We start from the raw sequence: 60948 nt of genomic DNA, 5'->3' as shown, positions 1-60948 counted from the left end.
TAATCCTGTTCTCCAGAGCAGGTGCAGATTCTCCCAGCTTTTGAGAAAGGGGAAAACAAAGCTTGAATTCTTCACAACTATGTCAGTATAAAAACACATTGGAAGAAAACATATGAACTACAAACTGCAAAAAAAGGTGACACCCATAGTTTGCACTCAAGCAAAAAGAGATCTTTACTGATCAGTGCTGTCTCTAAGAGAGATACATAAAACTTGTCAATGTTAAATAAATGAACTGCATTTCTATGACTGTAATGAAAACTGCTTGGAACACCTATGGTTTTTTTCAATCCTTTTTTAGAAGAAAATGTGTAGTTATAAGAATGCCCGTCGCTCATTTTGAGTGACATAAATGCAAGGTAAAAATGACTGTATCTGTAAAATCGTCACTGAAATATAACTGCTTATACACTTTAAAAATACGATGTAATGAATAACGCAAAAATACCACCTGGTAAGTGTAATCTTGATTCTCTGGCAATGCATGACGGAAGTAGATTTTGTAACCATTTATTAATGCTACATCTTGACCTAGTTATTTGGGCTACTTACTGTAGGTATATGTTACGTTTTCTTTACTTGGGACAGCAATTAAACCTAACCTGGAAACAAATAGATCACTCGAGATTGCTCCTTCTTTTGGAAACACGCCAAGAGTGGTTCAGGGGAACTGCATGGCAGTGCACCGGGGACAAAGGCGTAGGAGGAACTACTCCAATAGTTATTTGGGAGTCAGGCTCGGATCTAGCCATGCTTTGGCGTCTGAAGGTCTGTTTGGGCCATGGGATAGTCCTGCTCTGAGATACACTGTACATAAGCAGCACAAGCCACGGGAAGGGAAGGCAGCAGGTGCCGAGATGAGCGGGGTTAGCACAGCCAGTCCTGAGAGAACCGGAGCCAAGGGGCAGGGCAGGGAGGCCTATGGGAGCGCCTCACACACAAGTAGTAGCTGATGCACGGAGGCTTCGCCATCTCGCCTTGGACCGGGCGTTACCGGGCCGGGCCGGGTCCGCCCGGCAGGAGTCCCGGCCCTGCCCTGTGGGCGGGCGAGCCGAGCCCGGCTCTCACGTGAAGGGTCTGTGAGTCCCCCCGAGCAGCCATCTCTGCCCTTTCAGTCCTCTCGCCAGTTGGGATCCGGGACGCAACAGCAACCGCACGGGCACACCGACCACAGAGGGACGGGACGGGCCCCGCAGCGGCCCACAGGGACACCAACCCCTACCCGGAGCTGACAAGAGCCTAGGACCAGCGCCCCGCGGAGAAGCACTGCGCATGCGCCCGCCCGTCGGCGGGGAGGGGATGCTGGCGGAGGGAAGGGCAGGCAGCCTCACCGCCACTACTGCGCAAACTCCCTCTTCGGCGCATGCGCACACGGCCCCGCGCCGGGCAGCTGCCTGCCCTTTCCCTCCTCCTCTCAGGTATCGATGGCGGCGAGTGACGCGGAAAGGGCCCAGCAGCAAGTGAGCGGCGGTGGGGGCGAGGAGGGCTGCGGGGAGCAGCGCGGGTGCGCTCGGGGTGTCACGGTCCTGCCGCGCCGGGCCGCGGCGTCCTCGGGCAGGCAGTATGAGCGCCGCGTCGAAAGGGGTGACTTTAGGTGGCTTCTGGTGAACCCCGGGCCTTGTGAGGAGCTCCGTGTCCGTGGGCCGCCGTGCTGTCCCAGTGGCAGCGCGATTGTCTTTGTTCGGGCACCAAGGGGTGACTGCGCATTTGCGCTGCAGACCCATTTCAGGTGTTTCATTTCTAGGTGGAAGGTGGCTCTCCGGTTTTTGTGGGAATTTGCTGGATAACTTTATTCACTCTTCCTCAGTAAGAGCTCGTACCAAGGCCTTGGGGTCTTTCCTCTGCAGGGGGATGACCCAACCGGGAGCAGCACCGTTTGGGAGCTGCAGGGATGTGTTGTAGCTGCTCCACGTCACTTTGCTCACCTTGACACTGCTGAGAATTACAGGATTATCCACAGAAATGCAAAAGCTGGTGTGTGTATGGAAGAACTGAGCAAAGGTTACTTATGCTGTGAATTGGAACTGGATCCCCAATATTTATGGCCTTCCATTGCAGTGCATCCTTTCACATCTGTAAATAAGCTGTAGAACAGCAAGACTTAAAACTGTGATTGGCACACAAGGTTGTGGGCTTTGGGGGGGTTTATTTATTTTTGCATAATGCTTTTTCTAGATTGATGAAATTGAAGCCCTTTCATCCATATATGGTGAAGATTGGTGTGTTGTTGATGAAGATGAAAAAATCTATTGCATTAAGATTAATGATTGTCTGGATCAACCAAAATGGACCCTCTGTCTACAGGTATAGTGGTGTTAAGGAGTTTGGCACAGAATTTGCAGTTGGACTGATGCAGGCAAAATCTTGTGCCTGCATAAAACCCTTTTAAATAGGATTCATTATCTACTCGGATTAAGGAGCTTTTGGATCGGACTTTTTGACAGACTTTTCAGTGATTGTTCCTGTAATGTGCTTGTGATATTTTCAGTAGTTACATATCCTAATTCCACACCTGACAAAAACTAATTTAAGTGTTTTTTTCCAAAGACTAATTTTTAAAATATTTTTTTACATTGACTTCGTGTAGGACACCTCAGTGAATCTGCTGCAATTGCTTCTAGATTTACTTTCTGGAAAGTGTGGAGACAAAATGAAATTTGGATCAACTTAATTGAGTAACTTGCTACTTTATGTTTACAGAACTGAAAACAGTAAGTTTACGTAGTGGAACAAACACTGAAGTGTCTACTTAGGGAAGTGCAGTGCCACTTAAATAAGTCCAGTAACTATGTATGCAGCTCCTTCAAAATTTCTTCTGCACTTTATTTTGCATGACACTTCATCCACAAAAATTGCACCATGAAATATAATATTTGTATGCATTACCATTGTTGGAATGTTAAATACAGATATTCAGGTTTTCTTGTCATTCTGTAACAACATAGCCAACTATTTTCTTCATCTGTAACACTGGTTGTAGTCCTAGTACTCGACCATCAGAGCCCATCAGTAAAGCTCAGCTAGCTGAGAGGAGTTGTCCAATGAATACTTACCCTGAATTTCTTTCAGGTGATTTTGCCACCAGGATATCCAACTGCAGAGCCACCTATTTATCAACTAAAGTAAGTGAAGTTTTCTTTCAAACATTTGTATTTCTTTTCTGGATTACCAATGTTAATTGTTTACAGTGTAAGTTGAAGTTTAGTTAAGATGACTCCTTGAATTAAAGTATACCGGGGATGGAGGATGTTTCCAGCAAGAATATTCTATTCTTTCTCCCAAGTTAGCCTCATGGAGCTCCCTATGACAGTTTGCTCTCTTCCCTCAACTCTAATTCTTGCTGCATTATTTTGTGGCAAGGCAGCGATTAGACTGCAGAGGTATGGTGGCTGCTGCCTGTTGTGTTGGACAGTGATGTCTCATCGCTTCCTTGGGTGTACCCCTCTTGTCTGGATCCTTGTTTCAGATTGTAAGGCATGTTTTTCATCTGAGCACTGACTTTTGTTGGGATGGAGCCATGGCATGTGCCTCTTCCTATTTTCCTTCCCTGCTCTCCCCTTGTCTCCTGACATGTAAACAGATGCGAATGGAGACGTGTAAGCTTGGTCCCTGATTTGGATGATAGAGGGACCTGCAGGGTATGACACACAGCATATGTACTGAGCTTTGGTCAGCAATATTGACAAGGCAAGACAAAATAGTGCTGGTAAACTTGAGGCAAAGTTTATAGTTTAACAGGAGACCAGGAGGATGCAGATACAGAACTGAAGGGTCATTCTAAATATAATAGGTACTATGGTGCTGAAGGAGTTGGAAAGGTAAACTAATAATACGTAAGGTGACTCTGGAGTGACAATGGCCTACCATGAAAAATGAGTCCAGCTTTCTTACCTAAGGTAACAAACGGCAGTCGAAGTTAGGAGTCTTGAAGGAGAACTGGGTGGTCATGCTTTTACCAAGATGTTTACCACTGGAATCTTGTTAAGTGGGAATGACTGACAATGTTTTATTTTCAAAGTGTTTATCACATTTATTTTAAAATTAATGTTTGTTGAGATGTTGGAATTAGCATATGGGCACAATGTTCATTGTATTTCTTTTAATTCTAGTGCCCCTTGGCTTCAAGGACAAGATTATATGGAACTAGCAAATAGCTTGGAAGAAATATATGTGTAAGTTAGAGACTGTGGAATATAGTAAAAGGAGACAATGTATTTTCAGTTTCATGCCCTGCTTAATGTATGCTTTTGAAGTACCTGCATGAACTAGTGGTTGTGAAGTGATTGCTGCAATAGCCATAAAACAGCAAGTTTCTTTTATAAATCTAACAGTTAAAGATGCCATGTATTTACTAAGCATTTTGCAAGAACAAGTTGTGTTAAACTGACAAATTTCTTTCATATTGTTTAGACCTGGTGTTCTATAAGGATAGAAGTCTTCGTTTTGACTCCTAATACAATAGACTCCCTTTAGAATCTATGAGATTGCGTATGAATTGGTGCTATGAAGTATGAGATTTCTGCATCTATTCTGCATTTGAATGTTGAACCGCAGGATGTGAAGACATTTGTTCATGTCTTAGAGCATAAGTGGCAAAACAGTTGTGGTGGGTTGACCCTGGCTGGATGCCAGGTGCCCACCAAAGCTGCTCTATCACTCCCCCTCCTCAACTGGACAGGGGAGAAAACATAAAACGAAAGGCTCGTGGGTCAAGATAAGGACAGGGAGATCACTCACCAATTACCGTCACGGGCAAAACAGACTCGACTTGGGGAAAAATTAGTTTAATTTATTGCTAGTCAAATTAGAGCAGGATAATGAGAAATAAAACCAAATCTTAAAACACCTTCCCCCCACCCCTCCCTTCTTCCCAGGCTTAACGTTACTCCTTATTTTCTCTGCGTCCTCCCCCGCGCGGCGCAGGGGGATGGGGAATGGGGGTTGGGTCAGTTCATCACACGTTGTTTCTGCTGCTCCTTCCTCCTCAGGGGAAGGACTCCTCACACTCTTCCCCTGCTCCAGTGTGGCGTCCCTCTCACGGGAGACAGTCCTTCATGAACTTCTCCAATGTGAGTCCTTCCCACGGGCTACAGTTCTTCACGAACTGCTCCAGCTGTGGGTCCCATCCACAGGGTGCAGTCCTTCAGGAACAGACTGCTCCAGCAGTGGGTCAGTCCTCAGGATCAGACTGCTCCAGCGTCCCCCGCGGGTCACAAGTCCTGCCAGCAAACCTGCTTCAGTGTGGGCTCCTCTCTCCACGGGGCCACGGGTCCGCAGGTCCTGCCAGGAGCCTGCTCCAGCGCGGGCTTCCCACGGGGTCACAGCGTCCTTCGGGCATCTGCCTGCTCCAGCGTGGGGTCCTCCACGGGCTGCAGGTGGATATCTGCTCCACCGTGGACCTCCATGGGCTGCAGGGGGACAGCCTGCCTTACCATGGTCTTCAGCACGGGCTGCAGGGGAATCTCTCTGCTCCAGTGCCTGGAGCACCTCCTCCCCCTCCTTCTTCACTGACCTTGGTGTCTGCAGAGTTGTTTCTCTCACATATTCTCACTCCGCTCTCTCTGGCTGCAACTGCAACTCCCATGTAACTTCTTTTGCTTTTCTTAAATATGTTATCACAGAGGCGCTACCACTCTTGCTGATGGGCTCGGCCTTGGCCAGCAGTGGGTCCGTCTTGGAACTCGCTAGCATTAACTTTATTGGATATAGGGGAAGCTTCTAGCAGCTTCTCACAGAAGCCACCCCTATAGCCCCCCCCTGCTACCAAAACCTTGCCATGCAAACCCAATACAACAGTTTTTCTTAAAAGATAGCTAAGGGATAAGTAGGTTTTAAAACAAATTAAACACATGTAGAATCTATTAACTAGAATCTGTAACATAGCAGACTGTTTATTATCACAGTGTGCAGCTAACAACAACGCATAATGAATGCATGAGAATAAATGAAACATTTAGAAATACTCAAATTATGTGTTTTTGAATTGCTGTGAAATTGGGGTAGTAAATGTAGTAATTTTATATGGTTTATTTAATTCTTTCGGATCCCAAAGATAATATAAACTAAATGGAACGAAAATATGTCATAAGGAAGCACAGTCATGCCCAAAATACTGAAATCTGAACATCTTGCATAAGAAATGTTTTTTAATGCTGTAAAATAAGGAAGAGAGCACTTAGCTTGCATGAGGGTTTTTTATCTAATTACTCAGTTACTTTGATTAACTGGGTTTCTTATCTAATGAAGCAACAGATAATTTAAGCAAGTAAAATTGAATTTGAAGTGTTAAAAATGCACAAGGATTTTAAGTGAAAAGTTCTATGGGATCATATTAACCACAGTTGTTCAGTGGAGCAAAAAGGACAGAGATTGTCCTTAACTCTGTCCAGATTCATAGGATTTGCTGGAGTCTCTGCCAGAGGTAGAGCTGCTGTAGGTGGTTCTTCAAATGCCCTGAGCATTTGGCACAAGTTGCCATGTGAGGACTGTGAGGAGAAATAGCATGGTTGTGAAGCACTTTTTTCTTTCTTTTCTCTCTTTTTTTTGTTTTCTTTCTCCCTGCAGTCTTGTAGGCTATTAAATTGTGCTAGTTAGATCAGTCCCTTGCAGCTCCGTTCTGTCTGTATCAGTTGCTGTTCAGAGCCCTCGCTGGTCCCTCTCATTTTTGTTTGTTCAGCAGGAAACGAGTATGTTTGTACTTTAGGCCATATATGTCATTTTAGACTGTTTAAAAACTTTCTGGAGTAGTCACTGATGTGCACAGTGTTTGTGAAAGCCTCCAATGTCTAAATAGTTGTCAGATAAACAGAGGTACTCTGCATCATTTACACTGTGTGTTTTACCAGGTTTCTAGTCCCTAGTGATCTAAATTGTGTAGTTCTGTGTCGTGGTTTAACCCCAGCTGGCAACTAAGCACCACGCAGCCGCTCGCTCACTCCCCCCCACCCAGTGGGATGGGGGAGAGAATCAGAAAAAAAGAAAAAACTCGTGGGTTGAGATAAAGACAGTTTAATAGGACAGAAAGGTATGAAAAATAATGATAATGATAATAATAATATGACAATATTATTAATGTACATTATTACTAATATGTACTTATGTGGTGCCCCAGATGGTGGCAGTAAGAATAAAATTAATGAGAAAACATGAGTTACCTATGGCCCTAAATCTTTAGCTTTGTTTTTGAGACAAACATGCACAGTTCGTAAACATATTAAAATATAATTGCGAAGACAACTTTCCAGAACATCATTTTAACTATATTTTGAGTTGTTTGGGTCCTGCTGCACATGAAGGCAGTATTTCTTAACTCTGAGTATGCACATAAAAAACATGTTCATCCCATCCTCCCCCAGTACCTTAATACACACCTGTGCCCCCTGACTAAGGACTGCTAGACCTAAATCCTTACCTCCCTGTCCTATAGGACTGCTTGCTACCCAAACTCTAGCATATGAGTCCAATGCTCCACTGTGTCTACTGCCACTGACCTACTATCACAGTCCGCTGAGATCAACCTCTGCTGTGTGTGCACTGACTACTTGAGGGGGAAGAGAAGTGGGGCTGTTCCAAGGAAGAGCCCCCCTCCCAAACATGAAGGGAAAGAGTCCCCTACAGCCACAGAGCAGCTGAAGGAGCTCACCACTGGCAGTACAGTACTTTTTGTAGAGAAAACTGATCCAGAGCAAGCTCTGAGGCTAGACATCCTAGCTTAGTATTCTGTTGAAAATACTGAGGACTGTCCAACTTACACTTCTCACAGTTGCCTTCCCTTTCCTTAGTGGCCAGAAAGTTTCTGTCAGTTGCCTGTTTTCCCCCAGCATTGGTGCTTTTAATGTTTAAAAAAAAAAAAAAAAAAAAAAAGCAAGCCACAAAGAGAGTATATAATGATGCAGATATCATATGTTTCACCCAGTGAGCTACTAAGAGAACTTTCCACAAGCCTAAGATCTTTATCTCACTAGATTATAATGTTCTATTTCTGCATGTCTGAAATCTTTATGTTATTTGGTGTACTTTCCAAGTGAAATCCGCAAAAATGATTCTTCATTCACTGTGAGTTTTAACTTCCAGACAGAACCTTGGTGAAAGTATACTTTATTTATGGGTGGAGAAGATACGAGAAGTTCTGATAGAAAAGGCACAGTCATCAGACCCAGGTACTTCAGAAAATACATGGGTTTTTCAGTTTATTTCTTGTTCAACTGCAAAGTAAGATTTCATTACAAGTTAAAGCTTTATGCCCAGTTTTGTATTGGATCTAAATAACAGAAAACAAGAGTCTCCAGTGTTGTGGCTTATTGTTTTACAGTGATAGCTTCCCTTTTTAAAAAGCAGTAGGGAAAAAAAGGAGGGGGGGTGGCCTCAGTGAACTAGAACAAGGTCCTCAGTTCTCTCAGAAATTAAATTACTTGCATGAAAGCAGAGTGCTGCACACAGGTATATTATGCGTTGTCCTCTGTTCTGCAAAGCAATCATTCATATCAGTAATTAATTTCTGGTGTTGAGTGCACTCTTGGAGGATTGGGATTAGCCTCAAGAGAAGGTAAACTTCAGTGGAATATGCAGACAAATGACCAAGTATTCCATCTTAATTGCATTTTACTATATTGGGATGAGAAGTACATCATCACTAGAGTTGCAGTGATTATTCTGCTGTTACTCTTATAGTGATAGAGTTTGTGTAAATTCACAGTTGTTCTTTCAAAAGGTGGTGGGTGTTTTTTGTGGGTTTTTTGTGCGTTAAAATGCTAAACTGCTATGAAATGCATGAGTGACATGCATGCATGCATTTGTGGCAAAAGAAAATAGAACTATTTTTGTATGTCATGGGTGTTAGCTTAGTCCTGTGAGGAATAAAAGACTGAAGAGAAAAAAAAATTATATTTTCAGTGCTGCTTCGTGATAAGGTCTAGTTTTAGTCTTTCAATAAACTGTGCATTTTGTTGCTACATCACAGACATTTAAAAAGTCATTTTTCATTGACATGACTAAAGCAGTGGATACTGAGAAGTGAAAATTTTACTGACAATATTGGAAGTTTGTTGGGTATTTTGGCAGCAGCCTTGTGGCTTCTGCTTAATACATCTAATGATTTTCCTAGGCCTTTTGAACATGTCATATCACCCCTCCACTTTTTTATGGAAAATACCTATGTTATAAAAACTGCATCATCACCACATCATAGGACCTCTAAATAGGAAATTAGATTGTGATATATTAACTTGCCTGTATGGTAGATTCCCTCTAAATCCAGTTGCCACAGCACTAACTGTGTGTGATACTTACTCTTTTGCTATTGACTACTATTTTTTGTATGTCCTATGCATGAAGGAAAATAGGATTTTGGGAATCACAGAGTGCTTGAAAAATGTCCAGAGAGATGTTTCAAATATAATGATTTTATAACCTCATGAAGTAGCATTGAACAACAGCTCTACATTTTTCCCCAAATGACCAATAAATGACTGGAGTTCTTGTAAAACGTCACATGATTTTGGTCTCTAAATTCAGATTAAATTAATGGTAGCATTGTAAATGTTTAATGGAAATGGGTAAACGTTATTGTTCTTTTCTTCTTAGAAATACTGTTAATTAGTTAGTATTGAAACAGAAGATATTATGTAAGGATCCCATAGCATGAGTATTGTATTCCTAATTCTGAGGAAGATTTTAGTTAATATTGGACTAAGAATTTCTGGGTTTTGTTCTACTTAATGCTCCTATTCTGCATTTCATAATTTTTAATGGCAAACTGATTTGAACTGAAAAGCCAGAGATTTTTGAGAAAAAGAATTTGAAATTTTGTTTTACTTGTCTCGCAAAAAAAAGTGTAATAAATTCTACTACTTGTATCTTAATAGAACCAGATATTAAGAAAACCAGTGAAGAAGTTGATGAAGATGATGGAGGTGATTTTCTCCTAGACTATCAGCCCATTCAGGAAGATTCAATTAAAATGTTAAATTACTCTACATCTGAAAGTCAAGAAGGTAAAAAATATGCCCTTAATCCTGATGAAATAATTTAGAAGAGAGAGGCCTTAAGATTCTAGTTTTCTACTCAGCTTTTGAGTAAAATTAATAACATTAAAATTATAATGAAGATTAATAACAATTGTAAAAAACCCCGTATTTTTGGTGGTTCTGTATGTCATCTAGTGTACTTCACTTTAGCAAATCCCTTTTTTAAACTTGAGACATTCTTTACTTATGTAGCCGTATGCATTGTTTCAGTACCCTTAAAAGAAAACAAGCACTTCCTTGTTTGTGATCAGTAGATGAAGAACTGCCATCCATACATCATGGAACCCCAATCACAGATCGAAGGAGTACTTTCCAGGCACATCTGGCTCCTGTGGTGACACCCAGACAAGTTAGTAGAGATCAATTCTACTCCTTTTGTCTGTACTTTGAGCTTGACAAAATATGACTGAAATACTTGGGATTAGCTAAATATGTCTGTCTGTCTTTGCATCTTTGTGTGCTAATATTGTCTGAGTAGTTATCAGTTTCTTGCTTTCACTATCAGCTAAATAGCTCTAAATATCAGCTCTGCAGTGCTTCCTACTATTTACCATTACGTGCATTAGATGTAAGAAAACGAGAACATTGAAATTTGACTTTTGGATGTTGGCAAGTTTATCGTAAGATATTTGGAAGCTGCTGAGTCTACTATGTGTTACTTGGAAAATGAATTAAAATGAGTTTATAAATGTTTTCCCTCCTTCAGAAAGGAATTCTATTGAAAAGTACACTTGGATAATGTGTAAGTAAATCTTTATCGAGATGTAAGTGAGAGGGGTAAACATGCTTCTAGAGTTGTATTTGCCTACAACTAGAAAAAATGTCTGCACTAGTTCCTGTCTCTTATGGGAATCATTGGTGAATGTAGACCTAGACAGAGTGCTGGAAAAGAGCAGCTACATTTTGTTTCCCATCAGCAGTTTAACACAAGGTAAAGAAAGTGTCCTTGTGTTTAATGTTACTGATTTTTTTTTTTTTTTTTTTAAATCCTTTGTGGATGTCCTGGTTTTGGCTGGGATAGAGTTAATTTTCTTCCTGGTAGCTGGTATAGTGCTGTGTTTTGGATTTAGTAGGAAAATAATGTTGATAACACACTGATATTTTTAGTTGTTGCTAAGTAGTGTTTATACTAAGTCAAGGATTTTTCAGCTTCTCACGCCCAGCCAGCAAGAAGGCTGGAGGGGCACAAGAAGTTGGGAGGGGACACAGCCAGGACAGCTGACCCAGACTGGCCAAAGGGATATTCCATCCTGTATGACATCATGCCCAGTATATAAACTGAGGGGAGTTGGCTGGGAGGGGCACATCGCGGCTCGGGAGCTAACTGGGCATCGGTTAGCGAGCGGTGAGCAATTGCATTGTGCACCACTTGCTTTGTATAGTCTAATTCTTTTAGTATTACTATTGTCATATTATTACCATTATCATTATTTTCATTCCTTTCTGTCCTATTAAACTGTCTTTATCTCAACTCGCGAGGTTTTTTTCCTGATTCTCTCCCCCATCCCAGGGGTGGGGGGAGTGAGCGAGTGGCTGCGTGGTGCTTAGTTGCCAGCTGGGGTTAAACCACGACAGTAGAATTTGTCCCATTGCTTCTTGCACCAGAATTAACTTTCAGAATCCACAGCATTGTATGAAAATACACCTTCCTGTGTTTGCTGTGAATCAGTCACTCGTAACTTTGTTTGTTGCGCCTCTCCACTTTCTCTGTGCAGTTGGATTTTATAGACATCTATCATATTTTATAGACCTTAGTTTTCTGTTTTGTGAGCTGAAGACCCCCAGTCTATTTTGGTATGTGTAATGTATGCTGTAATCTTTTTGAGATGCAGACTAGAACTATACACAACACTGAAGATGCAATCACTCCAAGGACTTAGAGTGGTGTGAAGAGTTTTTCTGTTTTCCATGTTCTTTTCCTAGTAATACCTTTCAGTATACTTCTTTGACCTCTACTGAGCGCTGAGCTTGTGTTTTCATAGAAGTGTCTGTTATTTTTGCAAATGCTAATAACTAGTTTGGAGTCACTTTGTACATCACTTTGCATCTATTAACATCAGTCTCCTTTGATGATCCCTGCTTAGTGGGGAAACTACTGATCTACTCATCTTTTCTTGTCATTAACTGAGAGTTAAACCTTGAGAGGATTTTCCTCTTCCCTTTTATCCAATTCTAGCTTTTATTTTAAGAATTTTTGGTAAGGGATCTTGTCAAATGCTTTTTGAAATTCCAGGTAAGCTAGATCTACTATAAGCTCAGTGACTCTGAAAGAATGTTGAGAGATTGACAGGGTTTTGAGGCATATTTCTGTATACAAAAGCTGTCACATTTTAAGCTGTCTGTGGTTTTTTGGGTTTTGCTTCCCCCTCATTAGTTTGCCTAGTATGGACATAAGACTTGTTGGTCTTTAGTTCCCTGCATACTTCCTGGAGTACTTTTGAGATGTTGGTATTGCATCAGTCACCTTCTGCTGCAGAAACAGTTTTAACTGGTAGGTTAGATACCTGAGTTATAGTTCAACAGCTTCATACTCCAGTTCCCTTTAAACTTTTACATAAGTATGATCTGGTTTTGCTGATTTATTTCTATTCATTTTATCAGCTTGCTCAACCTTATTCTGTGGTAAGGCTCCACTATGTCATCCTTGCCTGACCTTTTAAGTTCATATATACTGTACATTCATTTAGGTTTTTGTGCTACAGCTGTATCTTCTTTAAGTGATTCTTTTATATATATTATATTTATCTGCTGGCAGTACAGATCGCTGGTAAGCTTCACCTTCTTATGTGTTTGAGGAAAAAAATTATTAATTTTATTTTTACACCTTCAAAAATGTGCTGTGCTTTTCACATCTCTTGTCATCTATTTTATTTTTCTTTATCTGGATACAACTTGAGCTGTTTTGAACACACTTTCAGCTTTTTTGAGCTGTTCTTTTGCTGCTTGCAAAGTGAAAGTAATTTTATTCATTAGGTTAATGTGGAATAACTCAGTGTTTTAAAATACTCAGTACTTTACCATTTTCATTAAAGTAGCACTGCACTTCAGGGGCTTTCTTAGCTGTGCTCAGTCCCTATGAACCGTGAGTCCCTGTGAAATGTGTTGCTTTAGAAAGGGAAGAAATTGGAATCATTGGCTTAATATCCTTTTCTCATTTTAAAAAACTCTTGCTCTTTGATTATGATTTGTGAGTAAGATTGTTTCTACTTATGAGGAAGTCTGTACCCACAGACAGGGGTTTCCAAAAGGGCAGGTCTGTGTCAAGAAATAGTACTCACTTAAAGCAGGTTAGTAATTTCCATTTTGCCTGCAAAGACATTCTTAATTTCTTCCTTTTATGACTTTTTTTTTAAAGTCAACATATACCCAGTAAACCTAGGAATTTCCAGTCAAGACTTAATGGTATGTGGTTAGTATAAAGCTAGAGCAATTCCCCAAGTGTCAAATCCATCTTGTTTCACAGAGTCTTGCTGTACAGTGTGAGGTGATTGGTCTTCAGACTGCAGGGAAGCTTTACTGTGGTGTGGACTGATTTTTCTGAAAGAAAGCCAAAAGAGGTGAGGAATGGGGTAAAACCTGCACCTGTAGTGAAAGCTAGCTTCTTTATCAGCTGAAGAGATCAGTATGTGCCCATAATACTTTATCTGCCTAATCTATATGCTGCAATGGTATTCACTGATATTTTAAGACAGTACACAGATTGCTGTGTAAATTCCTTTATTGAGTATTTTTAGTAGTGGAACTTAACTTCCAATGTAGTTTTTAATAATGACAGCCAGAGTAATACTGTAGTTACTCGCATAACAGAATGTGTTACCATAAACCTTATGGGGCAAAGGTAGTGATAGGCATATTTCAGGTAGCAGGCTATATTTGGTACCACTGCTTTTCCTTGTCTCAATTTGGCTTATTCTGACACTTAAAATGTAGGTGGTTCTTGGACTTGACATTGATTTAGTAAGGTGGGACTAAACTGATCTGTTGTTTAAGCATCTTGTGTCTTTTATGAGCAGGTACCTCACTGACATGTAGAGAATTACATCCCTTAATTCTCTAAAGCAGGAATAATAGAGAGGGGAACAGGAGGAAAAAAAGGCTCAGGAGCTACAACAGGAAAAAGGATAAACAGTTGCTTAGCTGTAAGATGTCTGTCTTGGAGGTTCATTGCTAATACAGACACATAATGAATCTTTAAGGGCTGTTTTTAGGAGTCTGGTAGCTGACAAGTAAGTAATGTCAAAGGTGATGATCATTTCATATGCTTTGTACCCTAAGTCCATGTATTGAAATGTATTTTTGAAAGTGTATTAATTAATATAAGTTGTCTTTCTTCAGTATTCCTCTTTAGGGGAAAAAAAAGGAGAATACAGGTGTCTGAAGCAGTGTTCTCCGTTAATAATAGGAGTTTTTTTATTGAGGTATCTTATATTTGAGGTGATTTTTGTAAGTGGAATTTCTTCGAGAAGAATTGGAAATAGCACAGTATAGCTAAGACAGATATTAAATATGTATATTGATTACTCCTCAGAGATGTTTTTCTTTGGAGTGGAAGGCAATTCACTTGCCAAGCATGTTTTCCCAAGCTTTCTCGACTTGAGTAATGTTTTGCTCAAAGTAATATTAATTTTGTATTATGTACTAAAACAATGTCTTGATCAAAGCTCTCCTTTTTGCTAGACCAAATTGGAAAGGGTTGAACAATTGCTAGCTTGTTTAAAGAGAGTAGTGTAGAATGTAGTAGAGCTTTCTAAACATCACATATTTTTGTGAAATAGGTAAAAGCAGTGTGCAATGGGAAAACATATGTCAAGTTGTGTTATATTCCAGCTTAATGTTATAGTTGAAAAAAGTAAGCAGGTGTAATTGATACTTAATACCGATTAAAAAATGTTTTCTTGATCTTACTGTCTCTCTTGTTTAGTAAAGCGATTTGACACTTCTACATCTTCAGCAATAACATGAATGTACACAGTGTACAAATTCAAGGAAAAGCTGTTTTCAGTATCCCAGAAAAATGATTTGAAACTAGCATGAGGGTACTGAGAAGCTGCTTCTTGAGTTATCACACTGAATAAATATTTAATTCATTTTATGTCAAAGTGTAAAACTGTTTCATTATGGTATTAAGAAGGAGATGTTTGTTTAGCAGTGATATTGAGACGGTGCGTAGGAAATTCCCATTACAAAAGGAAGCTTATTTCTGTTTTTTTAAAGGTAAAGAGAGTTCTTGAAAAATTATATGAGAATAAGAAAATTGCAAGTGCTACCCACAACATATATGCATACAGGTGAGAGATGAATAGTGATTTTTTTTTTTTTTTCCCCCCAGTGTTCTTTGACAAATGAGTGCAGCACATGAGAAAAGTAAAATCCATCAAAGAACTTCCCTGCTGTTAAATCTTTATGGGAGTAGGTTTCTTATTTGTATGGTAAAGGTTTTAGGCTTTATTTTGAATTTGAGGTCAAGAAAGTAGAACGTATAGTAGGAAATACGTTAAGATAGTAAAGCAGCATTAGGAATAAAAAAAAGACTAAAAGTGGATTTGAACATGTGTTGTTACACTTTGTATAGTATGTGTGAGCATGGAAATGCTTCATCAGCCTGAACTAAATATGTTTTTACTTGGGCAAAGTAACTTTTTTCCCTCCAATCTTATATTTAGAAATAGCTGCAAATTTTTAGTTGAAATAGGAGTTGAAACAGAAAGGCTGATGCAGACATCTGGCATATGAAGTTTCAGCTGAAATATGAGAAACTTCAGGGAAAATGAGAAACGGGTAAAAATGAATTTGGCAGTGGTCTGTCTCTGGCAACTTTTGTGAACATAGCTTATGTGAAATGAATTGGTCTCAGTCCAGGTAGTGATGTAGGTTTTCTGAGGAATGTAAGTGACAGTAAAAGGAGCCACTTTCATTACTGGAAGAACAGCCATCTGAAAAAGCATGTATAGACACTGATCCGTTCATGCATGTCCTGGTGTGATCCTAATGAAACATGAAATGAGAGCAAGTGAAAGCTTACTTTACCAAAAAGTCTACCTAAATAAAAGGTTTCTGTAAAGAGGGGATTTCTGTTGTTGCTGCTGCTGATCTGGCTTCTTTCACTCATACTATCTAAATACACTTCAAAAAAGCAACAGAAACATACTTACTGCTTCATATTTGTCATTTAGTACCAGAAGCCTCTTTGTCACTGCATCACATGTGTATTAACTAAATGAAATCAATTGGTAACAAACAGTAGACCTCTGACCATTACTTCTGGAAAATTAGACCTGGGCAGCTGTCCTTTATATGAAACAATACACCCCAAAGTTTCCTGGAGTGCCCCCTGAGGAAGGAGATGGCATGGAGAATCTGAAGGTGAATTTCAGTAAGTTTCACGCTGCTGCTGGAATGACTCTGGAGTTAACCTGAAGTAGCTAAAGTCTATGTAAAAGCTTCTCAAAACTTGTTCTACTGTACAGATAAGTATTTGTGGTTTACCTTAAGCCTCATCCTGTTTTCGTGTGAATGTCCTTAGCAGAGAAGTAGAATTGATACACATACATATGAAAGATCTCTGAGACTTCATTAATCATGTCAAAATGTTAGTTGATTGACATTTTTTTAATCTATTTTATGTTAATTTTTTTTCTTTTTTTTAAGAATATACTGTGAAGATAAGCAGACATTCTTACAGGATTGTGAAGATGATGGGGAGACAGCAGCAGGTGGACGTCTTCTTCATCTTATGCAGGTTATAGAAATTAATCTTTGACTTCTGGAAGTCTTGAACAGATTTTTAAAATCACTACAATGTAAATAAACTTGTAGAAGATTGTTTTAATTCTTGCTCTGCTCATAGCCAAATAGATGATTGCTTTCTCAAAGGTGAAAGAAAAAACACAGACTGTTGCATGCATGTAGTAAATTGGGATTTCCAAGTCTTGGATCATAGAAACAAGTAGTGTTTCATAGGTGGTAGTAATAGTTTGAACAGTTTAAAAGGTAAGTAAGTTTAGATTCCTATCCTTACTATGTGATGTAAGGTATATAGAAAATGAAGACTGGAAGAAGCTGATTGATAGAATGTAACAGCAGACCTATGCACAGCCTTTCATTCGGTTTCCTTGCATATTCGTAATAAAAAGACACTTATATTTGAACTTGCAGAGTAGAACTTCAAATGCAAAAGGTAGTGGGAGTGAAGGAGTTAGGTTGTTTTGATCATTTAATCTGTTTCTTTGTGCTGTTTCCATTTTTGGGTCGTTATCTCTTATACTCACATATATTTTAGTTTTCAAGTGTTGAAATAATATTCCCTCGGCAAAGTTGCTACTAAATATGAATTGAGATGGATAAATTTTGATTCACTGGCATGATGCAAGCCCTAGTAAAACCATAAATAAAATATCATAACTGCAGGGGATAGCTGGGTACATCTTATGCAGTGCCTCAAGTCACTTAACTATATCAGCACACTAATTATTGTTTTTAATTTTGATTTTTAGATTGATGTCCCCTTCACAATAGGGGTTTTCTTTTCCCGTCCTTTGCTTGCTTGCATATTCTGTTGCTTAATGTGTTGTACTCTTATTCCTGGAGACTGTTTTAAAGCTTTATTTATTTATTTATTTCAAAGCTTTCTTTTTTTTCCTGACAAAAATATAATTGATGGAAATATTTTGACATTTTTCACTTGGAACTTTTTGAAACTTCCTAAGTAACTCAAACCTGACTTGGGAAGGAAAACTTACATTATGTAATATATGCAAGTATATGTGGCAAGTGTGAAAACATTATTGTAATAAAAATAATGTAAAGAAACAACTTTGCAGTTACTGTACCTCAATTTGTTCTGAGCTTATCTGCTTTTTCTCAGCATGTTAATGTATACTTTTGAAAGCTGTCAGACTTACAGTGTCTAGGCACTTAATATTCCATAAAAATCCAGTTTAGAAAGTGACATGGTTTCCCCTTTCAAATGTGAATGTGTCTAAATCATATGGGTCATCTCTCTCCATCTGTAGTCCTAGTTACTGGGAATATTTTTGTTTTGGAAGAGTACTGCTGTAGGGATCACAAAAGTGCAATTTTCACCCATAGGAAAAGATTAAAATAGTTTATGGGCTGATTTCTAGATGTTCGTAGGTCTCGTAGTTTTTCTGTTATGAGCACTCATGACGTATGATATAGGCATGAAAATTAGGTGGTTTAATACACTTATTGTTGCTGTACTGGTTCTTCTTTTGCAATAGAAATCTTATCTCGTTTCAGATAAACCTAGCACTTCAGTCAAGATAGCACTTTCCGGTTACAAGAAACTGTATTTTAGATTAATTCTTTTGAACTTAAAGTTAGAGTTAAAAAATTTCCCAACTGTGTTTGGCATCCTGTTTACTGTGAACAGTTGCTATACATAGACTTTATGGCTAATGTGTAAATGTAGAGTAGAAAATGCCTGTCACAAAACCTGCCCCAATCCTTCTTTCTTTTTTTTTTTTTACGTTATCCTTTTCATTCTAAAATTCTAAGAATATTTCTGTTTTCACAAACAGTGATAGAATCTTCTAATAGTATTGTTGAAATTAGTCAAATATATATGTTTTTCTCCTTAATGGAGACGGTGAATAGTTGTTAACATGCTTTATTGATAGCTAGCTCTTAAGGGATTTTTCTCACCTCCACCAAACCACCCTGATATCTTGCAGACCACAGTGTTTTTGCTCAGCCTTATGCAAATAAAGCTGTGTTTGCTCTGTCTGGCTCCAAGCCATCTGCATGCATTGGTGTAGTACTGTGCAGGACTTGAGAGGAAGCTGTTTATAAGTGAAGACCTTCCACAGAGATTTCAGATGCCTTTGTTTGAGGGACAAATTCAGGATCGTGGTTACTAATCACGCAAGACTAATTTGAGCAAAAATGCTAACTGGTGATGGTCACTACATGGTTCCATGCAGTAATGTATTTCTTATATTTTGACAAGATGTGTGTTTCTCTCTGATACTTAGTTGGCATTACCTGTGTTACTAGTGTTTGCTGATGATGGGGAGATCTTGAGGAAAGAATTGCTGTAATGCGGAATAAATGCTAGTTTTCAAGTCTAGACAAATCACATTTAGATTTTGTGAAAAGTAAAGCTGTTGAAGGCCTTCCATATTTCTTGCCTTTAATTGCAGTAAAAGAAATCGTCACTTCTGTTTAACACTCTACTTGATTTTGTTACTCACGGTCTTAAAAAAGCTATATGAAGGTCATTTAGTTCCTTTCAGTCCTAATTGCTAATGCAATTATTTTATGTTGTGTGAACTTTATATATGCCTTTTTGAATTCAGAAAGCAACTGCATGGTTGTAAGGGACTAAGACTCAAACCTGGAAAATGCAGAGGTTTTTATGTATTATTCAGGTGCTGTTGCTAAGTCCTTCACATGGCAACAGTATTAGCTTATGGCATTTTAGGCATCCATATGTATAATGCCTGTCCCTTGGCTGTTACTAGCCTCGTCCACCAACACTTCCAAAAATGTGGATAGACAGTCTGCTTAGTGACAGAGGTTCTCTGGAAATAATAATTCATCATACCAAAGAATAATAAATGTAATTCAGTAACTTTCCCTATAAGTAATGCCTGAAGCTTTTGACACATGGATGAGCAACTGTAATGCACACAAGATAGCTTTGCACCCTTTCTGAGGGATATATTGACTCATTTTACTTTGAATTTACCTTTGGGTAGGAGCTTGGAGAGGGAAACTTACCACAACTGCTGAATTGTCATTATTTGTTACCCTCTGATAACATATGTGTGACGCAGACCTGACTGTAAGTTCTTCTTAAAAATGCAAGATAGCAGACTTTTTAAAATTGGTGTCAACAGTAAAACTTGTTCAATTATAAAACAACTTTTCTTTTCTTTCTTTTTTCTTTTAAACAGATTTTGAATGTCCACAATGTGTTAGTTGTGGTATCACGCTGGTATGGAGGTATTCTCTTAGGACCAGATCGTTTTAAACATATAAACAATTGTGCAAGAAATGTACTTGTGGAATACAACTATGTACCTTCAGTGGTAAGTTTCTGCTGCTTAGAATGAAGGCATTTGTATGTGAACTTGTGTAAATTGTCACTGTTAGATGAAGCCAGAAGAAAAGCGTGTGACTACCCGTGTCATCCTCTGGTTGCTTTGATGCGCTGATAGTATGCATAGGATCAGTACAAAGACTCCCGAAGAACTTCAAAAGAAGTTAGTGACCTGGTTCGTAAGTGTAAGGTGTGCAATAGAAGGGTGGCAGCAGTTGAGGACATTGATCCAGAACACAAATTTGAGGGTTAGGGGACAGTGGGAAGGGGAAATGCCTCTTTCTGTGTGTTCAGAAAACTGGAAGCTGCTGCTTCTCATGCTTACCTCTGCCACCAGTTCTAGTGTGTAGGCAGACTGAGCTTGGGAATCGCTGTAACTAGTAGGCATTTTAAAAATTGAAAGCTTTGTTAGACCCAAAGAAGTTTTCAGAATTATAGATGATAGACACCATTTTAAAAAAATCTAGACTAGAAGAATTCAAATCAAGTAACATTAACTGGTGCAGAAAAGATTACGGGAAAATGTTTCAAGGGAGCTTAAATAACTCAGGAGACAAAGTTCCAAATGTCTTTAAATGGCATTTTACTTCTTAAGGGACTTAGGTCATTTAATCATTTAATATTCTTGGTTTTTAACATTTCTTTTCTTCATCCTCAGCATATTAGATATGTCTATGTACATTATAGTATGTAATTGCTAACAATAGAAAGTTTAAGACAGTAGGAAATAATTACTAATGGATACTTGAAAAAATATGCAACTGTCAGTTTTCCTTTTTACATGAAAGTATCTAAGATTACTGTGGCTGAAAGCTGAGCATTCTTCCCCATTCTTCCCTCTGCACTTTTCAGTTATTTGTTTTTGCCTTTTAGAGGTGCTTGTATATACTTACCGATTTATCTTCTTGACAGTTTATCAATGTTCTTGTATTTGAAAGCATTGCTCATAAAAGGAAACTAACAAGATTTTTAAGCATTTACCCTCACAAGAAGGTTTAGTACCAAAAATTGCTTCTTTTTTTTCTATTTTTAATGACTTAAATCACACTGTGTTTCTTTATTTTGTATTAACAAACATGTTTTGTTACCAGTGTCCATCAGAAAAATAACAGATGGAACTTAACGGTAATTATTATTCTAGTACCATAGATATGGCTCTTGGAAAAAGAATTCTTTTAGCTAACTCTCTTCAGAATAGCAGAGTTCAAACATCCTGTTAGGGTCTGTTTCCCTCCCATGTGCAAGAGGTAGAAAGGAGTAGATTAAAATGTCCCCGGTTCTGTCAGATGTAGTGGCAGATTCCTTCACCATTTTGGGGAGTGCCTGCAGTGAATGCCTGCTGAAGAAAAGTCCTGTTTTTCAGAATTGGCAGTCAGAGTAAACTACATTACAATGTTGATCCAGCAGGACTAGCAAAATTTTGTTTTTCCCAGCGTAGGGTTGTTTCACTTAGGGAAGCAGTTTTAATGTACTGATGTACAGTATATCTCTTGATAAGGCCACACCCACACTAGAAGGAGTTCTGGAGTATAGTGCAGAAGTATTCCTATATCGGTAACCTCTTCCTTGAGTGGAAATAGCTTAGATTATTTTTATGTTTTATGCTTCTGTTGGCATAGCTATGTCTATAATTTTATCATTGCTGAAGGCAGAAGTTTCTAAATAGCAAGATGTCCTGGTTTCAGCTAGGACAGAGTTAATTTTCTTCCTAGTAGCTGGTATAGTGCTGTGTTTTGGATTTAGTAGGAAAAGAATGTTGATAACACACTGATGTTTTTAGTTGTTGCTAAGTAGTGTTTATACTAAGTCAAGGATTTTTCAGCTTCTCACGCCCAGCCAGCAAGAAGGCTGGAGGGGCACAAGAAGCTGGGAGGGGACACCGCCAGGACAGCTGACCCAACTGGCCAAAGGGATATTCCATCCTGTATGACATCATGCCCAGTATATAAACTGGGGGAGTTGGCTGGGAGGGGGCATCGTGGCTCGGGAACTAACTGGGCATCGGTTAGCGAGTGGTGAGCAATTGCATTGTGCACCACTTGCTTTGTATAGTCTAATTCTTTTAGTATTACTATTGTCATATTATTATTATCATTATAATTGTTTTTCATTCCTTTCTGTCCTATTAAACTGTCTTTATCTCAACTCGCGAGGTTTTTTTCCTGATTCTCTCCCCCATCCCACTGGGTGGGGGGGAGTGAGCGAGTGGCTGCGTGGTGCTTAGTTGCCGGCTGGGGTTAAACCACGACACAATATAAACAGAAAAATTAACGAAACTGAGTGGATAAATATTCTACAACTCAAAACTTTCATAAATCCCAGTGAACTATGAACACTGTTCATATTAAAAATAATTCTTATGGGTGACCTTGAGAGAATACTCATGGTACATAAGAATGTTGTTTAAATTTTGAAATGCTTGTTTTTCATTTCAGGAAGAATCATCTAAACAAGCAGGAAAGAGCAAAAAGATAAGGAAGGACAACAAGAGGAGAACAGAACACTAATTTATTTTTTAAAAACTATAAAAGATTATTTTGCACATATTTATACAAAGAAAACATGGACATTATTGCCTTAATACAACAGACATTTTGTATTCAAAGAGAATTCAGTAAAGCTGTTTTTCATCTTGTTCTGTGATTTCTTCTGCTGTTCTGAAGTAGAGCTTAGACACAGCTGTATTCTGTGTATTTCTGTATTCTTATACATTTCAGCTCCTTGTTATGAGGGCATTGCAGCATCTGGAACCATTTCCACATCCCACCCCCTCCCACTGAATGATGGTTGACTAATTTAAAATGTGGATTACTTATCTTCTCCATTCCAGGTTTCAAACTCAAACATCTGTCTTGTATTAGTAATTGAATACTCTAGTTTGTTGTATTGAGGGTGAGACTGGAGTCATTCATAGACCAGGTCACTTACAAAGTTTTAGATTTTCTATACGTAAAAGGAAAGTGTGTGGTCCAGTGCTGTATGGCCTTGGAGAGCCTGGTCCTGCCTATGCAGTTCTCAGTCATGCTAGATGGCGCCTGCTTGGTGACATAAGAAAGACTGAACATGGGTGATGAACTAAGAAATGTGAAGAAACTACTTCAAAATTTCTTTCAGGATTGTTCTGTGGCTGTTGGGACTCTAGGAGCCTGTTGAAAAGCTGAGGATTAAGTGTTGTGTAATTTAAGGAACCCGTAATTTCAACAAAGAATATGGGGATTTTGAAATCGGACTGTTACAGCTAGTAGTGAACATTAGTAAAGATTCTGAAGTGACTTCTGTTGGTGTAGAGTGGGAAAAAAACAAATGTTAACAGTGAGATCACAAACACTTGAATTTTCTACTCTTCTATTAATAGCTTCCAGACTTTTCTCTAATGCATTACAAAAAAATTAACAGGACCTTTTGTCAGTTAATTGTCATATTGCTAGTTAGATGAGATTTAAATATTTTTTTTAACATTCCCTTGATATGTTCCACTTGGGGAGGATGGACTTTAATGATCTGTTGTTTTCTTTTTCTTTTTTTCTCAAGTTCATTTCTAAACTTTGTGATCCATTAATTACTAGCTGAGTCACAGGTGCTTTCTTAGGTCGGGTATACCTTATGTAGTTTGCTCATATAGTAATGTCAGGGCTGTGAGTATTTTTAATGACATTTCTCTAGTGGCACTTCTGTAGTTTAAAGGTATATTTGTAAGACTAGCTTATTTGACCACCAGTTCAGTATACATCTTTTTGCCAATATGTTCTTACACTGAACTATTCATTATAGTTCTCCAGCATGGGTACCCCAGAAAACCTTTCCCAAGGCAAACTTCAGCTAATCAAAGTACTCCAGAGTTTGATATAGCAACAGAGATATTCCTTAACAATTTCAGTAACTTGAAAAGTACCACTAAAATATGTGATTAAAAAAAAAAAAAAAATTACCGCTGATTCTCTGGCAGATAGGTCCTGCATTGATTTATTGAAACAATTTTATGCAGTTACATTACCTTGTCTGCATAGTAAAGCTCTTCTGGGTTCAGCCTGAGCATATGTACTTGTGATAATAAAAAGGCATTCCTCCCAGGGAAGGAGATTCATGTATTACAGTATATAGTAGTCTTGTACTTTTGGGGTCATACAAGTATTTCTTGTTCATAGTTTGTCCGTCTTATGGATAGACTCTTTTAAGGTAAAAATTGTGCCATTCGCTTCCAGTACCTTATTGACTTAAGTATTCCAAAGTTTCTGTTGCTTTTACGAAAGTTTGAAATTGTAGCAATTACTTAATATGGGAAGCAGGTGAATTGCGAGAAGTTCTGCTGCAGCTGCCCAAGATGCAATTCCATTCATGGTAATGCATGGGTTTTTTTCCAAAGAGCGTCCTTTAAGCTTTGAATGCTCAGAATCAACAAGTTATTCTGAAGGTCTGAACTTTTGAGGTTCAGTCTGAGGTATGTGAAAGCTAGGTGTCTGATTTTTTTTTTTTTCCCCTCCCCATTACTGTTTTTTTCAGGAAGTACTGATGCTTGTCCCCAAGAATCTCTTGTTTCAGTGTTGTGTGTTAGCAAAAACTAAAACCCCAAAATGGAAGAAAAAAGTTGTTGATAATCATTTGCTGCGTAAATGAAATAGACCATATAGGTCACCCAATCAGTATGCAAAATGAATCCCCAATCCCTTAAAACGGCTGGAAACAGACCATCAAAGTGGAAATATGTTTGTATTTTCATGCTGTTTCTTTCAAAGAGAACGTGAAGTGCTAGCTAGCTGTCTTGTGGACACTTTTGGTTAGAGAAGTTACGTTCTCTTCCTGTTTTTGTTTGTAAGCGTTTCCTAAGTTTAGACTTCCTTTATTCTAAGAAGTTTTCATGTGGCTTTCCAGAAGAGTTTTGCAACGCAGGATTTTGTCCTTTCCTTTGAGAGTGATGCCTCAGCATACCTCATGGCCTAAAGAACCTGTGATTCTTGCTTTTTGATTATTAGCTATGCTTCAAGAAGGCTGTATCGCATCACTTAATTGAATACAATTGTTTCTGCTTTGTAATTCAGAAAATGTTAGAGCAGCAGTGGTTGTTACGTGTCAGGATCAAAAATTTAGCACTGATGCAGCAGTTGAAGTCCTTGAGATGTCAAGAGTGTTTTCACACTGGGACTGGTAACCAAAGGACACAAATAACCTCTTCCATGTGTAGAGCAGAGCAGCAGCAGACACACGGAATATATTTTGATCCTCACATTTTCATCATTGCCTGTAATGCATTTGGCTTGTTAACAAAGAAATCAGGAACCAAAATTCTTTAGAAACTGGGCTATAAAACATTTTGTTTCTCTTAGTGGAGAACAGAGGTCCCCCAGAATCTGAGAAAGGAAGCAAGCCAGCTGCTTGTAAGAGTAGGGTGACTTGTTTTCTAAGTCACTTGTGCTCTGAGGCCATAAGCCATTGCTTCAAAAAAAAAAATGCAGATATCTTAAAAAAAAAAAAAAAAAAGAAAAAAAGTGAAATTATACTTCACAATATTTGTGGAAGTTGCAGTTTCCTGTAGTCTAACCTTGGACAGACTGGTATCTCTGAAGAAGTTTGGGTGTGCCGAGTATGTGCTTGTGAAGTATGTCATTCTGAAGCCAGTGTATTACTCTTCAACGGACTGGAAGTACTGACATCTTTTGTCTCTGAACTATAGTAATTTTAGATTGGTATTCCTTTATTAATTAAAAAAAAAGTGAAGATAACAAAATAGACAACTAATTGTAATCATAATAACCCTGTCATTTTGATAACTAACAACCATTTAGTTTTATGTTGCTCACATAAGTTATCATTTTTTATTTTGGGGTAAGGTTTACAGATATTAAGAGAGAAGTTGCAGCCTTCAGTATGCGTCTATGCAGAAAAGAGAAAGATTTGCCTTTTCTGTTAGGTATGTGTCACAATTTTTGCAGGTTTCTGTGGTGAAACGCAGTTAAGCAGAATCAGCAAAAGTACCCCTGACGGTGGGAAAGGAATGAATTTTTGCACTCTGTTACCTGAAGTGTGCTGACAGGAGATCTGCTTTAGATTTGGCACAGCTTCCTCCCCTACCAGGTAACAAGGGTGGGATCAGCTTTTGCTTTTGAGTAAGTTGGGGACACAATCGCCATACTCCTGTTAAGGGTATTATTATAAATACTGATATTCTAAACTCCTACTGCTAAGCAATGTAATAATCTTATTTATCAATGTAAACTATGATGGTTTAGTATTTTCCTGCAAGTTAAAGATTTATAAATAAGGACCTAGAGAAATGTATTGAAAATCAACTAAATCAGAATGGAGCACCACTGTTCTTCAGTCCAGAACTTGATGATGCAACCTGATGAGAAATCAGATTGCGTTAAATAAATCATGTGTATGTGAACTAGCAAGTGGGATCCAGCAAGGGAAAGAGATTACAAAAACGGCTTGCAAAAACTCTAAATATAAAAATAATGTCCTAACAGAATATATAATATTAAACTGAAGCAGCAGTTTTAACGGTTTTTGTTATCAAATATTATACATTTGTTTAAGGCAATATAAGCTGTATACATATCCCCTACTTGTGGAAGAGTTACAAATTTCATTATCTGGAGAAAAAATAAGAATTATAGCATTAATTCATACCTGAAGTCCAGTTGCCTGTCATAAAAATATGTCCGTGAAGAATCAAACACTAGCAGAAAAAGGTGGATTGTGGCTTCTATTTAGTCTTTTTCCCCACTCTGTTATCGTATCTCTTTTACTGTTTTTGCTTTGCCCTTCTGAAAATGAATCAGGAGTATGGCTGAAACCAGATTAGCCGTTACAGGACCACAGTCTCCTGCAAGGTAGTATCAGAATGATTCATTTTTCTTTGTTGCTCAAACTAAAGTGATTGGACCAAGAGCTGGAGTTTATATCTGGTTTCTGATTGGGATATTTTGTTAGGAAAGTACCTTCTAAAGAAGTGCCAGGTGGTTCCTCTGTAAAACAGAGACTTCAGATAGAAGAGCCTTAGTGAATTCAAGACAGTTGACTAATAGAAAAGGGACTCCTGTCATTCTTACAAGCTTCTCTTCAAGAAGTGGTGATGAGACAGAACATTTCATCTAAATGTCCTACCATACAGAATCATAGAATCGTTTAGGTTGGAAAAGACCTTTGAGATCATCAAGTCCAACTGCTAACCTAGCACTGCCAAGTCCACCACTAAACCATGTCCCTAAGTGCCACATCTACGCGTCTTTTAAATACCTCCAGGGACGGTGACTCAACACTTTCCTGGGCAGCCTGTTCCAATGCTTGACAACCCTTTCGGTGAAGAAATTTTTCCTAATATCCAATCTAAACCTTCCCTGGCACAACTTGAGGCCATTTCTTCTTGTCCTATCGCTTGTTGCTTGGGAGAAGAGACTGACACCCACCTCGCTACAGCCTCCTTTCAGGTAGTTGTAGAGAGCGATAAGGTCTCCCCTGAGCCTCCTTTTCTCCAGGCTAAATAACCCCAGTTCCCTCAGCCGCTCCTCATAAGACTTGTGCTCTAGACCCTTCACCAGCTTCGTTGCCCTTCTTTGGACGTGCTCCAGCACCTCAGTGTCTTTCTTGTAGTGAGGGGCCCAAAACTGAACACAGTATTCAAGGTGCGGCCTCAGCAGTGCCGAGTAGAGGGGGACAATCACTTCCCTAGTCCTGCTGGCCACACTATTTCCGATACAAGCCAGGATGCTCTTGGCCTTCTTGGCCACCTGGGCACACTGCTGGCTCATATTCAGCCAGCTGTCGACCAACACCCCCAGGTCCTTTTCTGCTGGGCAGCTTTCCAGACGCTCTTCCCCAAGCCTGTAGCATTGCATGGGGTTGTTGTGACCCAAGTGCAGGACCTGGCACTTAGCCTTGTTGAACCTCATGTAATTGGCCTCGGCCATTGACCCAGCCTGTCCAGATCCCTCTGTAGAGCCTTCCTACCCTCAAGCAGATCAACACTCCTGCCCAACTTGGTGTTGTCTGCAAACTTACTGCAGGTGCACTCGATCCCGTCGTCCAGATCATTGATAAAGATATTAAACAGAACTGGCCCCAATACTGAGCCCTGAGGAACACCACTTGTGACCGGCTACCAACTGGATTGAACTCCATTCACCACCACTCTTTGGGCCCGGCCATCCAGCCAGTTTTTTACCCAGCGAAGAGTACGCCCATCCAAGCCATGAGCAGCCAGTTTCTCCAGGAGAATGCTGTGGGAAATGGTGCCAAAGGCTTTACTAAAGTCTAGGTAGACAATATCCACAGCCTTTCCCTCATCCACTAAGCGGATCACCTTGTCAGAGAAGGAAATCAGGTTAGTCAAGTAGGACCTGCCTTTCATAAACCCATGCTGACTGGGCCTGGTCACCTGGTTGTCTTGTATGTGCTGTGTGATGGCACTCAAGATGATCTGCTCCATAACCTTCCCTGGCACTGAGGTCAGAATGACAGGCCTATAGTTCCCCAGATCCTCCTTCTGGCCCTTCTTGTAGATGGGTGTCACATTTGCTAACTTCCAGTCAACTGGGACCTCCCCAGTTAGCCAGGACTGCTGATAAATGCTCCCTCAGTACCCTTGGGTGGATGCCGTCCAGCCCCATAGACCTGTGTGTGTCTAAGTGGTGTATCAGGTCGCTAATCATTTCCCCTTGGATTATGGGGGCTTCATTCTGCTCCCCATCCCTGTCTTCCAGCTCAGGGGGCTGGGTACCTGGAGAACAACTGGTGTTACTATTAAAGAGTGAGGCAAAGAAGGCATTAAGTACCTCAGCCTTTTCCTCGTCCTTTGTCACTGTTTCCCCCCGCATCCAATACAGGATGGAGATTCTCCTTAGCCCTCCTTTTGTTGCTAATGTATTTATAGAAACATTTTTTGTTGTCTTTTATGGCAGTAGCCAGATTAAGTTCTAGTTGGGCTTTGGCCCTTCTAATTTTCTCCCTGTATAACCTCACAACATCCTTGTAGTCCTTCCGAGTTGCCTGCCCCTTCTTCCAAAGGTCATAAACTCTCCTTTTTTTTTCCTGAGTTCCAGCAAAGCTCTCTGTTCAGCCAGGCCGGTCTTCCCTGCCGGCTCGTCTTTCGGCACATGGGCATGGCCTGCTCCTGTGCCTTTAATACTTCCTTCTTGAAGAACGTATCTGGAAATCTTCCATGCTGAAATATGGAAAGGTCACTTGTTTTTAAAATCTATTGCCCTTAACTTTTAAAAGTGAAGATAATTGTCTTTCTAATTGCATCATAGCAATTCTGGACTGTTTGTAATTTCTTGATATTGCAAAGTCTGAACACTTTAATAAGCAGGTAATCCAGGGTGGTGCTTTTATGGTTCTTGTTTAATACCTGGGGAAGAAGGAAGGGAAGAGAAAGCTGGAATGTTTACTTGTGGATCCTTTTGGTGTATTAATCTGTGCTATGCGTTTATTGTCTAGCATGTCTATTTGAATAAAAATTCCATATCTTTTTATAGGGTTATCATTGAACAGTTCATATACTGCCCTGATGCCAGTAGAAAATCAGCAGTTTATTATCTACTTCAGATATTTTTCTAGCTAGACGTGTTCTAGACTGATTTAATCATAGTTATAGCCACAGAAAAAAATTCTGCTAAAAGCTTATGTAGTGGATCTTCTATTAAACTTCACTTACCCTGCTGATGTTTTAAAACAACTTGCTGACTGGTGTAGATTATCTTCTGGATGTGAACAAATTAGTTACATGGCATCATGACTTGTGCAAAATAGGTCTGTGATGTCGGAGGTACATTCACAAGGCATGTAAGCGTAGCATCCATATTTTTAGGTGCCCTGCTGCACACAGGCTTTCCAAGCATGGTGTAGAAGAGTTAGATATCTAAGATTTTGAGAAACTGAGTTAGATCTAAGTTAACTCCAAGAAGAAGTGTTGAGGGAGGGAGATGGAAAGGAATTAGGTAGCTGTATAGTCCTAGAAAGCACCCTAGGATTTAAGCCATTTGGCAAGGTCAGCTGTTTCTCATGAAAAACAGTGAAGCTGCTGAGTCTCCTCTTGAGACTGAATAGTATATGGGTAGAGTGCTCGGCTAGGATGAATCCTGTCTTCAGCTTGATTTTGGAGGCTGTGAAATCTGGCTTCCTTGCTTCCAATAGACTAAAGGTACTTTGGAGAGTGTATCTTTCACTCTCTTCCACTGACATACTTCATTAATTAATGCAGAATTTCCTTCAGATTTTGAGAAGCTCACTAAGCATTACCTTCCTCTTAGAGTTAAGGAAACTGAAGCAAAGAGATCAAGTAACAGACTGAAAAGTTACAAGGGGGGTCCACTTGGACCAGAAGTGGAGCCCAGAATTTCCAGGTTCCCAGGGGACTCTATGACTGCTAAACTTTATTACACTTAAGCTGATGTCTTAATTCTTGCAGCAATAAATAAAAATGTCAAAGAAAAGCAGGCAATTCAAAGTGATACCATATTTCTTAGCTTAATTGTTTAGATTCTTCTCTGTATCTTACCTTAACAAGGTATAGCACAGCTGTTATATATATGTGTACTAAAACTATGATAATTTGTTGCATGCTACAAAAGTGAGGATGTGGTCATTGTATCTTGAAAGCCATTATGTGGGCAGCCTCCTTATTTAATACTCATAATGCTCTTCTAATTCAGTTCCTCAGCACTGAAGATTTTGGGTTAAGATGCAATGAGAACCTTTCTATTTATAGTTTGTAAAGCAGCTTGAGAGAGAAGAAAAGGGTCCAAAACATTATATTCACTTTTGCAAAGAGCTGTTATTGCACCATTATAAGGCACAACAGTTGCAAATTACATCAGTAACTTAACTGCCACTGTAGCTTTAATTATTTTAACATAGATTCTCACTGAAGAAAAAAATGCATAAAACTTGAGTAAGGGCTTTGCTATTAAGAGGATCCAGTTTTAACTGCAATTGCTACAAACAGTGGCTTTCAGCCTCATGGCTTGTCTGTTTGTGTGTTTTTTACAAAACGATATTTTTTCGGAACACGGTTTGGATCTGTGCTTTTTCTGCTGTTGTAAGATTCTGGCAGCCTTTTGGTCTTCATGGGGCTTTCAGGAGATTGTTACAAATTCTTTTCTTCTGAGACTGGTGGCTGTGCGTTGATTCATCATAGATGCCAGTCTGTAGAAAGCCTGCCAGCTCAAGCTGGCATTTCTGGCCATTCAGGGACAAGTTGGGAATCAAAAGTATATCCGAAAGTTTCCAGTAGAAAAGAATACTTAAGAGCTTGGGTCTTCTCCCCTCTTTGCAGTTGAAAAGGGGGGAGTGTTACTGCGATGGGGAAACCCACACCAGGACTCCTTCCTGACTGAGGGCAAGCAGCCCCACGTCTAAAAGAAGAAAACCTTTTATGTACTTTCCTCTAGGATATGTGACTCAGTGCAGTTTCTGAGCACCCACTGACGAAGGTTTGCAGCAGGTATATTGTATGTGTGCGAGCTGCCCTAGGTTCAGTGCTTCTTACCAAGGGATTGTTGCTTTGAATGCACAGGAATGAGCTGTTGCTCCCATGATAAAGTAAGACTAGTCAAAAAGGACTGGTTGCATTAGATATGAGGAAAGAAAAAGTATAACTGGGACATGGTAACAGTTTATATAGGATCCATGATTTGGCAGGATCCATGGCAGTTTTCCTGCTGTTCTCTGGATTTGAATGCAGGGAAGCAATCACAAAAGGACTGTTACCCTCCTTAGAGGCCTACAGGAGCCCTGTGATGTCTTTTATCATCAATAAAATGCAGAAGCAGAAATTCTTGGGGTAAGAAGGTGACTGTTTAGAAGATGAAGATAAAATGATCGAATGTCACTTCTGGTACCATATTGGCACCTTGAGCTACAAATCACTGGAGGCATGGGGAGCACACCAGCAGTGTATTTTGCCATGTTCTTACACTCTTCCTTAGGCTACAGGCAGTTGAGACAAACAGAATACAAACTTGTCTGAACCCTTAATTTGATCTCACATTTGTTCACCACTTTCTTTTCAACCACATAATAGCTTGGACCTCAAAGACTTCATGTAGAACAGCTTCAGTATTGCTAGCAGAAGAAAGCGTAGTGGTATTACTTAGTAGTTGTTGCCAAAGTGTGTTTTCTACATTTCCAGCATTACCTGGAAATGAAATAAAGCTTAAGGCAGTAATGGACATGCATGCTGTGAAGATATTTGTATGGATAATAAAGTTTTGCATTTTTTGTACTGCTGCCATTCAAACATTTAGTAAAAGCACTTGGCAAATGCTAATGAATTTGTTCCCACAACAGAAGCACAGACATGACAGCCAACATTTTTCAAATTTAAGTATCTAAAATTAGACACCAAAGTGTTTTTAGAACCCATAATAAAAATGATTGAATTTTTACAACTGTGGAATACTCACAGCTCTCTGCAAGTGGCTTCATTACTCATACAAAATATAAGCACTTGTTGAAGACACACGATTTCTCCCACCAGTGTGGAAAGAAAAGCCTTGTCCTATTAAAGTTAATTGCCAAGCTCTCATTCACGTTTGGGGAGTCAGGATTTCGTTCCTCAGTTCTGGGACGGCAGCAGCCGATGCTGTGTCACTGGGGCTGCCGCTAAGAGTGTTGAAAATTATTTCAGTGGGAGTTTTGCAACTGATCTCTGAGGGTTGGACCATTACTGGTTAACTGCTCTGGTAAGTAATTGTATATATGCTTATTGCCAGCATATCAGTTTTCAGCCCTGGAGTCCACAGAAAGAGGAACAACAACAGCAACAACGAAGTTGACCATGCCTTTGGTCAACAAAAAGATGTAACACAATAGAAAGGGACCACAGACTTGCCGAAATACAATGACACTAGATAAACAAGGAGGAAATTAGAAAGTAGTTTAAATTCTCATAAGGATATGTACTCAAGATTAAGAAAAAAATTCCAGAAAAAGTTGTTGTCCATAATGCTAGCAAGCAAACACTTCTGCAAGGGAGGGAACGAGGGAGGGAGGAAGGGAGGAAAGCAAGAGAGAATCTCAAATCAGCCCTCCTGACCTCCACAGATAAGGATCAGGTTGCATAAATAAGAACTGCATTTTAAAATATGAGCATGGAAAAACTGCATATTTCTTACTGGTACCTCTTCTAGAGATACACACAGTTTAAAAAATCTTAGGAAAACTAGATTTTTCTAGCATCAGAACCTTTTAATTTTTTCCCTTCCTGAGTCAATTTTTTTTTTATATTTATTGGATTTTTGGCCCATGCTGTTTATACTCCTTATGAATCTCAACCTTTTGGATAACTCTGCCAGATGCGACTTTCTTCCCAAACTGAACTGACCTGGATACGCAACATGCACAACAGCACTGCTGAAACTCCGCATACAGCTGGAACGTGTAATGAGACTTTGTCCACACAGTCACCGAGCTCCGAGTTTTCACTGGGCGTGTTGGTGCTGCTGGCTTTCCTCATGGTGTTGCTAGCTCTGGTCACCATCCTCGGAAACATCCTAGTGATCCTTGCTTTCATCATGGACAGAAACCTCAGGCATCGGAGTAACTATTTCTTTCTCAATCTTGCTATTTCTGACTTTGCAGTAGGTAAGTCATAACCGTGGAGGCATGTACTATTTTTGTCCTAGGAATCTTAGGAGAAGCAATGGGGTTTATTTTCTGGGTGGTTTCTTCTAAGAGAACTATTTCCCAGCTGTGTGTCTAGGGGAAGGGTAAGGAATGGTGGAAGCTCCATGAAGTGTTTTAGCAGCCTACTATTTTTCAGAAAGAAATGGATCCTTTGTCAGGTAAACAGGTAATGTTTAATGTTACTGCTTCAGGAAAAAATACTACTGTGTATGAATCTATGTGGAATAAGAAAGAATGGGAGTTGTTTGTGAAGAGTCTTGACTGAAGTCTAGATAGTCAAATCGAATACAGCATACATTATCTGGCAGATCTTGCATACATGGTTGAAATCTTCTATTTCAATCTACTCTCACACAATACAGATATCACCGGAAGTTTGCAACTAAATAGTGATGAATAGTATTTTTAAACATTTTGCTGTACGTGCTCTATCTAGAGTCATACCTTAGGAATGTGCGTTTGTATAGGTAAATAAAAATAACAAATTAAACACTTCCTAAGAAGTTTGATGTTATACATATATATTTATACATAGGGACACATTTTATTTTGAACCTTGTACTGAGAAAAAGTACAATTAAAACCCTAGTGTGATGTGCAATTGGAGATTGATGTATTGCAATATTCTGTGAAGTGTTGAATGTCTCTGGTAAAAGTCTTGGTGAAATTATTGAGTATGCAGAAGGATGGTTTTAGACAGGTGTGGCTATTTCATGAAATCTATGTGATGTTGTCACATCACAACAAAATCTTTTAAAACTGTTTTTATTCTACTTTTTTTACCTACGCATTTCAAAAGGATACTGAAAGAGCAGAAGAAACTCTTCTTAAAATTTACTGCCAGTGTCAGAAGTTCTGTTAGGGGCACGGCTTCTAATAGTCCAGTCCTCCTGATGTCCAGATCTCCTTGTATAATGTTTTGATCCCTTCCCCCATACACTTGATGTCTTCTTCCAGCTTATAACTGCCTTGTTGTGCTGCAGAGCTCTTGCTGCCTGCTGTCTGGCTACGGTAAACAGGAAAAAAACACAGCAGTGAACAGAAAACCAGTGGACAGAGTTGTGTTCTGTCATCTGGCTCACAATCTAGCACCATATTGAACAAATACCAGGATCTAGCTGAGAAGTACAAAGTAAATAATGTCCTCTATCAAAGAAGGAAGTAGAGCTTACTTGGCATTACCTAACTTCCATAAATTTTTGTTTTGTGATATTATGTTTACCTGAATGTCTAGTTTTTCATTCTAAGTTTGGTTAAAAGCTTTGCATACTTTAGAGTCAAACTGATTTGTATTTCTGTAGCTACATAATTTAGATTCAGGGTATACCTAAATTATCCTTAATTTCTGCTTGATCCTAATTGCTAAAAGCACACACTTTCAGGCTTGCAGAGCCCTTTGCTTATTCTTTTAATATATTTAATCTGTCTGATTTTGACCTTCAAAAAATTTTGCTTTATCTCTGTGCTTCTGGACCTATAGCTGGATTTGAACAGAAATCTCTTGATTCTTAGTAGAGGGAGAATAACAGGAATTGTAAGATTTTCAGGGAAATGAAAACTCTCAAGATACTCTTCAGTACCTGTTACAGGAGTACACACTATTCTGAGGTAAATCTAAAGTTGAAATAATACCCTTTTTTCCCCCCCTGTGAATGTTAAAATCTATAATATAACCTTTTGCTTGAAAGAGCAAGTGTCAGTTGCTCTGTAGATGCAGTGATTCCATTTCATTGCAGCATAGATGCTGTTCACTGCATTTCTGCATCATAGCAAACTACACCGTTAGCTCTTCAGCCTCGCAAGGCAGCATTGTGACTCTGTGTGTAGTGTGATCACCTAGAAATTCATTAAAATGAGATTGTACTGGCACTTTCATAACATTTGGATTTAACAGCCTAAATTTAGGTAGCCGTGGGTGCGGGTCACTCATGTATGTTCCCACCGCTTGGTGTGTTCCCATAGATAATACCCTATCAGCTCACCACTGAAAAGTGGTTATCATCAAGAATTATGATGAGAAGAAATGATAGACTGGGTGTACTTAATTAACTGTGCAGTTTTTGTCAGCCTTTTGATCATACAGTTTTAAAGATTAGTCTGAAATTCATGTTGTATTTCTACAAAAGTTACTTCTGGAGCGCTTTTGCACACCATATCATGCTTCTAAGAGGATAGAAGCATGGCAATTAGATAATTTCTTGTAGAAAACAGTAAATTACATTTGGGGGGGAAAGATGTTTTTGTTTGTTTGTTTTAATTTCAGTAGTTAATACAGAATAGTGTTTACTTCAGCAGGTAAAAGAGTCAGCTGCTCCTTCCTTTAGCAGGTGATATAAACAGGGGAAGTAATAATGATAATAAACACAATACACCTTTCGGAAAGGTATTAATTATAAGAATGTTACTAGTGCCTAGTTTGTAGTAAAGTGTTCATTGGTTGCACGAGAATACAAAGCTGTCCACATGGCAATTCCAGTCAGTATCATGCTTTTATCAGATACCGCAGAAATGTTTCTGTGCTTTCATGAGCGCTGCCTGCAGTGCTGACTGACGTGTGCATTTGGTTTATTTCCATAGGTGCGTTCTGTATGCCTTTGTACATCCCTTACGCCCTGACAGGGACGTGGCACTTGGGAAGAAGCCTGTGCAAGATCTGGCTAATTATGGACTATCTCCTGTGCACAGCTTCAGTGTTTAGCGTCGTCCTTATCAGCTACGACCGTTTCCTGTCAGTTACAAAAGCTGTAAGAACAACATTTCTAATTATTGCTTTATATATATTGAGATTTCTATAAAACTCAGAGTGTTCACAATTAACACTAGAAGCTAAATAGTCCTTCATTATTGTACCATTTTTTTTCCGGAGAAACGTTGATGCTTCAATGTTGCATTGGGTCTTAGAGATAGGACAATGCCTTGCCTATGATTTCAGTGTTTCCCTCCTGCCACCTGGATTAGAAATTATTTAATTACACTACAGAGGAGGTGGGAAGGTCAAGGTAGGAAAGGGGCAACAGGAGTGTGGAGAACTTGGGCTTTGGTCATTAGAAGAGTAGTAATGAAAACTAGGTTGAGTCAAGGATGTGCTTAGGCTTGGGATGAATTTTAAAAGGAGAAGAGAGTATGGAGAGAGATGTGGGATGGACTGACTGAAGATCAGATGAGGATCTGCGTTACCGCAGGGGGTGATTGACACGTGCTGCCAACAAGCAGTTGGGTGGAAACTAATCCCTTGAAGCAAAAAGATGAATGAATCAAGATATGCAGAGAGGTAAGAGGTGTTTCTTGAGTATTATCATTCTTCTGCTTCAGAAGATATCTGAGGAATCCAGTGGTAAATATTATCATTCACCATTTCTAAGCTCTGCCTGGTGTTTGGTCCAGATGGAAGACGATCAACATCCTTTGCTTTTGATGAGTGTGCTAGCTCAAGTGACCTGGGCTGTGTTAAATCGGGAGGTTCTCATTTGGGAAGTGCTGATGCAATGCCTAATCTCTTTCTCTTCTTCCCCACTGTTGTGGTTTTAGGGTTGGTTGTTGCTGCTTTTTTTTAAAGCTGAGCAATAAAGTATGAAAATCCCTGTATTTAAGAAATAGTAATATTGAAAAACTATTAATGAAGTTGCAGAGCTCAGAATGTGAGAAATGTAAATTAAAAAGGCCTCTGCAACCCAACTGAGCTCCGTGTTCTTATGCATTGTTGATGGTCTTCGTTTACATGATCACATTCTGTTTTTCTCCTTTAGGTAATTAGGATGGAGTGAGTCCAGGAGTGTGTAACACAGGGCTGTTATCCAAAGAAAAGATATCATGGTTCCTCATGAACTTGGGATGCACTTCTGCCTCTGCTGCAAACCTAGCTTGTGGCCAGGGGCCGGTATTTTCAGACTCAACTATTTGTGAAGCTGTGCTGAGCTTCCTGTTTTCTGCCTACTAAATTGAGGTGCTTGTAGTCTTGCAAAGGGCTGCAAATTCATTATTGCAGAACTGGAGCTGTGCTCTGAGTAGATATGATGTTTTAAGGTGTTAGAGGAGCCTGACTCTTCAGGCTACAGATGTTTAAAACAGAGAATCTAGAATAGTGTGTATAACACTGCACTACTGCTCTGTTACTCACTAGTAAAATAGGGACAATGCCCCTCATGTTGTATGCGGCTGTGAATATACCGTTCATTAATATTTGTATAGCATGCAGGTGCTATGCTAATGAACAGCATAGGAAGCTGATGAGGAAGGTAGTAGTTCTGGGTCTGAGTAAAGCCTGGGATGACAAATGTTGAACAGTATGGAGGAAACAAAATTGTCCAGCTTCTCATTAACTGATCATCTTGTGCTCTGAAAGATGCAGGGGACCAAGAGCTGGAAGTATGTGTTGTACATACTGTCTGGGCTATTACAAGGGTGGTTTTAACTCTCGCATTTCCTAACTTTAGATGACATGATTTTAATTCTTAATATTTCTTTAAAGATAGATATTTATGGCTAGAGAGTAAAATAAATTAACGCGGTCTGGATAGACATAAAACCATCAAGATTTGCAGTAATGCAATGAGCTGTTTACAAGGTAAAGTGAGTGTTAAAACAATGTTTCAATAAAGTAAGGGATATTAAAGCATATGTGTGGGATAGATTTTTCTGCTATGGCAAGAGGAAACAGTATTAAAAATTACATTGTCTAGTGTTTGCAGTCTCACATGGCAACCTGTCTAATATAGAAGGCTTCTACTTTTGCCTGTGCAGGAAGGAAGTCCCACAGCTGCTTTCACTCTCCTCTGAGCCTGGGCATTTCATGAATCATAAACTGATTCCTTATTGCTAACTTACTGTGGTTGTGATGAAAACAAGCCATGTCCTTTCACCCTGGAAGCCAAACGGTAGTTTAGCCATCATAATTTCTGCTCTTCTCCAATCCCAAGTATTAAAATCAATCACACAGCTACAGTATTTGATGAGCAAGACTAACAGAGTTTTTCAGGACCTTACATAAGTGAAGATGTTCTAAATGTGTGGGGAATTACAGAACAAATATTATATTTGACTTGCTTGCTTATGGTTTTTTGAGATAGTTGTTCCAAAATATTGTCTGAATACGTGACATGTCCTTTTTCTTCACAGGTATCTTACAGAGCCCAGCAGGGAATAACGTCCAACCCTGTCGTCAAGATGGTGGCCATCTGGGTCTTTGCCTTCCTCCTCTACTGCCCGGCAATCCTCTTTTGGGAGCACGTGGCCGGACACAGCGTGGTAGCGGCGGATCAGTGCTACGCCGAGTTCTTCAACAACTGGTACTTCCTCCTGTGCGCGTCCACCCTGGAGTTCTTTGTGCCGCTGCTCTCCGTGACCTACTTCAACGTGCGCATCTTCCACAACATCCAGAGGCGCCAGCGGCACGGCAGCACACAGGACTGTGAGCTTCCAAGGAGCAGCAGCCTGTCCTGGAGATTTTGCCTCTTGCCAAGGCCAGGAGCATCTTCTGCTCCGTCAGAAGCAGAGGACAGTGTGTCATCGTTAACAAGGCCATGGAGACCAGCAGTGATGGCTAACTGTCCGTCTCCAACACAAACCAGTCCCACGGCTCTCAAAAAGGACTTTTCTGTTTCTTTCCGTTCAAGGACTGGCTCAAAACTGCAGCAGGACATGAAAATTGCGAAGTCGCTTGCCATAATTGTATGTGTCTTTGCCATTTGCTGGGCTCCATACACTTTACTAATGATTATTCGTGGGGCCTGCCAAGGAAAGTGCATCCACAACTCCTTGTATGAAATAACCTTTTGGCTTTTGTGGCTCAATTCCTCTCTGAACCCATTTCTTTACCCTCTCTGTCATATGAGGTTTCGAATGGCTTTCATGAAAATATTATGTCCCAAAAAGTTTGCAACATTAAGATCACGTAACACACCTTCTGTTTAGAGAGTTAAAATAAATGACTTACAGATAAGGTTCCTCTCTGATTTAGTGCTATTTTTTCTTACGTATCTTCAACAGAAATAGAGAAAAAACTTTTGTTTACTAATGGCATTGGTTAAGAGTGCAGCAGAGGCATGTATTTGCCCTCATTTTGCTAGTTTTCAGGATCTTGTTTTTGTTTTTGCTTGTATGATGCCAGGTTAAACACCATCTAGTGCATTGAAAAGAATAACAAGTTTTGCTGGATGTCCTTCTTGGTTTGTGGGTTTGAGGTACTTTTTTTTTTTTTAATTGTTTTTTTTTACTTTTTTTTCTTATTATAGAGCTGGTAGTATGAAAGAACTCTTCTATAGATATTTCCATAGAGGTTCGTTGGAGGGTGTGCTGGTTTTGGCTGGGATAGAGTTAATTTTCTTCACAGTAGCTGGTATGGGGCTATGTTTTGGATTTGTGCTGAAAACAGTGTTGATAATACAGAGATGTTTTCATTACTGCTGAGCAGTGCTTACACAGAGTCAAGGCCTTTTCTGCTTCTCACACCACCCCACCAGCGAGTAGGCTGGGGGTGCACAAAAGCTGGGAAGGGACACAGCCAGGACAGCTGACCCCAACTGACCAAAGGGATATTCCATACCATATGATGTCATGCTCAGTGTATAAAGCTGGGGGAAGAAGAAGGAAGGGGGGACGTTCGGAGTGATGGCGTTTGTCTTCCCAAGTAACCATTACACATGATGGAGCCCTGGCGATGGCTGAACACCTGCCTGCCGATGGGAAGTGGTGAATGAATTCCTTGTTTTGCTTTGCTTGTGCATGCGACTTGCTTTACCTATTAAACTGTCTTTATCTCAACCCACGAGTTTTCTCACTTTTACCCTTTCGAAGCTCTCCCCCATCCCACTGGTGGGGGGAGTGAGCGAGTGGCTGTGTGGTGCTTAGTTGCTGGCTGGAGTTAAATCATGACATGCCTGTTTCTGTATGTTATGTCCTATTTGTGAACTAAATCTATCGGTGAAGAAGCAGTTCTGCTACATTTTCGAAAGGTTGTATAAATACTCACAGGAGCAGTATAATTTTGTTTTAAAGACTGTTATGAAGACCAGATAGTGCCCTGTAGTTGTTGTAATTCCCACAGTGAGCAATATGCAAGTGAATGGACTGCCTAATCTGGCATATCTGTCCTTTTCTAATTTTAATATAGTCCATACCTGGTGTTGCAGGACACAGTACACATAAGTTAGTCATTCTGGATGATTTTCAGAGAATGAAAGTTTCCATGGTAATGGAATTTTGAGATTGGTTATCAAGATTGTCACAGGCATAAATGGTTGTTACTCTTTTCACCAGCACTGTCTTTTCTCCTGACAGTGGCTGCCTCTTTGGTCATGCTTAAATGATATTTAGTGCCGGATTTGTGCACTATTTGATTACCTAAAAGACAGGCCAGGCTTGGCCACATGATCACATTCCTGTTGAATTAGCAGAGCAAGCAATACAAAGTTCATACTGGATTTATGATTTTGGCTGGCTGTGCGAGAATAGACAATACCCTCTTGGGTGTAAAGCTTTGCAAGTGCAAAGATATTCCATCAAAACGTCTGGAACAAATTTGAACTGACAGAGTGATTTTTATACTAGATCAGTTCTTTGTGTCCTGTTACTGTGACATTATATGGATTTTCTCTGCCACTGAACCAGTATCAAACTGGATTTTTTCTATCACTGAACAAGGGCCATATTCACTGCTTGAGAATGGGATTCACAGTCGTCTGAAAGCTGACACAGAGGTGTCTTAAGCATGTGTTGGAGAACGCAATGGAGCTTGATTATAACCGATTCCACGTGCCAGACTTTCTTACCTTGTGTTGGGTGTTGCAACTCACCCAGAAGGCTTTCATGGATGGGTAAGTGAGAGTCACTGGTTAAATTTTTTTTTCTCTCCTTTTATAAAATTTTCTTTCCTCTTTGTGTATATATAGAAATGTATAAAATACGGAAAGAGAAATCTGATGCACGGAACAATGAAGAGCAATAGTCAAGTTAAATAGTATTTTTTATCTAATTTGAAATTGGCTGTAGAAGTGTTGCAAAAGCAGAGTACTCCTTTGCAAGTACAATTCAAATGCATGTAAGCAGCTTAATCATAGCACAAAAATTGATGGCTTTGAGGAGCTAAAATGCCCTTCTGTTCAGAGGTCTGGAACTGAAGACTTCTCTTGCCAATTTTCACACTGGTGGAAGATTATCTTTTACTATTCATTCTTGTTATGCTTCCTTGCCTCACGTGGATAGCGTTATGGATTGTGAGCCTGATTGCTAAGAGAGATACAGCTTCAGGAGGAGGTCATTGATTCAGCACAGCTGTTTTCACTGTCATGAGCTAAGGTGCTGGCATAGATTTTGTGGGGTTTGTTTTTCTGTAAGGCTTAAAAAACCCAAACACACACATTTAAAACATTTATAGAATAGCTGGTGTACTAAATAAACATCTGTTAAACAGAGGAACTGTAGGTAGGCCCAAAATGGGAAAGTATTTGAGTTGTCTGCTTTTCTATCCCTATGCTTTTAGTATAAAAATCAGTTTGCATTTTGTGATTAAAGAATGTGTTGTTTACTTTGGAAAAATGGCCTACAGAATTATTGACTAGGTAAACTGTATCCACATTTTTCAGTACTGGAAAACTAGTTTGTCAGGGAGCACAATGTGCAGCAAATTTGAAACCACATAGAGTGGTGAAGCTACTAGAGATCAATGTTTTTGATGTTCTATATTACACACACAGTGTTCAAACTGTTTTGTCACACCACTCCTGTATATTTGAAGAACATGTATTTTTCTAATTGTTGAAAATTTTGCTCAGTGCTCCTAGGGTAAGTTAAGCACTTAGTTTCTGTGCTCACAGCATTAAAGCTGTCTTGGTCAAGGTGGCATCCTAAGTCTTCTCTCTATTGGACATTTTGCAGGGTTATGCTAAGATACTTACTCAACATTTGTTCTTGGGCATACCTTTCATGCACTGACACAAATGGACTTTGCTTGCCAAAGTGATTTCTAAGCCAAGTCTCTCTATCCACTCACTCATCCATTTCAACATTTCATGTCCTTGAATTTTCTTCTGTCTTTGCAGATGTCCGATAAGTCTTGTAAATACATGGTGACAGTAGGCGTATGACTCTGTGAGGTTCAACTCAAACCACAACAGTGTTTTTCTAACTTGACCCTCTCAGGTCTTAAAAAAAAAACAAATAAAATGTACATATTGGGAGAAATTGTGTTATCTTTTGTTTGTTTGTTTGTTTATTTCTGGGACAAGTATTTAACCCTAATGATTCTCCTAATGTCTGTCTCCTTTATGTTAGGCTATGGTTTTCCTCCACAGGAAGGAAGGAAGGAAGGAGAGACCACATAGATTTCTCCCTCAGCCCCATGAAGGACTATGATTAAAATTTCAACATTTGATTTATTCCCTAATTTCTAAAAGCAAATGACTACTCTCCCCTTGTCCACTAATCTAGTAATTTTTTCAAAGAAGACAACCAAGTTGCTCAGGCATGATTTACCCTTGGTAAACCCATGCTGACTGTTCCCAGTCACCTTTTCCTCCCTCAAGTTCTCAGAAATACCTTCCAAGAGGACTTGCTACATTATTTTCCCAGGGACCAAAGAGAGGCTGACCTTTTGTCCTTGTGGCATCATTTGAAGATGGTTGCAACGTTTGCCTTTCTTCAGTTGTTGGGAACCTCCCTTCATCCTCACCTTTCAAAGAGGATAGAAAGTGGCCTTGCAAGGATGGTAGCTGGTTCTCTCAGCAGCCTTGGGTGCTGCTCATTGGGTCCCATGAACTCTTATGGGTCTAGTCCTCTCAAGTAATCCCTGCCCTATTCTCACCTGCTCCTGCCAGGTCTTCTCCCTGAACCCATTCACTAAGCATGGAGGAGAGTGAGACCTAGTTAGCGAAGAATGAAGCAAAGAAAGCACTGGGTACCTCAACCTTATCTGCATCTGCTGTCACTGGATCACTGGCCCCATTCAGCAAAGCACCTACATTTTTCTTATTCAGCTTTTTACTGTTAATGGGGTGGCTGAAGTTCTTCATGTTGTCCTTGATGTCCTTTACAAGCACCAACTCTAGGTGAGCTTTGGTTTTCCTAACATCATGCTTATGTGGCCAGGCAACATTTCTAAATTCCTCCTTTGTAGCCTGTCCCTGCTTCAAACTTCTCCACTGCCTTTTTGCATTGTAGCTTCCATGGTTAGCCAGTGTCCTGATACATCTGCTTGTTTTCTTGAGAACTGAGATGGGCTTTTCTTGTGCATGGAGGTCTGCAGGTGCCCTGAGCTCCTTTGCACTTCAGAGCTGCCTCCCATGGGATCCCACCTACCACTTTCCTGAATAAACCGAAGTCTGCTTACCTGAAGTCCATGATCTGTACTGCTACTCTCCTTCCTCACCCCCTTTAGATCTTGAACTCCACTACCTCACAGTCACTACAGCCAAGGCTGCCATTGATTACACATCCCTAACCAGCTCCTCTTCACCAGTGAACTGCTGATCGATCTAGCTGTATGTCACTCCCGTTGGCCCATTCAGTACTTGTAACAGAAAGTTCTCCCTGACACACTCCAGGAATCTTGTTGACTGCTTGTACCTGCTGTGTTGCCCTTCCAGCAGATGTCATGAACATTGAAGTCCTACACAAGAAACAGGGTCTGTGATCCAGAGACTTCCTTGATTTGCTTCAAGAAGACTTCATCACATCCCTCACCCTGATTGGGGTGCTCTGCAACACACTCCCACCACTATGTCGCCCATGTCACTGGCTTTGTGACTGGTGGCTTTGTGACTGCAAGGGAGCTCTAGTTCCTCCTGTGTGTTTCCCAGGCTGCATTTGTGCACATGCACCCGAGGCAGGTGTCCGTTTGCCACATTTTATCATTCCTGAGATCTCTTCTGTTCCTGTTGCCCTACACCTTTTGCTTTGCTTTAATTACTGTTTACAATATATTTCCCTGTGTTCCCCAAGACAGGATCAGAGCGCTGCACCGCTCCTCCCCGCATCTTGTCCACTCTCTCTTTCCTTGTTTCTTGCCCTATGTCTTCTCAAGCACCCAGCATTATGGCTGCAGTCCAAAAAGCTGGTCACAGGGTATGCCGTGGTGCTACGGAGCCAGTGAGCTGCAGGCATGAGTCACAGCCATGGCCTGCCAACTTCTGTGCACTCTTACCAAAATAAATGAAATTGTGATGAGGAAGGGATATGCCTTCTCGCATCTGCAAAGGGCTAAGGGTTTGGCACTTTGTGGAGTGGAAGCTTACCTGGAATTACTTGGAAAGTGGAGGATTAGATGGGCCACACTTATAAAGTCCCCCAAAGTCCAGGTATTTGGTTTGCTGTGCCCAGGGCTAGACTTGCTTCTGATTAGGATGAGCTGAAAAGGTATTGGTGATACTTCTGCTGTGTATAACTGAATTTTAAATGCTCTGTAACCAGCAGCATTAGGAAATATACATCTGTTCTTAACTGTAAAATTTAGTAAGTGGTATAGCACCAAGTGCAAGAGTGCCTACATTTTACTGTAAAAGAAATAGAATTGTAATCATTTAAATCCTGTTGACCACTGGGGAAGTGAAAATGAGATCTGTTTTTAGCTTCAGCTGAATTCAATGTGTAAAAATGCTTACACAATGCTAATATGCAAACTGCTTGACTGTGAAAAGAGTTGTTTTCAGACTAACTTTTCTGACCTCAGTAGATAAGGATCAGCATTCAGGAGAGAAAGAGATAATTTATTCTAAAGTGTGCACTTACTGCTGCTTATGAGGTGTCTTTTTTTATAGATTTTGTTTTCAGGCTAATGGGTGCATTCAGATCAAGGAACGTTAGAGACTCCAGGCCTTGAAGCCTTGTGTTCCATTATTTTGATATTATGAATTTTTTTTGATGTGTCAGTATTCAGCCCAGCCTGTTAATAGACTTGTCTCAACCTTTTGGATAACTCTGCCAGATGCGACTTTCTTCCCAAACTGAACTGACCTGGATACGCAACATGCACAACAGCACTGCCGAAACTCCGCATATAACTGGAACGTGTAATGAGACTTTGTCCACACAGTCACCGAGCTCCGAGTTTTCACTGGGCGTGTTGGTGCTGCTGGCTTTCCTCATGGTGTTGCTAGCTCTGGTCACCATCCTTGGAAACATCCTAGTGATCCTTGCTTTCATCATGGACAGAAACCTCAGGCATCGGAGTAACTATTTCTTTCTCAATCTTGCTATTTCTGACTTTGCAGTAGGTAAGTCATAACTGTGGAGGCATGTACTATTTTTGTCCTAGGAATCTTAGGAGAAGCAATGGGGTTTATTTTCTGGGTGGTTTCTTCTAAGAGAACTATTTCCCAGCTGTGTGTCTAGGGGAAGGGTAAGGAATGGTGGAAGCTCCATGAAGTGTTTTAGCAGCCTATTATGTCTCAAAGTATGTTATAATAAGAAATGCATCCTTTTTCATATAAATACTTTTAATGTTGCTTCAGGAAAAAGGAGCAACTATTGTATATGAATACCAATTGAAGGAAAGAGGTTGTTTGCTACAGTTCATGATTTACCTTTGCTCCTCCTGTAAGATTGTTTATCACACGCTTCAGAACATCCTTATATTTGACAGTGTAACTGTTTTCTCATACAGCTGTGTGTGGTACATCCCAGTAAATGAATTACTTCTCTACATAGTACTAGTGGCTTATGAGTTTATTACACTACAACAAAACACTTTACCACTATGACTCTTTACTGGCTTCAACTCAATGCAGGCTATAGATCAAATGGATTGTTTGATGCCAGCAACAGCCTGCTGGCACATCCCATCTGTTTTCCTTATCAGTCCCCTCTTCCCATAGTGTCATTGCAGAAGTCCAGGAGAGTTGGCCCCTGGAGGTGCCATGAATCCAGTCCTGGCGGGTGATGCCAGGCGAGGAGGTGGGGGGTGTGAACGCTTCGTGCAGCACTCCTTCAGGGTTCAGGCCAGGGAAACAGCCCATGCAGCAGAGAAAGCCTGACAAAACCATGGTCCTGTGGCAGATGTTCGAGCAAACATCTTGTCTTGAAGCTAGCAAGGAGGTATTTCTGCGCACAAGAGCTTTCTCTTCGGGACAGTCACAGAGACCAGTATTCACTGAATGATGAGGAGGGAAATAGCACTCATAGACCTACTCCACTTCTGGCAATATCGTCCTCCCTAACTGCTGTTCCTTTGTCAGTGCTGTATAGTGAAGGGTATTAGTTTAGCCTTTAAGATTTTCCTTCATTTATGCCATTTAAAACCTGTGGTGCCTAATTCTGGGGCTTGCCCCATGGGGCAGAAACCAAATGATGCGTGTGCTGGAGCCTTTTGCTTTCCTGCTCCAGGCAGACAATTTGCTAGAGCTGCCATTTCATTGCTCAGGTCTTCTGCAAAAGTCTGTTTCTCCTCGTATCTTACAGTTTAGTCAAGAGGTTTAAATATCTACCTTCTACATCAGTTCTTGTTTGTGGCTGGTGCCTCATGGAGTCTCAAATCAGCCAAGAGGAAACGATTTGTATCAGTACTATGTTGGCCTATAGACCACGTAAATCTAAGACTTTGTTTCTGGGATCAGTCAGAAAATGCTTTATTTTCTGAAGCTGTTATGGTATTTTTTTAATTTCTTAGAAATCTGGAATCTTTCCAGGCATGTGACTCTTGTCTTTTGCATCCACTAGTTAGTAAAAGTGAGAACAGTTTCAAACATGAATGCTTAAAACCTCATTCTTCCATCTGTATTTATATCTATAGCTAAAAGCAGTCATTATTTTTTGACATGGTGCCAAACATTGATCCCGTTGAAGTTGATGAGAGCAGTAGCTGTCATCAGCAACTATGAAAAACAAGTATTTTGTACAAAAGTGATGCTGCTTGTATCTAAGGTATATGTTAAAACAAGCCATCAGTATTGAAAGCGCTGTGTGCATTTCCCTGTTGATAACAGTCTGTCAGCTCATTGCCCAGAGGTTTATTATCAATGGGCCACATCAGCCTGGATATGTTTAGTAATTTCTAAGATCTTGATGGACATATTAAGAAAAGAATAATCTGAAGATTTAAAAATGGATCTTGAAGCTGCATATAGTTTTCTATTTGTCTCTGGTAGATCAGCATTTTCAGGAATGTAGCATCAGATATTGCACCATACATTTGAAAGAATGTTAGTGGTAAAATGAAGAAGTTGCTGGCTTAAAAATAAAACACAAACATGACTTTCTTATAAAAGTACTTCAGTGGAAGGCCTTTTGGACAACACCCAAATGTGACAAGCCAAAAATAGTTCTGGAGTTAATCTCAGCTGGAGAACCAGCATGAGATTAAAACACCCCTTAAAAATGGGAGAGGGTTTCATATCTCTGCTGTGTCTGCTCTATCTCTGGTAGAAGAGGTTTCCAGACACCACGCAGATTGTCCAATATATTGTCTCTAGCTTACAAATGCTAACCAATCTTACAATAATAACTGACATTAGCAACATCTGTAGATGTGTTTGGGGGAAAACGCTAACACAGATAAAAGACTAGAGGATATACAGCGATGAGGTTACATGTCAGAGCACAATCACAGTGCATATATGCTGCAGCACTGATTATATACCTTTAGAGACTCTAGGCTGGTTATACTGCAGTTTTCTTCTTCAGCAGATCCTTCTTTGCTTATTTGCCTTGAGCTTATTCCCAACAATCAGTATACATAAATACACTAAGATCTAATACATAGAAAGTCACCATCAGATTTCATGAGAATGTAAGAACTTCTGTATATAAATTACATATTCACCTTAATAGATTTATTTTTTTTTTTTAGCCAAATACCAGAATAGTGTGTCTCTCTGCTTCCAGGAGTGCTGTTTGCAATCCATATGAACCACATGGTGTCTCTGTGGTTGCTTTCCACAGGTGCATTCTGCATGCCTCTCTACATCCCTTACAGCCTGACGGGGAAATGGCACTTGGGAAGAGGCGTCTGCAAGCTCTGGCTAGTTATGGACTATCTCCTGTGCACAGCTTCAGTATTTAACATTGTTCTTATCAGCTATGACCGTTTCCTGTCAGTTACTAAAGCTGTAAGTACCCTGTTTACAGCTTCTCTGATTTTGTCGCAAGATCATTGGAGGATTATATTCACCAACCTTTGCCATGTTGGTGAGTATAAGCCCAAATTTAATCGAGATAATAGCCCTCAAAAATGTGCTGGCGTGTGGAGATTATTGGATATTTGCAGCTAGATGTGGTGAATATTCTGCATTGAGCATGCTCCAGCCCAGAGCCTGTCAAACAGGTCTTTTCTCACAATTTCTGCTGCAGGTTGCTGTTGTGCTACTGCTTGAGGGAAAGCAGGCTGAGGGGTGAAAAGGGTAAGGCAGGAGCCTGGTAAAAAGGGGGCAAGGAAAGAGGAAATTCGAAGTAAACTGGATTTGGGTTTGGACCTAAAATCAGGCATGGGAGGAAAAGGCAGTGGGGCTAGGGCAGTGAAGTGAAGGACACTGGGGAGGATGTCTAGACCTGAGACATGGTCCCAACTGATCCTGGAGAAGATTGGGAGCAAGAGCAAACAGGGCAGAGAGTGGGACAAGGCGCAGACTTCAGCGACTGCCTGTGGACATGCAGCAATAAACTCCTTTCAGTGCCTGGAGGAACCCCAAACTTCAGATGCACTCTATGTCTCTGCTTTCTGCAGAGCATCCTATGCACCTTATGTGTGCTTTATGTCTTGGTTCATGGTAAGGATGGAGGACAGCATTTCTCACTAACCATGCTGTTAGCTCAAGCGGCAGGGAAATGTCGGGGAGAGCTAAAGGTTCCAGCTCTTTGGTGATGTATGAGAATGTCAACATAATGTCATATGATAGAATTTCAGTTTTATTTTTGTTAATTACAATTAATTTAACTTATTATAATTGCCTTTTTATTACATTTCATTATTTTACGTTATTTTATTTTATTTAAGGAAAAAATCTGGGAAATCAAACACCAAAACATTTTGCATGTAAGAAACATTACACTGGAAAGCCAAAGACTCAGCATTTACAAAGTGCAAAATTCAGGGCACCTGCACAAATGTCATTAAGACCTATGGACATCTGTATGATAGTCTTTAATGACATTAACTCTCACTTTTTTTTTTCAATTGGATGTCTAAGCTCCCAGAATTACACATTCACCCCATCATCCTGTGAAAGGGATGGAGCAGGATGTGAGCTACAATGCATCTGTCCTGCAACATATAGTGGCAAATACGTACTGGCCCCGGAGTGGGGGGAGAAGCAAGAAAAGGGATGATTTTGTGGTTTCATCAGCTAAAGGCTGCATTGCAGAGCTGAAATCTATTCCTGCCTCCTCATGAAGTGTGCAATAAACAATTTTCTCAAAGGTGGGTGTTAAATATATGTGCCACATTTTCTGTTGACCACTGTGACGCATATAGTCCTATTTGCTTGTAAAATGCTGTAAAATGCAGTGCAGTTGTCAGTGAATGGGAGTCATGCTCTAAACAACCGTAAAATGCTAATTACTCTGGCACTTCAGACCACAGATGTCTCAAACAAGGCATACCAAATTACTAGGTAGTGATGGATGATCATGTTTCATCACCTGGACCAGGATCCTAGCACAGTTACATTAACCTGTAGAGAGACACCGCTATGTTATGTCAACACAATGAATTAAACATACTTGGGTGAGCTTCAGTTGATCAGCATAGCTGCAGCTCTAAATTACCAAGCACTCTGCTAAGTTCCTCTTCTGCTACTTCTGTTGATTCCAAGACGTGTCTCTACAGGTGTGACCTTTTTCTTTTCTTCCCTCACAGGTATCTTACAGAGCCCAGCAGGGAATAACGTCCAACCCTGTCATCAAGATGGTGGCCATCTGGGTCTTTGCCTTCCTCCTCTACTGCCCAGCAATCTTCTTTTGGGAGCACGTGGCCGGACACAGCGTGGTAGCGGCGGATCAGTGCTACGCCGAGTTCTTCAACAACTGGTACTTCCTCCTGTGCGCGTCCACCCTGGAGTTCTTTGTGCCGCTGCTCTCCGTGACCTACTTCAACGTGCGCATCTTCCACAACATCCAGAGGCGCCAGCAGCACGGCAGCACACAGGACTGTGAGCTTCCAAGGAGCAGCAGCCTGTCCTGGAGGTTTTGCCTCTCACTGAGGCAAGGAGTGTTTTCTCCTCCATTGGAAGGAGAGGACAGTGTTTCTTCCTCCACGAGGCCAAAGAAAGCGTCTTTGGTAACTGAGAGCTCATCTCCATCCAGAGGCAATTCTGTAACCCCAGAAAATGACTTCTCTGTTTCTTTCTGTGCAAGGACCAGGTCAAAACTGCAGCAGGACATGAAAATTGCGAAGTCGCTTGCCATAATTGTATGTGTCTTTGCCATTTGCTGGGCTCCATACACTTTACTAATGATTATTCGTGGGGCCTGCCAAGGAAAGTGCATCCACAACTCCTTGTATGAAATAACCTTTTGGCTTTTGTGGCTCAATTCCTCTCTGAATCCATTTCTCTATCCTCTCTGTCATGTTAAATTTCGAATGGCTTTCATGAAAATACTATGTCCCAAAAAGTTTGCAACATTGAGATCAGGCTCTTTTTAGGAGGAAAAAGAAAAAAAAGGCTCAAGAGATGCTGGATGAAGGATGTAAGTAGCCACAGTTTGAAATTAGAGTTAGTCTCTTCCAGGAGATTAGTCTAGTTAGCCTAGATAAGCCTTCCGAAATATGTCCTCCTTCAGACAAACATGCATGCCCAAAGTTTGTGTACTTTTTCCAGCTATTTCAATTGGCCAATTAAAGGATATTGTCTCTGTCTGACTTTCCCTAGTAGTCTATCCACATTATCTTCATTCTGGTTGTTGAAGATACTATCTTCAATTGCAGTATGGCTTATATTTGTGTTCATGGGTGGTATTAGTTAAAAATATAATAAAGGTGGGTATTTGCCCTAAGGTCAATAGTATTCTAAAGTTAATATCTTCTCTATTCTATTTCTTTTGAACAGTTTGTACTGTATTCAGAAGCATTATTTTCCTTATAAAAAATCCAGTTAAGTTATGACTTTTGTTGTCAGGCACATAGAAGGATTACTTCCTTTCACTAAGGATCAGGGGAATGCAGGGACTACTTTTAAAAACTCGAGTGAAGGTGTTCTCTGCAGAGGGGCATTAATCTGCCTACTTGCTCAGATGCAGCAGTAGAGAATTTAGGTGTGTAAAGCATTTATATGCATCTCCAGCTATTCTTCAAGAAACAAGCCTTCTACAGCTATAGATTTGAGAGATCATAAAAAAGAGTAGTATTTGTTCTTGCTCCTTGAGGGAGAAAGTCTGCTGCTGCTGGCCCAGGGGAGGATGTGTGCAGCAGTCCGAGCGGCTCTAAAACTGCATAGCCCCCTCTGGATCGTTTTGTGACTCCCAGTGAAGCTCTAACCTATACTGTGAAAAATGCTGGTCTTACAAGCCCTGCTCGCTTCCAAATATGACGTAATGCACAGGGGCCAACTCAGCTCCACACCTGAGCAAATCCCCATTCGGTTCAGTGTGCCAACGGGCAAGCAATTTGAATAATTGAGAAACAGGCTAAATGTGAATATTAGATCTCATTTGTCCTCTTCTGTACTTCTATTTCTGTTACAAGCCATTTGTTGGAGGTTACGATAAATGAGTAAATTTCTTACACACTGTAAGGCTATGTTTGATTTGCTGCATGAGCCAGGAAAATGACTGACCTTGACTCCCTACAGTATGTGTGGTGACTTAGCTGAGACAACACGGAGGTAATCTTCTTTCAAAATGCAGTTTCCAAGCTGTTAAGAGTTACCTAGTTGCACAATTCTGGAATTACCGGGTACTAGATTCCTTACTAAATAAACAGGTTAAAAAAACTCTTTAAAATACATATAGTTTCTTTTCATCACACTGTCAGTAAGTATAAGGCCAGCAAATAAATGGAAGAATATATACTAAAGAAATGTGAGAGGTAGCAAATGTCCCTTTTATCTTCCAGTTTTATTTAGTGTATATTCATGTAGTATATTAGTATATTTTACTTAATACTCTTCTGAATGTTCTCCTTCTGGGCTGCACTACCACTTAATCACAGTTATTTTTCTTGCTACACGATATGATAATCTAAACTCATCTACTTACACAAATTACACATGTATTCACTAATGTAGGAAGTGTTGTCTCTCAAACATGAGCTGAGAACTGTAAGAGTCAATAGAAACTACTTCAAAGACCTGGTTTTTAGATAGAACTTTGCTGAAGATGTTAATCATGGGATACAACATATGAACCAAAAATAACATAATGCAAACTATGTGTGAAAGAAATACATAACTTTTTTTTTTTAACTTAAAGGGAAGAATCTCAGTTTTGATATTTTTAAAGTTTGTTAAGTGCTAGGAAACACTGATAGGTAGTCAGCCTTTTGGGAGTAAACTTGCCCAAGATTCAGATGTGAAGTGCTGAGGAAGGAGGGTGGAAACATGAACGTGAGTTCAGTGTCAGGAGAATGATGGCCAGGGACACAGCCCTTATTTGACTGCCTAATCACTAATAAAAAGCTGCATTATGACAAAAACAGCAGGAAGATGTGCTTCTGTTGACATTGTCTCCAGGCAGACCAGGTGATTACCGAGCCCAGCCTGGTCTTGTTCCATTGTTACACTCAGCTGTCAAGGTGAAAAGTTCTTTCCTGCTACAGCCTCTGGCCCATTATAATTTCCTTTGATTTTTTTTCTTTCTGTGACATTTCTTTTTGGACTAACATAGGCTAAAATGTAAACATACGAAGCCTATGGTGTAACTGAGAGGTTTACAAAAGCATATTGGCTTTTCTACCTCCTCTCCAGCATTCTCTGAATACACTTATATGTTCTTTAGACTAGATGTAATCTTTTTAATTGATGCCTAAACAGCACTGGGCATCATAGGATCTTGGCCCATGTGTTGGTTTTGTAATTATTGCTAAAACTCAACAGATATATCCAAAGCAGGTCAGAACACAAAACACAAGTGCCCACTATACCCGCTTTAAGTGCAGTGTGTACCATTTTTTTACCCTGCAAAGATTTTGTCATTTTTTTAAAATGCAACTTGTAAATTCAGTAATGTTGAACATGTGCAAACAAATCCTTTTGTGTCAGCCTTAAGAGCAAATGGCTCCTTAATGCTTTATAAGACATGCTTTTGATAGTGTGTCATGGTTTAACCCCAGCCAGCAACTAAGCACCGTGCAGCTGCTCACCCCTCTCCCCTCCCAGCAGGATGGAGAGGAGGATCAGAAAAAAAAAAGTAAAACTTGTGGGTTGAGATAAGAGCAGTTTAATAACGAAAGTGAAATAAAATATAATACTAACTACTACTACTAAAAATATAATAATAATTGTAATGAAAAGTATATATACAAAAATAAAATTTGTAATGTAATAACAAAACAACAACAAAAAGGAGAGAAATAAAACCCAAGAAAAGACAAGTGATGCACAATGCAATTGCTCACCACCCGCTGACCGATGCCCAAGCAGCGATCTGCCCCTCCCAGCCAATTCCCCCCCTGTTTATATACTGAGCATGACGTTCTATGGTATGGAATATCCCTTTGGCTAGTTCAGGTCAGCTGTCCTGGCTATGCTCCCTCCCAGCTTCTTATACACCTGCTTGCTGACAGAGCATGGGAAACTGAAAAATCCTTAACTTAGGATAAGCGCTACTTAGCAACAACTAAAACATGAGTGTGTTATCAACATTATTCTCACACTAAATCCAAAACACACTGTACCAGCCACTAAGAAGAAAATTAACTCTATCCCAGCCAAAATCAGGACATAGAGTTAGCAATAGGGAGTTAAAGATCTCATTCTGGTTAGCATATCAAAGCATATCTATGAAATTAAGCCATTGCCATGTGTAGATAAGGACACATACTCTTCTATCTATGACGTTACTTTTTTTTCTTCCTCGTCCTTGCTCCCTTCTTTTGCTTGCTTCTCATGCTAGCCTGGTCTCTGCCACAACTGGTTAGTACAGGCCAGAACAACAGCTGAATGCTGGTATCAACGGGGACTTATTTTTAAGCAGCTTGAGGCCTCATGAAGTCTGCAGCAGTGCCCTGTGCAAGGCCTAGGAAAAGAAAGAAATTCACAAAACCCAACAAAGTGAGTCGAAGTTAGTTGATAAAAGATACTGAGCACAAGCCTAGCTCCTCTGAGGGGCAGTGAAGCACCTAACACTGCCTCCATTTGGGCTTACTTGATATGTTGGAAGTTGCCAGAATAATTACTCTAACAGAACAGTGCTTCTTGATGCGAACTTCGTTTTAGGGACATGGGCAGACGATTCAGTAATACCTCTGGCTTATTTCTGGCACCCTGTGCAACTGTACTGGGAAATAAGTTAGGAATCTATCTGCTCTTGTCTCCCTCACCTTTTGTGAGCTATTGTTAGTAGGACAGAGGAGTAAGAAAGAAGCTGATGGGCAAGAAAAATGGAGTGGTTTAGGTGAGGGGCTAGATTAGTCTCTTTATTCTTCTGATGTAGAAGTTATTTCCAGAAAGACAGGATCCCTGTACATTGTACTCATCCTTCAGCCAGGCAGCAGAAATATTGGGAACTGTCAGAGGGAGAGTTAGTCCAAGAAGGCGTGATCATGGGAGTACTCCAGTGCCACTGGTGATCACTAGTTCTTGTGGACCGTGGGTCCCCATGGAAGTTGCTCAAGTAAGCTGGATTACTGACCTAAGTGACGATGACATGAAACTTTCCCTACACCTGCTCTGAACTCATGGTCAGTGAAGGTCCTGCAAGCCATGGGGTCCGTGTAGATGAAAGGCATCAGTAAGGGTGCCGGTTAGAGGGAAAAGTGATACCACTGTCAAATGCAAATTTCATTTCTCCCTTGGATTGACGGAACCATATGGGACTTTTCACATATGCATTATTTGGCAAGTGAGAGTGACCAGACAACTTCCTGTCTTTCTTACACATTTAAAAAAAAAACAAAACCCTGTTTCAAAATACCGGAATAAAACTTTACTTTGAAATACAGAATTTACTTAGAATCATAGAATCATAGAATCATTTAGGTTGGAAAAGACCTTTAAGATCATCGAGTCCAACTGTTAACCTAGCACTGCCAAGTCCACCACTAAACCATGTCCCTAAGCGCCACATCTACGCGTCTTTTAGATACCTCCAGGGATGGTGACTCAACACTTCCCTGGGCAGCCTGTTCCAATGCTTGACAACCCTTTCGGTGAAGAAATTTTTCCTAATATCCAATCTAAACCTCCCCTGGCACAACTTGAGGCCATTTCTTCTTGTCCTATCACTTGTTACTTGGGAGAAGAGACCGACACCCACCTCGCTACAACCTCCTTTCAGATAGTTGTAGAGAGCGATAAGGTCTCCCCTGAGCCTCCTTTTCTCCAGGCTAAACAACCCCAGTTCCCTCAGCCGCTCCTCATAAGACTTGCTCTGTAGACCCTTCACCAGCTTCGTTGCCCTTCTTTGGACGTGCTCCAGCACCTCAGTGTCTTTCTTGTAGTGAGGGGCCCAAAACTGAACACAGTATTCAAGGTGCGGCCTCAGCAGTGCCGAGTAGAGGGGGACAATCACTTCCCTAGTCCTGCTGGCCACACTATTTCCGATACAAGCCAGGATGCTCTTGGCCTTCTTGGCCACCTGGGCACACTGCTGGCTCATATTCAGCCGGCTGTCGACCAACACCCCCAGGTCCTTTTCTGCTGGGCAGCTTTCCAGACGCTCTTCCCCAAGCCTGTAGCATTGCATGGGGTTGTTGTGACCCAAGTGCAGGACCTGGCACTTAGCCTTGTTGAACCTCATGTAATTGGCCTCGGCCCATTGACCCAGCCTGTCCAGATCCCTCTGTAGAGCCTTCCTACCCTCAAGCAGATCAACACTCCTGCCCAACTTGGTGTTGTCTGCAAACTTACTGCAGGTGCACTCGATCCCGTCGTCCAGATCATTGATAAAGATATTAAACAGAACTGGCCCCAATACTGAGCCCTGAGGAACACCACTTGTGACCGGCTACCAACTGGATTGAACTCCATTCACCACCACTCTTTGGGCCCGGCCATCCAGCCAGTTTTTTACCCAGCGAAGAGTACGCCCATCCAAGCCATGAGCAGCCAGTTTCTCCAGGAGAATGCTGTGGGAAATGGTGCCAAAGGCTTTACTAAAGTCTAGGTAGACAATATCCACAGCCTTTCCCTCATCCACTAAGCGGATCACCTTGTCAGAGAAGGAAATCAGGTTAGTCAAGTAGGACCTGCCTTTCATAAACCCATGCTGACTGGGCCTGGTCACCTGGTTGTCTTGTATGTGCTGTGTGATGGCACTCAAGATGATCTGCTCCATAACCTTCCCTGGCACTGAGGTCAGAATGACAGGCCTATAGTTCCCCAGATCCTCCTTCTGGCCCTTCTTGTAGATGGGTGTCACATTTGCTAACTTCCAGTCAACTGGGACCTCCCCAGTTAGCCAGGACTGCTGATAAATGCTCCCTCAGTACCCTTGGGTGGATGCCGTCCAGCCCCATAGACCTGTGTGTGTCTAAGTGGTGTATCAGGTCGCTAATCATTTCCCCTTGGATTATGGGGGCTTCATTCTGCTCCCCATCCCTGTCTTCCAGCTCAGGGGGCTGGGTACCTGGAGAACAACTGGTGTTACTATTAAAGAGTGAGGCAAAGAAGGCATTAAGTACCTCAGCCTTTTCCTCGTCCTTTGTCACTGTTTCCCCCCGCATCCAATACAGGATGGAGATTCTCCTTAGCCCTCCTTTTGTTGCTAATGTATTTATAGAAACATTTTTTGTTGTCTTTTATGGCAGTAGCCAGATTAAGTTCTAGTTGGGCTTTGGCCCTTCTAATTTTCTCCCTGTATAACCTCACAACATCCTTGTAGTCCTCCTGAGTTGCCTGCCCCTTCTTCCAAAGGTCATTAAGTTGAAAATTGCTATGAAAATGTATGAAGAAAAAGTTTTTATAAACAAAATTCAGGTGTGTATCTAAGTGCAAAAGTTGGAGTTGAATAAAAGACAGCGTCACGCTTTTTAGGAGGAATCTATCTGGATTCTGGAGACATGGCTTTTTAGTTTCATTACCAAACAACAGCATAGTCCTTCATAAAAAATCTTCTTTGGGCTCTAACCAAAAGAACTGATGAAGGACCTCTCACTGAGCAAATCTTAGTGAAAAACAACTGAGTCTTATTGCTATTTCTGTGAGGGCCCTGTGGGCACCCAAAAGCCTTAACTGCCATGACCAACCTCACCTGGACCCCCACTCCTGACATCAACCTTGGGCCCTGGAGCACCATTAGACTGGGGTGGTCCTGGTGTGAGCTACATGAGCACCTGTAGGCTGCTCTCAGCTCTGTCTTTTGCATTTTTTTGAGGTTTTGACTGGACTTCTGAGATTGGCCTTGGATCCAGCTTGTCACCTCATGTTTTGTGTCATGTTCTCCCCCAGCCATACCTGAAGTCATCCACGGTGGCATAATCTGTGATATTGCTTGTCTCTCAGAAAGAAATCACACAAGTGGAGCAAATCCAGTCTGATCAGGAGCTCCCCAGGAGGTTCTCAGCTCTGCCTGCCAGGAGTCTCTTGTCCTTCTTCCCCCAAAACAACTCCAGATACCACCCTTTCCTTTTATTTTTTTTATCAGTGCTATCCTAATACTTTATTGTTATATCAATCTTCCCTTCAATTGCATCCTTCAATGCTGTTTTTTTTCCTTGCAGCCTCACCACATTTCTTATATTCTTGTAGTACCTGGTTTCCTGTTTTGCATCAGGTAGTTCATGTTCCTTCATACTGTTGTAGTGCCTGTAGATTTGCTATGGCACATATTTCTGTGTGCCTTACTCAACAGCTCCCCAGGCATATTGGTGCAGCTTTTCCACTAAACATATCATAGATCTGATTGCTGTTCTCACTTACATTGCCGTTTTCTTTCTCATTTCCTGTACGGTAACAATATCTTTCTTTTTAAGAGATCTACACAGAAATTCAATATTCCCTAAGTAAAACCTGTTGTTGTTAACGTGTTAGCAGTCTAACACAACCATAAATACCTCCTCTTACCTTATACAAACTTTACCATTCATAGCCTAGCTGCTGTTAGGCTGCTGTAATTTTCGAGTAGAACCCAGGGTTCTTGCATATCATCACTTCAGAACAGATCTCATCCATGGTATTTCTAAAATGACAGTGCTGCCTTATCTCACAAATGCCAAAACCTAATGACCTGTGTTCATAACAAATATAAACAATCATAGCTGATTCCCTTTGATGGTGTGGAGGTTCTGGCACAGTATTTTGTAAGGGTAATGAGAACTTGGATTAAACATGATGTAAAATGCAAAATTTTTATTTAAGACAAAGTGTTTAAAAAAAAATCAACCAAGATCAGAAATGAATACATTTTAAGCAAAGAAACATAACAGATGTATCCAGACTAGAAAAATCCAGTTCCTCTTTGGTCTTGTTTTCTACCTGCGTGCATTTAATTTAAAAACAATGTTTTACCAGCAGTGTTAATGAAGTGAGTTAGAAATAGCTTTCCTAGTGTAAATAGGGTAAAGTGTTATTAAGCAGAGTGGCTGGATTTGTGTATGGCAAAACTGGAACAGCATCATATAATGAGAGAAGATGAAAGTGAACTTCAATTTTTTACTTTGCAGAAGGGACTGCTTTCTTGAACAGAGGGGAAATGAAAAAAGCAGACTGTCTTCTTCCTTACATCACCAAATCTAGGTATTGCCCTCTCAAGACTTTTCCCCTCCAGCCCTTTTTTCAGGATCTGGCTACTATACTTCAAGCTGGATCAAACTTTCTTGCCTTTAAGTGTTTGCGCAGTGCTCTGATCTTCACTCGTGTGCATACTTGCTCACTCATTTTCTCTCCTTGATAAGCAACTCTGCCCAAAGTTTTTATCTCGAGTATGCTTTTTTTTTTGGTAGGAACTCTCCCTTATCACTCTATCTTTAAAGAAGAGCATTCGTTAGACCTATCAGTTGCAACAAGACTCAATATAACCAGTAGTGACTCTTCACTCTCTTGATGTGCTCTCTCTTGAGCTGTGGAAACATTTAAAATCAGCTGCTTCCACTCCCCATTTTCTGTAGGACAAGGTAGAATGATTTGTGTTTGTCCTCTTCACACTGGTGTCTCTTGGTCACCCTACCTAGGTCTGACCGAGGAAGTAACACGACCTCACCCTGAAGATCATGCTTTTATTTCTTGCTCCTAGGAAGGAGGACAATCACACTGCTGTGTAGATGTCTTGTAAAACAGGAGGCCAGCTTTCCGCAACCACCTGCATTGCCAAAAAAATGAGAAGCTCCTCCAGAGCATGATTGAGAGGAGGGATCTGACTTAATCCCTTGAGACAGCAGTTGAGAGGGCCTGTTCATGCCCGGGTAGGCTTGTGAAGGCAGGCACTGCGAGTGCATCTGTTAGTTTTCCTTATGATAGCTTCTCACAGAAGCCTCGTTTTTGGCATTTTTCCTCTTGCTGTTCCAACTGATGTGCACCTGCAGATGTCACTAGTGCTACATGGTATTTTTAAACCCTGCAAATCTGTGGGTTTTTCAAAAGGTGCCATTTGTATGTACAACCCTGCATGATATGACACCAGGACCTTTCTGCTAGAAACACCACCAGATCTGTTATATTACATCTAATATTTACTCTGCTGCAGAAAAGATTAGGGGAAGGACTTATTACCTTGGCAAAGAAAGGAAGATTTAGTCATACAGATAATCATAAGTCAGTACAGGGCTTCTGCCTAAGTTGCCCTGCATAGAAATTGTCCTGTGCTCTGCATTTAAAGCGGAGCCTTGTATTGCCCGTGGAAAAGGATCAAGAGTCACGTCGAGCTGAGAGCAGATCCTCAGCATTGGCTCATTGAAAAAATGTGCCCTCTCCTCTGATATAAAAGGCTTTGTTCTCATGATTGCTTTAAGGCTATTATAATCGTGGACTGCTGCTAAAAAAGCTGTCCGGCTCTCCTACCCTTCCTGCTGTTGCTGCTGCTCCTGGCCCCGTGGTCCTACCTCGCTGCTATCCCGGGTGAGGGCTTCTGCAGCTGCGCAGGAAATTCAGTCTAGGAACCGATCCAGGTGAAAAGTAACCATTTTTCTGTTTGGTTGGTTAGTTTAGGCTGAGTACCTTATCTAGCTTATCACACAAGCACAGAAGCGCTAGCTGCTGGTGTGACAGAAGAGGTGAGACCTCTCCCTTT

The 60948-nt window shown here is 40.5% G+C and overlaps 3 protein-coding genes across 4 annotated transcripts; all 3 read left to right on the top strand.

The window, feature by feature from the left end:
* Positions 1–1424: 1424 nt before the first annotated feature.
* IMPACT (impact RWD domain protein) lies at positions 1425–22725 on the top strand. 2 transcript variants are annotated; one of them, XM_050892540.1, is made up of 11 exons: positions 1425–1460; positions 2176–2304; positions 3070–3122; positions 4110–4172; positions 8074–8159; positions 9864–9992; positions 10280–10374; positions 15240–15313; positions 16674–16764; positions 19943–20077; positions 22524–22725. In XM_050892540.1, the coding sequence occupies exons 1-11, from the start codon at positions 1425–1427 to the stop codon at positions 22593–22595; spliced, it is 963 nt and encodes a 320-aa protein (XP_050748497.1). In that variant the 3' UTR covers positions 22596–22725. The 2 variants fall into 2 exon arrangements, with proteins under 2 accessions (XP_050748497.1, XP_050748496.1); XM_050892539.1 differs by having other exon boundaries at positions 10277–10374.
* A 3361-nt stretch (positions 22726–26086) lies between these two features.
* On the top strand, positions 26087–39621 carry LOC127012941 (histamine H3 receptor-like). The gene is made up of 4 exons (XM_050891401.1): positions 26087–26157; positions 33381–33669; positions 36289–36455; positions 38827–39621. Exons 2-4 carry the CDS (start codon positions 33381–33383, stop codon positions 39619–39621), a joined length of 1251 nt encoding a protein of 416 aa, XP_050747358.1. The 5' UTR covers positions 26087–26157.
* A 6046-nt stretch (positions 39622–45667) lies between these two features.
* LOC127029922 (histamine H3 receptor-like) lies at positions 45668–51274 on the top strand. The gene is made up of 4 exons (XM_050915753.1): positions 45668–45914; positions 48577–48743; positions 50489–50839; positions 51005–51274. The coding sequence occupies exons 1-4, from the start codon at positions 45668–45670 to the stop codon at positions 51272–51274; spliced, it is 1035 nt and encodes a 344-aa protein (XP_050771710.1).
* The last annotated feature ends 9674 nt before the right edge of the window (positions 51275–60948 follow it).

This window comes from Gymnogyps californianus, chromosome 2, assembly GCF_018139145.2.
Source record: "Gymnogyps californianus isolate 813 chromosome 2, ASM1813914v2, whole genome shotgun sequence".
In the NCBI taxonomy this organism is placed as follows: Eukaryota; Metazoa; Chordata; class Aves; order Accipitriformes; family Cathartidae; genus Gymnogyps; species Gymnogyps californianus.
Note: the sequence above shows the minus strand (reverse complement) of the source record. Positions and strands in the feature narration are given on the sequence as shown.

Coding starts and splice junctions, on each gene's coding strand:
- IMPACT (XM_050892539.1), top strand. CDS start 1,425: ATGGCGGCGAGTGACGCGGAAAGGGCCCAGCAGCAA. Junction 1,461..2,175: donor CGGAAAGGGCCCAGCAGCAA/GTGAGCGGCGGT, acceptor TGCTTTTTCTAG/ATTGATGAAATTGAAGCCCT. Junction 2,305..3,069: donor AATGGACCCTCTGTCTACAG/GTATAGTGGTGT, acceptor AATTTCTTTCAG/GTGATTTTGCCACCAGGATA.
- LOC127012941 (XM_050891401.1), top strand. CDS start 33,381: ATGCGACTTTCTTCCCAAACTGAACTGACCTGGATACGCAACATGCAC. Junction 33,670..36,288: donor TATTTCTGACTTTGCAGTAG/GTAAGTCATAAC, acceptor TTATTTCCATAG/GTGCGTTCTGTATGCCTTTG. Junction 36,456..38,826: donor TCCTGTCAGTTACAAAAGCT/GTAAGAACAACA, acceptor TTTTCTTCACAG/GTATCTTACAGAGCCCAGCA.
- LOC127029922 (XM_050915753.1), top strand. CDS start 45,668: ATGCACAACAGCACTGCCGAAACTCCGCATATAACTGGAACGTGTAAT. Junction 45,915..48,576: donor TATTTCTGACTTTGCAGTAG/GTAAGTCATAAC, acceptor TGCTTTCCACAG/GTGCATTCTGCATGCCTCTC. Junction 48,744..50,488: donor TCCTGTCAGTTACTAAAGCT/GTAAGTACCCTG, acceptor CTTCCCTCACAG/GTATCTTACAGAGCCCAGCA.